This window comes from Athene noctua, chromosome 2, assembly GCF_965140245.1.
Source record: "Athene noctua chromosome 2, bAthNoc1.hap1.1, whole genome shotgun sequence".
Classification (NCBI taxonomy): Eukaryota; Metazoa; Chordata; class Aves; order Strigiformes; family Strigidae; genus Athene; species Athene noctua.
Window position 1 is genome coordinate 156,496,052 of NC_134038.1, and position 72,089 is coordinate 156,568,140.

The 72,089-nt window shown below is 38.4% G+C and overlaps 1 protein-coding gene across 1 annotated transcript; it reads left to right on the forward strand.

Annotated features, from left to right (window-relative positions):
- Nucleotides 1-2,723: 2,723 nt before the first annotated feature.
- On the forward strand, nucleotides 2,724-54,548 carry DPY19L1 (dpy-19 like C-mannosyltransferase 1). Its single transcript, XM_074900812.1, has 23 exons — nucleotides 2,724-3,228; nucleotides 4,241-4,309; nucleotides 9,544-9,568; nucleotides 10,870-10,957; nucleotides 11,733-11,870; nucleotides 16,804-16,924; nucleotides 18,598-18,691; nucleotides 22,669-22,726; nucleotides 26,303-26,394; nucleotides 28,451-28,550; nucleotides 29,821-29,898; nucleotides 31,865-31,951; nucleotides 33,457-33,516; nucleotides 36,047-36,127; nucleotides 36,894-36,995; nucleotides 37,732-37,803; nucleotides 39,231-39,280; nucleotides 40,363-40,387; nucleotides 42,037-42,156; nucleotides 48,986-49,160; nucleotides 49,955-50,054; nucleotides 51,449-51,574; nucleotides 52,625-54,548. Exons 1-23 carry the CDS (start codon nucleotides 2,934-2,936, stop codon nucleotides 52,779-52,781), a joined length of 2,313 nt encoding a protein of 770 aa, XP_074756913.1. The 5' UTR covers nucleotides 2,724-2,933; the 3' UTR covers nucleotides 52,782-54,548.
- The last annotated feature ends 17,541 nt before the right edge of the window (nucleotides 54,549-72,089 follow it).

Below are 72,089 nucleotides of genomic sequence, written 5' to 3' on the forward strand. Positions count from 1 at the left end.
TACTGCTCTACTGCAGCTCTTTTGAAGCAGCGTTGATGGTTTTCTTTCATAGTTGCTGAATATGGGCACCTTTACATTTAAGAATGTGATGTTCTGTTTTTGCATTCTTATAACGACTTTCAAAATCTTTAGAGTTGTTTAGTTTAGTAGTACGTGCCTTTATAATCAGGCTCTGTGTGCCATACCTTTTGAAATAAATTGCCTGAAGAGTTTTAATAAAATAAAACAGCCTGAAGGTAATTGATTTGCTGCAGGCTGGAGCAGGCCCAGTTAATCTCAATGGTCGAGCCATCCCACAGCAACCATTTCAACCTTAATAATCTCAAGCCTTCAAGTTCCTAAGTGTTCCATGACTCTTGATTTTGGCAAAAATTGAAAATAGGTTTCAGGAGTTAAAAATCAGCAGGACATATCATATTGCTCTTTTTCTATGCCAGTTACACACGGAACTCCTTAACTATCTGGAGCCTGTACGTTTCAAACACTCAGCCAGCAACAATAGACTCCTTCGGTTACTAAATTCATGTCAAGGCTGCGTGATAAAAAATCAAATATGAAAAAGAGCAGATTGTGGAACTTTTTCTCTTGGAAAGCAGGTGGGAAAATAGTATGTAGTCTTCAAACATTCAAACAGTGTTCCTTTTATGTTTTCATTTATATTTAGTATATAATAAGCACAGATAAATGTTTTGTGAAATATTAAACTGCTGCAGGTAATTCACGTTGGAAGAAGGACCTGCGTGCTCAGGAGACTGGCTGGTTTATGTAGCTATATAAGCCGGTCAAATGGAAAATGCTATTTCTTCCTTGCTTGTTTTTGGACATCAGTGTAACACATGCCCTTTGCAACTATCTCCCCAAAGCATCTGGGGCTAGAAGGATGATTTTCCCTCAATAAGCAAAGAAATATGGAGCCAAGAGTACCTGTGACACACAGGCTGTCCGTCCCACAGACTCGTTTTATCCGACTATACCAGCTTGTATCTTTATCCTTTATTGTGGTAACAGCCTTCCTACTACCACAAAGACAGCAAAGGCCGACCTGTTCTCATATGTTTGTTACCTTGGCAGCTGAATTTGGACCAAAATTACCTTCCTGTGCTAACAATATGCCAACTATATATTTATTGAGTGCATTCTTTAAATATGTAGTACGGTATTTGCTGCATGAGGCTCAAACCTTGCCTTTTGCAGGATATGATTCATAAAAATAATTAGGAAAAGGAGATGAAAATAAAAACCAGAGGTTGTAAACATTTTAGAAAAGAGCTCCACATCTGTTATATCAGAGGAAAAGGCTGGAAAGGCCAGGAAAGACAAGGAAAGAGTTGAGTGGAAAGATGATGCCAAGAAACATGAAGAAAACTCGGGAGCAGAAAAATATACAGAGGAATGAAAAGCGAGCAGGGTCAAAGCCTCAGGACAGCAATGAAGAACGCTTGGGAGGCAAGGAGTATGTATGTCAAGAAAGAATTTCCAGGGGAAAAAAATAACATGAGGTCAGGGAGGAAAAAGTGAAATGGATCTGTTTGGAGAGGTTGCAGTTAATGAAAAGGTTATATTCTGCTCTGTTTAATCAGCGTTATCAAAAAGTGATAATTAATGTATCCCTATCGGATGAGTCACTGTCTGGCCACTGCTGTGTGCTGAGCAGAACAGCACAGGTGGGAGGAGGAAAGGTAGTTTTGCTGTAGCTGGGTCTCGTCTGCCAGTTGTGTTGTGCATTCACCACCCCTACAAGCACAGTAATTCCAGCCCTTAGCGCAGGAGCTAGAGGGATTGCTGCTGCGAGGTGCTGAAGATGGCTGCTCTAGAAAAGTCGTGAAACAACATTTCAGGTCTCGGGTATCCGTGTCACACAGGACCTCTGTGCGACAGTGACCGTTTAACCTCTGAACACAGGGAAGCGTTTTGCATGGAGCCGCACGTTGCCCCCGCGGGGGCCGGGTGCTGCCGGTGGCCGGAGGCCGCGGTGGGCTGCCACATCGCCGAGCGGGCGAACCCCCCTTAAACTCCAAAATGAGGAGGAGGAGGAGGAGGAGGAAGGGGCCTTTTCTGCGGCCGGGAAGCCCCTGGGACATGGCAACAGCACAGCCAAGTCACCTTCTGGCAGTTAAAATCGGGGGGATTTGACCGGGGGGGGCGGGCACTGCAGAGAGATGTTTTTCTGCGGTGCGTTGGATTTAACAGAGCCGGCGCTTACAGAGCTGAACGGCTTAGGGACGGGCAAGGGAGGGGACAGGAGTGGGGACGAGAGGAGGTGGGATGCTGGGGGACGCGGCGTAGGGCAGAACTTTATAGAGTCGGGCTGGTGGTTGGACTCGCTGATCCCCAGGGTCTTTCCCAACCTCCGTGATTGTGTGACGCGGGAAGGAGGAGCAGGAGGCCGCGGCAGCGCAGAGGCTGGGGCGGCCCCGCCCGCACGGAGGCCGGCGGGAAAACCGCGGCCGCCCCTCGGGAGGGCGGAGGAGGCAGAGCGGGAAGAGCCCCGCTCCCCCCCCAGCCGCGGGCGAAGGGCCGCGGGGCGGCGGAGTCCCGCGCGCGGGGCGGGCAGCACGTGCGGGGCGGCGCGGGGGGGGCAGCGGCTCCGCGGGGCTCCGGGGCGGTGCGTGCGTGAGCGGCGGGGCGGGGCGGAGCGGGGGGGTGGTGCCGGGAGCCGTTGCCCGCCCCGCCGGGGAGCGCCGCCCCCGCCCCCACGTGGCCAACCGGGCGGAGCAGGCGGCGGCGGCGGCGGCGGCGCAGCCCGGCGGAGTAGTCACCGGCCGCCCCCTCGCCCCGTTACTACGAGCCCGCCGGCTCTGTCTCCGCCCCGCGGCCTCCGGGCCCTGCCCGGGGGTGGGGGAACCTCCTCGCAGGGGACCGCCCCCCTCCCCTCCCCTTCGTTCCGCTCCGCTCCGGCGCGGCACCCCGGCCCCGGCCGGGAGTATGCGGAGATGGTCGTCCCGACCCGAGGCAGGAACAAAGAGTCGCCGCCGCTCAAGCCCGGGCACCAGCAGCACCAGTCGCCGGGCGCCAGCCCCGGAGGCGGCCGCGGGCGCCCGCCGCCCTCGCCCGGCAGGCAGGTCCTCGGCGGGGCCCGCGCCATGCGGAAGGGAGGCGGCGGCCGGCGGGGAGGCAGGAGCGACCCCCAGAGACCCTGCAGGGAGGGGCCCGCGGCCGAGGGGGAGCGGGACGCGCTGGGCCGCGGCCCCCTGAGGCTCCTGCGCGTCTGCAGAGACCGGCTGCGAGGTGAGGTGGGAGGGGTGAGGGCAGAGAGCCGCCCCCCTCCCCGAAATCCTGCCCCCCCGCTCCCCCTGCCCCCCCTCGGCGGGGGGACCGGCCCTTCCGCCCGGGGGAAGTGGGATGGGGCTCGCTCTCGCCTCCTTCCCCTCTTTTCCGGGTGTCGGTCGACTTGCCCGGCAGGGCGCGAAAGCCCCCGTCGCACCGGGTGGCTGCTGGAAAACTACCGCCCGGGGACGGGGAGCGCCGGGACGCCCTTCCCCGGGAGGGCGGGCCGGGGCCGGCGGGGAGCGGAGCGCAGCGCCCTGGCCAGGAGGGGGGCACCCCCCGGCCCCCCGGCGTCTCCCCGCGGGAAGAGGGTGCCTGGTGCTGCCTGGGGCCGCGGCGGGCGGCCGGTTGCTCTCCCGCTCTCCCCGTGGCCGTCCTCCAGCCTGTCACAACGGGAGGAGGTTAAAGCAGAAAAAAAAAAAAAAAAAATCTGACGAGACCCACGCTGGTCTCGGCGCGAGTCGGGGGCGAGGGGAAGGGAAAGGGCTTTTTACCACTTTAGCATCCTTTAGGGGAGCAATGGGAAGACGTGCTGTTTGTGTAACGAACTCTGGTGAAAAGAGCCTCTCTGATCGTGTTGACTAGCTCAGGTTCTAGTGTTGAGATGGCCAGCTTATTCCTTGATCACGCTTTGCTGAAAGGATGGAGGCTTACGTATTCTTTAAAAGGCTGACTTTCTGTTTGAGGGGATTTGTCAATAACATATCTATGTAGAAATCCTCTTCTGACAAGTTACTTTGTAAAAGTTGTGTCGGGAATTAAGAACCTGATGATTTGTGTCGTCACCTTAATAGTCTGTCTGTGATGTCTAAAGCTTTTATGTGTCGTTACTAACTGGTACGAAATTTTTTTCAGCATTTTTGAAGTCTAGTCAAGATTTTTACAGAAAAGTAATGCTGTAGATTTCGAACAGATTTCCTTTTACAGAGGCTGTTCTCAATTGATGCTTAAGGTATTTGTTTTCTTTTGCCAGTGTTTGTTGAGGACAGAAAGGCCTTCATCATAAGAGCTGACAGCAAGATATGGCTCACTTTCCTTCTGGGTAAGTATGTCAGGGATAAATACTGTTCTTTTAATCTTTCTTGATTTGGAATTGTAAACTGTATCAAAATATATTTGGGAATATAACTTGGAAAAACAAAAAAGCATAGCTTTTGTTGAAAAGGGACAGGAAATAACTTCCTACCAGGTAACTTTTGTAAAGCTGTTACTGCAGCAGTTGATGTGGTATCAGAACTAGGAATAATTGTCCAGGTATTTATGGATCTCTCCTATCCAGTCATTAATGCAACTCTTATAAAGTAATGCAATCAGAACAGCTTGTTTTGGAAGGATTACAGGTGGAAGAACATACAGCTGTAGGGGGATGTAAATTCAGATGTTATTATCTTTGGGAATATTTTGGAGTAAATAATAAAAAGGCTAATGGCCAAAGTCTTGGAAAAAGCATCTAAAGTTTTTTCAAAATTAAGTAAGAAATGCATTCCTAAAGTTAACAGATGTTAAATAATAGCATATTTATCAGGTGCGCAATTAGGTATACTCTTAAAGGTATTATATTAAAAGACTGTCAGGGTATTCCAGTGATGCTGGAATTAATCACACCACCAGTAGTCCTTGTTGCCAAAGGGAGTTTCTTCAGTTTGATGGATTACATTGCAAGGTGGTAGCAGGGAAAACAACCCTTAGCTTACAAACTAATTGATGAATAAACTGTTCCTGAATTGCTTTGCTTACCTCTGTTTATTCAGCATTTCCTAGACTAGTAGTGACTTAAATAACATAGAAATGTTAAACTGATGGTCAAAATTGAAAACTGCTTTCCTTTGATTGAAATTTGAGAGCAGATTAGGTAGAGAGCTTTATAATTTCTGGAGTTTGAATTTGACTGTGAAACCCAGATAGCCGATTAAATACTTCAGGGAGCTATTTATATTTCTGATAGGAGTAAACCCTTAGTAGCAAAGTATGTAACAGCATACAGTGTTTGCAGTAGCAAAGAATGTGCATATACCAACTACCAAAAATAGTGAGTTTTGGTTAGTTTTAGTAGTATTTGAATTTTTGTTGTTGTTCTGCTTAAGCTTTAAGGTCCGATTTTAAAAACGGAGGCTCCCACAGTTGGAGCTAGTTCTGTTATAGGGTGTGGATTTTTTTCTTAAGGATTTTCTCCAATTTACGTGCAACAATAAAGTTGTCAGATTTTCAAGGACGTTCTTATACGACACTCTACCTTATTGTGTTGGGTTTCTTTTAATTGACTACTGAATTGAGGCCTTATTCTTGAATTGCACAGAATCTCAATGAAACATCTTGACCAAGCTGTAGAAGTAGTCAATGCTTGCACATTCCTCATTGTTCCCAGTGCTGCTCTATTCCTACCTAGTCACTCTGGGGATACTTGCAGAGTATTAATCAGTTTCTAATATGTTTCACATCCTGTTGCATTACAGTATCTCAGCATTTGTTGCTCGCTTGGTAAATGAGTTCTGTATATTATGGCTTTATTCTTCAGTATTTAATTTCCAGAATTAGAATGCTTTTTATATGCCATTCATATTGCTTTTCTTAGAACAGAGCACAGGCAAAAATAGGAAATCTGAAGAATAAACTATCAGACTTTACATAATAGCCCTAGTCTGCAAAAATCTGATCATATGCTTTGCTTTTAAGGATTCTTAGGTTGAGTGAGAAAATGGCATCTGCAAGTTGAAGTACGTAGTAGCTGTAGAAGTCTTTATAGCATTAGGACTCTAGTATTCCTCTCCTTCGTTACCTCCCCAGTAAGGCCATTAATGGGATCAAAGGATGGTAATTTAAGAGAGCTGATCTGCATGCTTTCCATCAGAAACTAGCTTAATGTAAGTCTGGATGCAGTCTGTTGAAAAATGCCAATTTGGACTCATAGTGGAAATCTATGAATTAAGCGCATTTTCTCTTGAAATGTGAGTAATTACATGAATTGCTGTGTGATTATAAAAGGTCTTCGTTTTATACTTATAATAGAGTGATACTGTGAAGTTTTATAAAAATGTATATGAAATTCTCCAAAATAACTGTGAATGTGTTTATACTTAATGCATTGACTTTAAATAAAATGTTTACAGAAGGGAAGAATCAGATTTAAATATATTGTTTTCTCTATGAAGTGCTATGTTTGAATCTGAAATGTAATTTCCATATTAATAGATAATTTATTTGCAACAATAAAATACTGCATACTTGGCTGATTTGGAACTAAATGAATTTGAGATGGTGAACAGTACTGGTAGCTAATGTGCATTTATTTTGACTTTACTGTATATTCTTACCTAACATGTAATCTGTCTTAAAACTGATATTTTCTTATAGTTGGGTTGTGTGTGTATGTAAATGTATTTCAGCATCTTACCTTATTGGGAATCTTAGAAATGTTGCTGAGAAATTCAATAATGCCTTGTGCAAATCTGAGACTCAATAAGCAATAACTAAGAGAGCTATGGGCTGCTCTGTTTCTTTCCATACAATTACTACAAAATGTGTTTGTTTATGAATATGATTTGCTGTGTTGCTGTTATAGCTAATGTGACTACCTGGAATTCCATATCATATGTTACAGCATACAGTATTTGTAGTAGTAAAGAATGTACATATACCAAAAATAGTGGGGTTTGGTTAGTTTTAGTGGTATTTGAATTTTTGTTCTCTCAGGGATTTTCTCCAATTTACATGCAACAATAAAGTTGTCAGATTTTCAAGGACATTCTTATACAACACTTTGCCTTATTGTGTTGGGTTTCTTTTAATTGACTACTGAATTGAGGCCTTATTCTTGAATAAGGCCTCATACCTGCTTTTCTGAAAAAGGAATTTGCAGCTTTCCATGAGAACTAACGTAGATGTCCTTGGTATAAAAAAATCTGTGGCTTCTGACACTTTCCCTATTAAATTCCACTTAATGTGAACTATACTTGAGCAATCCCTTAGTGATTTTTTTTTTTTTTTCCTAGAGAGTATAGGTGAAAATATAAAGTTTTAAATGGAAGCTTGTGGTATTCATTTTCTAACTGAAATCCAGGCTTGTCTTTGAGAAGAACTACTTACCGACTGTAGTGGAACTGAAAAGCTCTTAAGGAAGTTTCAGTGTGGTATTGTATTATGGTATTGTACAAACTCAAGTACTATGTGAAGTATGTAACTTGAGGCAAATGTTAAATTGTACAGGCAGGTAGTTTAGAAATGTTATCTCCCCTTGGGTAATTCTTTTTTTTCCTTTTTTTTTTTACTGTCTTGCCCAGTTTCACCTCATGTGTCTTTGTATACAAAACTTTAATATAAAAATTGAGGTTCATAAATGTAGTTTGTTGCATTATGACCTGTGGTGACAATGACGACAAGTACTGCCAGCAGCACCACTTCCAAGCTCTGTGTTGGAGGAACATGTGGTTTGCAAATACATACTAGGGCGTGAAGTGTACTTTCAGTCCACTACTCTTCCGCCTAAATTTAGTGGTTTTGCGAAGGTGTTTGTCTTGTCCCGGAGACAGGCCACCATACGCACGTAACATGCAGTCTGAACACATGCGTGTTCACTGGCTCTCCGACTATGTTCTACATCAGTGTGTAGGCATTTGATGTACGTTTTGCCTAGGTGCAAGCAATTTGACCCATTCCACGTGGCGGTCAGGGAGGTGAGGGTGGTGCCTGGGGCGTGTGCGGGGCAGGAGGTGGTGCACATCAGCACCCTGGAGAGGGACACGGTGCTCAGCACCTCTCCGGCTCCGTCTGGGTGGAAGCAGGGAGGGGGTTGCCCTCTCCTCTTTCACTCTGAGACATGTAGCCTCTGTGAATAAGAGGGCTCTTCATTAACCCTGAAGATTTTCTCGGTTTGAAGGCAACCAGTCTACCTGACCTTTTTCTATGGCAGAGAGCCACTGTGTGCCTAGAGGGCAACCAAGTCACCTTCAGTCTAGAAGGAGCACCATGGTCCTTCTAAATGCTCACCCTTTATCCCTCGCTCGTGCTGGCTTTGCTTCCGTGGTGAGCTCTGGATATGTTGTAAATGCTGCCCAAGCAAAATGGAGTGACTTCTCTCTGTGGATCTTGTCATGCTCAAGAAGTCAGAAACTTAGACTGTTTCCTTACCACTTCATCACCATTTGTCTTTTCCTTTTGACACGTGGATCACCTCCCTTGTTCTATACTTACTTGACAACAGTGCAAATAGTCTCCGAATGGACAAAGGGGATGTTACTAGATGCAGAGCCTACCTTTTTTGGCAATTACAGTCTCAATTAAATCTGTGTTGGTTCTCATGGTCTGTTTGAATCGCTCAAATTTACAGGACAGTGTACTCTGTAAATTAAACTTTATGAGCTTATTAGGAAAGAAAACAAACAAACATGACAAGGGTTCAGTCCACTTTGTACAGACTAGTCTAACATGGGAATTCACTAATTCCTCACTTAAGGCATGAGATTTCTAATTCACAAGTTCTCTAACTCGCAACTCCTAACTTCTCGCCTGTGAGCAAAATAGTTACTTAGCTGATGGTGGGAATGCTCATCCTTCCTCTTCCATCATGGTGCTGGTGTCCTCTGTATTACACTGGGAAACACAAAAGTCTCAGCAGTCCAGCTGCTGCTGGATCTGCTTCAAAAACTTTTTGGGTAAGCTGATGTATTTATACCTTCAGCTTGGATGTTCAGTCTATACCATTTTCATGAGTTGGCAAATTCTGAAGAAAGTGCCAGATGATCAATAAGTGAGGATTACTGCTGCAGGAGACAGCAAGCTGCAGGTGATAATGGCTGCATAATGACCTTTAGTCCTTTCTGGCCACGTGTCCTGCCTGTGTGTTGCCCTTGCTTTGACCTTATCTGGCATACATCGGGCCTTAGCATGAGCTGTATGTTGGCCAAAATCTGAGCAGGGGTTGAGTGAACAGTCACAGTAGGTATCTTTAAAATGTTGAAAATATTTACGCTTATTAAAAAAATGCTTCTAATTCAATTTTGTTATTGATAACTGAAATGGGTGCGTTAGATTCTGATGGATCAACTTGAGTGATACAGGATATAGTGGGGAACATTGCCTGTTGCTGAATGCCATCAGCATAATTTCAAATCTTTTAAGAGCTGGCTGTGAAAGTTAATTCAGATGTTCCTATTCTTCTGTTCCTCTGGAGGCACTTTATGTACATCTCTGTAGTAGTACTGTAATTACTATAATGAACATGATTTCTTGTTCAATTATTCAAATATTTGAGTAACTTGACACCTTTTATTTCCTTTACAGCTGCTTTTGCAGGAGTCCTACACTGGTAAGGTTAAACTTACTGCTTGAGAGTAATACGGTATTTTAAAATAATAAAAATAAAATTTTGACTTGTGTTTAGAAAAGCTATTGGGATAATTCATATTTAGATCTTTCCTCTCAAAACCAAATTGTTGTCTCTAAGATAAGTAATTTTGTTCTCGTGAAACTGACGTAAAATGTTTCTTAAGCCTTAAGTGAAGAGTGAAGCCTGCTTTCCAGGTGGAAAATTGTTGCTTAGCTATACAAATTCCAGTGCATTTTCACTAACAGACCTTTTTACTCTCAGGGGGTTTTGAAAGTTCATGTAAATCCTTTCAACTTTCTCGTATGTTTTTCTGCTTATTTAGATTCTGCTTTAATTTTTTAGTTTTACATCATGTTTTGTCTAACTGCTTCAGAGAAGTCTGGTCAATGTTTTCTTTGTGTACAGAAGAATGGCCTTTCAACTACTTTTTGTCAACGTAATCCTCGTGTTTCAGGTTCTATCCTAATCCTCACCCTTTATTGTAGCATAGACTCGAAGTAGAATGGCTTCTGTAGTGATTTTCACTAGCTGCTTTTGCAGAGATAAAAAGTAACAGCTTCTGCCACTCTATTTTTGTTTCCTAGCTCAGAAAGAACTACTGATTTTTAGTACTTTGTTTCTTGCAAATTCCTATTCAAAAGCAGAGTCATGTGCACTGCTCCGTTTCATTCTTTTTCTATCTTTTCTGGAGACGAAGCTCCTCTTGGTAATTGTAAGTTTTGCCTCCGAAGTTATTTGCATTTTTCCTGGCTTTTTTTTTATTTCTCCCTTTAGTTATATCTTTATTTAAATATACTTTTGATGGTAAGCTCATCTATATATAAAATGGTGGATAACTACATTAAAATACAAGTTGGGAAAGATTTTTGTGGAAAAAACATACGCTACTTCTATGTGCACTGTTTTTTACCCCAGTTTTTAATGTATGTTTCTTTTCATTTGTCAGATATTTGAAATTTATTTCCTAATAGCAGACTTGATAGTTTTAATAGCATTAAACTTTTGATCCTTAAGCGTCTGCACTTCAGTTAAAATACATTAGAGTATTATAGCTAATTCTATAGAGAATTATTTAATTCTACTATAGGTTCATATTTTTTCCATTTGAAGTAATCTCAATAGAGGAGAATGTTGGTATCGTATATGAGTAAATTAAAATAGCAGTGTGTAAGTAAAACTTGGATCTTCATTGAATGTTTTGCCAGCTGTTCCTTGGTATGTATGACTTTGTACAGGTTCTAAAACTTCTTATTCAGTTTTAATTATTATTATTTTAACAGGTGTCACATAACAACTCTTTTTGAAAATGACCGTCATTTTTCTCACCTATCAACGCTAGAAAGAGAAATGGCTTTTCGCACGGAAATGGTTAGATTATGTTTCAATAAAAATTCAGTGATTGGAAAACTGTCATCTTGTGATAGTGGGCTTTCCAAAATTTCTTAATACCTTCTGGATAAGTAAATATACCGATATCTTGCAACTAATGGGCATTACACTTTTATGCACAGAGCATTTGTGTGTCTTGCAGCTGATTACTATGAGCGTATCTCTTCACAGTTCAATTATAATTTAAAAATATGATTCTGGAGGAACTAAAATACAAAACTACAAGTACCTTGTAGCTTACTTTCAATTATAGTCTTTTTTTAAAATAATTTTTTAAATGAATGAATGCTCACATATGTATACACCTCTTGGCTGCTTTTATATATGTATACACCTCTTGGCTGCTTTTATATATGTATACACCTCTTGGCTGCTTTTATATATGTATACACCTCTTGGCTGCTTTTATATATGTATACACCTCTTGGCTGCTTTTATATATGTATACACCTCTTGGCTGCTTTTATATATGTATACACCTCTTGGCTGCTTTTATTTTGAGAATTGTGAAATACTATGTAGTACGTAGCAGCCCAAATGAGAGATTTCCACATGTGCTCTGAAACAAGGTGGAAGATCAGCCACATTGCTTGTTTTGGTGGCACTAAAAGAGATTTGTAAAACCGGATAGTCATCTTGAATAATTTTCTCCTGTTCTATTTCAAAATTTGATTTAAAAACAAAGCTGTATATGGCAGTTCATGAAGCAGAAGTGACCTCTTTAATCGTAGATAATGATTCTGTTCTCTTGCAGGGTCTATATTATTCCTACTTCAAGATCATAATTGAGGCACCATCATTTTGGAATGGAGTATGGGCAATTATGAATGACAGGCTAACTGAGTATCCTTTAGTGATTAACACCTTGCAGAGGTTCAATCTTTACCCAGAGGTAAGCTATGTTTTAAAAAGAATACATTCTTATAAATCTTTGGTTTCATTAGATTTGAATACAAATTTGTAAGAAACATACTCTGGAAAATGTGGTTGTAAAGATATAGTGACTAATGAAGTGTTGCTTAAATACTGTATTTTAGTTCCAGATTTAATACGTTGTAATCAATTCTCAGACTTCAGGTATGTCCAGTCAAATGTGAATACTTTGTAGTGCTTCATATTTTGTGCCCTAAAGTTTCAATCCAATTCTATACTACTTTGTTCTTTTCACTGAAAGCAAGTAAGTTGCTGACATTTTGTACTTTAGGAAACATAGCACACGAAGTATCAGTAGTGTGTGACAAGAATGCCTGCAGTGATACAGGTACTGAGAGGTTATTTTGGCATGCATTTTGTATGGGACAATGAACTAACAACTCACAGTTCACTGTGGCCCCTCAAATATGTGAATGGTAATAGTTTACTTAACATGTTGCAGAAATTCCTCCGTAGAAGACTGACTGCTGTTGTTACTTGATGCTAGTTACTTGATGTTAGACTTGTTACCTGGTTAGACTACATTCCTACTCCGCTTTTTTGTCACTAAAAAATACATCTTTAAGTACAGAAACATTTGTTTTTCTCTCTTACAGTTTTGCCAGTGTGTCTTAACATTTTGAGAAGGGAAAACTCCTTGGTTATTGTACATTTCTTTAACTCCATATGTCAGCAACAGTTTATTTTTTGGAGAACCAAAGACTGTCTGTAATAGTCGGGTACTAGCATTTATACTCATTCTCCTGCTCTTTTGGAGCAGAGATGCTTTCAGGAACTATGTAAGAGTTCTCAGCATGTATTTATACAACTTGCATGGAGTGGTTTCATTTGCTTCTTAATTCCTTGCTATGGGAAAACTAAATGCTATAGATGAGTTCTTCTTACCCTCTCACTGGTTTTAGGTTGGTTTGGGGTTTTTCTGGTGGTTTGGTTTTGTTTTGTTAACTCCAAAGAGATTGCAGTTTAGTTCTAGAAATGCAACGTTAGGAACATGTACCTTATTTGAATGCTATGAAGTTATTTTCTTCAGCTGAGATTTATTGACTTCGGCTATAGTCTGACTTGCAAAAATCGAAGGTAGCTGGTCAAATGAACTTGATCTTAGAGAATCATCAGTATCACCGTGAAAGATGACTAAGTCAATTGGATGATGAAATCAAAACAAGAGCAATGAGATACAGTGGCTGACATTCTGTAAGAACGTTAGGTAGATTACTGTGCAAAATGTGTAGGCTTGTCGGTTCATTCAGAGTTTTCTATGATCATACTGGCTCATAGAACTTGGTGATAAGGTATGAATACATTCATCTTTTTTGTGCCTGTGTGGGCACGCAAAGCAGACAAATAGTCTTCTCTGCTCCTTTGTCATTTACTGCTTGATGTCTAGCCTTCTGGTAAATAGGTTTTTTTAAAAGTGTATTTCTTGAGTACTCTTGTTTCCACATAACTACATCTATAAAACTGTCAATCTGTGCAACCTGACATCTGAAGTATGTTCTCCAAATTTATCTAATTTTATTTCTGATTATAATGGGATGGGGTGGTGAGAAGATGCTTGTGGATTTATTTCTTGGCAGTGAATTTTTTTGCCTTCTGATACTCAGTATCATCATGTTTTCTGAAAGTGTTTCATTTCCTGTTTGATATTTTGGGATCTTTCCAGCTCTTTCAGCCCAAATAGTAGCATTAAGGCTGAATTTTAATAAAGTGTTTGTTTAGCAGATGTCAAAATTAATTGCATCAGAAATAGCCTTGAAATCCAGTTACTAAATAGGATGTTAAACCCATTAAGAAAAATAGAACAATTCACTTGCATGTGCAGCCAGTACTGGCTATGAATACTACAAAAGAAGGGGGGAAAAAAAATGTAAAGCGAGTCCATATTAATCACTACATCATCTGTGTAAATTATAAATGTAAGCAGTAAAAAAAAAAAAAAAAGCCTGTCAAAAGCAGCAAGTCAGTCTTTGCAGTTGTACAGTATTGTAGTCCACTTAGTCTTGATTTTTCCATGTGTTTGCTGCATAGTCAGGCTGTTCCACTAGTTGTGGTGGTGTTTTCATCTGTGATCCCTGATGCAAAATGGTAGAGACATAATGTTTTAATTTCTGTGGTGGAGAGACAATGTGTTGTTTTACTCTCTGGCTGTTCATCGTTACAGAACAGTTGATATTTCTGTGTGTGGCAGTGATGATAAAAATTTGAGTTGGAGTGATGAGTGTTACAAAGACCGGTGTAGTTGAAGTGCTTACTCAAAGGCAACTAGTAAAAGGAATTGACTTTTCTTTTACAGCAAAGGACTTGCCTGGCCCACAGAGATCTTCTGGGTCTGAGAGACAGTGTTTTGTTTTCCAAGTTTTTGCATTTACTACCTCATCTGATATGTGACAGCAGAAATTCCAAAACCACCATTGTGCTCTAATTGACCTACCAATTTTGTGTTACTGATTTGCTTCTATTTTTCTGCCCATATTAACTGTTTCATGTAAAGTAGCTTTTGGCAAAAAAATGTTTCTGTGTTTTGCATGAGTACCTAACCTGGTGCCTTTTTGGGGAGTATTCATGTGTGGTAACATCTGTAGCAGACACGAACACTTGTGACATAAAAGGTTAAGTTGATAAATTAATAGATTTTTCCTGTGCAACATTGGTACAGCAAGAATGTTTTATGTGCTTAGGGTAATGTCACCTTCCGGGCTGGTGATACAAATATACTAGACAGATGTCTCTAAGTCACCATATGCATTCTGTTGGCTATGTACAAACCACATTCATGTGATAAGAGGAAAGATTTGGATTTGGTTACCCGGTCTTGTTGTTGCCTGTCTGGAGATGAGGCAGCTGTCTGGTCCATGTATGCACACATTCACAGTCAGAAGTGCCAGGGCACAGGTGTTCAGAAAGCCTCCAGGAATTCAGGATAGTGTATTTTGCAGGACACAATATTGAGGCAGGGAGTCTTGGTCTAGAAAGATGTAGTTGTATTTTTAAATATATAAGATTTACAGTGTGAGAGTGCAAAGGCCACAAATTAAGCCAGCCATGATAATTGGAGCCCTGGTATTAAAAATTGATGAATTCTAGAATCACAGAACAGCTGAGGTTGGAAGAGATGTCTGAAGATCGTCTAGTCTCAACACTCTGCTCAGAGCGGGGTGAAATAGAGCAGATTGCTCAGGGCCATCTCTGGTTTCATTTTGAATATCTCCACCTCTGGGCAATCTGTTCCAATGTTTGACCACCCTGAAAGTACAAAAGTTTTTTCCTATGTATAAGTGGATTTTCTTGTATTTCAATTTGTGCTCATTGTCTCTTGTCAACTGAAAAGAGTCTGTCTTGGTCATCTTTACTCTGTGTCCTTCTTGTCTTGGGCAGCCCAGAGCTGGACTCAGCACTGGAGATACGATCTTAGCAGTGCTGAGTAGAGGGGAAGAATCAACTCTCTTGCCCTGGTGACATACAGATGAGGATACATTTGGCTTTCTTTGCAACAAGGGCTTATCGCTGGCTCAAATACAACTTGTCTGCTGGGACTCACAGGTCCTTTTCTGCAAAAGTGCTTTCTAGCTGGTCAAATCCAGCCTGCACTGGTGCATGGTGGTGTTCCTCCCTGGTGCAGGATTTTGCATATCCCTTTCATGAGACTCCTGTTGGCCCATTCCTCTCGCCTGTTGAGGTCCCTCTGAATGGCAGCACAAGCATCAACCACTCCTTCCAATTTTCTATCATTGCAAACTTGCTGAGGATGTTCTTTTGTGCTGTCATCTAGTCTTAAGACGTAGAACAGAATTGGGACCAGATAAAAAAAAAACACAAAACAGCTGTCCTGTTATCTACCAAGACAGTCATCTCAGAAGGTTATGAAGTTGGGTAGGTGTGATTTCTCCTTTGTAAATCCATACTGACTGTTTCCAGGCACTCTTTTGTCCTTAGTATGTTTGGAAGTGGTTTCCAGGAGGACTTACTCCATCATGTTCTCAGAGATCAATGTGTAATTCCCTGTGTTTCCTTCTTGCCCATCTTGATAGAAGTGACATAAAGAGTTTTATTAATTGTATGGGGAAAGAAAAGAGAGAATCATCCTTCTTGTACATGTTTTCTGTGATACAGAGCTGAGACAGCTAATACTGCAGTGGTGAAACATATTTTCAGTCTGGGAACCCCTGGGTTATAACTTTCAAAGCAGCTCAACTGGAATGGCCACATTACTCATTTATGAACTCTATATAGAGTCAGTTAAATCCTGACAGAAAAGCTCGGTAATGTTAACTAGTGATTTTGCTGTGAGATGAGTTGTTATTTTTCTGTGTGTAAAATACTGATGTTTTCTGTGTCAGGTGTTGAGATTGAATTTGTTGTTATAAGGATATTATGACATTTGCATGAAAAATGGAAATGCTGTCTTACATTGCATCTGGAAGCTCTTTCTAATGCACGCTTAAATTTAACCTATCAAAATTTCACTGAGTAAAAACCCTAAAGATTTTGTCCATTAATGCTCTTGCCAGGTGGAAAAAAAAATAATTGCTTTTAATGGATTTAATTTGGCTAACTGTCCTCTGTCAATAAAATCTGGGATTTTAATATCTGATAAAAGTAGTTAAATAGGGAACCTTCCAGACAACATTGAAATATATAATTTTTTCAAATATTGCAGTTCGATACATGAAATTTCTGTTCTAAAGCAGACATAATTTTAGTATATTAACGAACACTTGGTCTATGTTGGATGCCTTTAGGAAATTATGATCAAAAATGCTAAGTAGTTGAGATAAATTCAGAGTTTAAAAAAAATTCCTGGATGAGGGCCAGTTATTGTGAGAGGTTACCTTGGGCATTGAGCTAATTTCAAAGTTCCTTTTCAGAAACTGCAAATCCTGTTTTGCACCTAGGTGGTCCTCGCCAGCTGGTACCGCATATATACTGCCATTATGGATTTCCTTGGTGTACCGACAAAGACATGTTGGACTGTAAACAGAGGAAAAGGGCTTAGTCCTGTTGAAAGCTGCGAGGGTGAGTTGTGTTTTATTTATGTGGTTTCTTCCTGGAAGCATATAATTGCAGCTTTACGTATTTCAGAAGTAATAAATATTCCTGGGTCTTTATCACTGACGTGCTTTCATTTGGCTAAGCCTGTGTTTTTGGCAGGTTCACAACAGAAGTGAGAAGCATGAAAAAAAGATGCTTTTAAGAATACCAGGGGTGAGAATGTGGGATTTACTTACTAGATAGCTCCTCCTACCTAGACTGCATTCTTCTACTGCACTTAACTTCTGAGTTGTAGTTTGAGCCTTCATAATGTCGGACTGTTACAAAGAATAAGATGTCCTAAATGTCAGGCCACTGTACATACATGTTTTAAATTTTTGTAGCTTCTGTAGAATCCGCAATACATTCCAAGTTCCTGCGTTTCAAAAACTGACCATCTGTATTTCCTCCCCTAACTACATCTTGAAGAGTGGGGAGGAAGGGGAAAAAGGTAACCACAAGGCTGCCTTTTGGAGAAATCTTGTGTAGTGATTCTCCTGGGAAGAATCCTCTTCCTCTTGTAATCTACTATTAAGCATAAGAATTTTAATTTTGTACCTTGATTTTGATACCAAAGCTTGGACACTGCCACTGTTTTGAGGGTTTTTTTCCACATTTAAAGTATTGGCTTGTCAACTATTATATGATAAAAGTATCTTGCTGAGAAGTGCTTTTGAGTTGTTCTACAGTCAGTTAAAGCTGAATGATAGGTGGTAGCTTGTGAAGTTGTTTCATTTTATTATTTAACATGGTTTTGTGTGGTGACAATTTAGTATTTTTCCTTTACTCAAAGGGTATAAGATCTTTAAGCACTTGAATGAGTCACTTTCTCTAATTTTGTAAGAAACAACAGTGAATAAATGTATACCTTCTCATTCCTGTGTTTTGTAAAAACCAAACCACACCAACAAAACCACCAATGATTGAGACTACTACGTTTGGTGAGCATTATCATCCTCTTAGAGAACTGTCTTGCTGTATTTTCAGCAATGGTGAATAATCATTTCTGTATATGAAACTATGAAGTTTTGCTACCTTCTCTACAACGAATAAGGCTTTTTATGCCATACTGCTGAAATGATTAGAGCCAGGAGGGTTTGAAGAAATAATGGGAAAGAGAATAACAACAGAAGTGTGAATGCAGAAGTGTTTGTGAATGAATAAATTGAAAGACTTGCATTATTGGAAAATTTCTTGGTTTCTAATGAAACAAAGTAAAGAGCATTGTGTGTGATATGCTTAAAGATGAGATTTACTCCTGCAAGAAGTGGGAAATGAGCGTACAGGGAGTACAAACCTGTTCTAAAAAGCTCTATGAAGTCAAAATGTAGTCTGTAGAGAATGGTCTTAGTAATGCCTTCTATACATTGCAGGTTTTTTTCTTTACAGTTAATGCTTCCCTCTTGGCTTGTTCACCTGCTGACTGCCCCAGTGCTGTGTCTGCCCCTCCTCTCCTTTTTTTTTTTTTTTCAGAAGTGTAGTCTTCCAACTGAATCTTCACGATAATCTCACTGACATTAACTTTTTTTGTTGTCGCTTTCTGTAGATATATTAAGGTAGCATGTTGTGTGCAGTATTACGCTGATTGTATGGTGGTTTATAAGCGATATGATATTTCTTCTATATTTGACAACATGTGTTAACTGTTTGTTTGTTAGGGTTGGGAGACCCTGCTTCCTTTTATGTTGCTGTGATTTTTCTTTTGAATGGATTAATGATGTCACTGTTCTTCATATACGGTACATACCTCAGGTAAGGCAGTTGGGACTGAGCTATTTAGTTGGTACTACCTGTCAGTTTTTATCAAAATTTGAAAAAGTGGATGCTGAAATTTTTATGGGACATTGCTTGTTTGTACAGTAGTAGTGCCTTTTATTACATATATGTTGTCACTAAAAAACTACTGGAACAGAGAATTTTTTTGCTTAAAATAAATGATGATGCCAGAAAAAGTCGTGGAAAATTTCAGTGAAGTGGTATCTTATTGATAGCACCGGGTTGTGGATCAAACTAAATGCTGTACGGGTTTTAAACAGCGTTTGACAGGTTTCTGCTCTTGAAATTATCACTGTAACTCATTTTTTAAACAAAGTTTGAATGACAGTATATTTTTAACCAAGACTGGAGTTTTCCCAGTGATTTGCCTCGTCACGTTGCATGTCTTTCAATTTTAACTTAACTGAGAAGGCAAAATATTTTTAAGATAATGCATTCTGTTCGAGATATATATACACTTCCCTTTTTCTATGAATTTCTGTTTTCAGTATTGGTCCTTAAATTTCAGGAACTGTAATACGCTTTCACACAAAATTAGATTCCACATTCAGCAGAAAAACAGAAGTGGAAATATTTTTCTGTTTACCTCTGTTTTCATTTGTCAGTATTACAAAAAAGCAAAAGGCTGCTACATTTTCTTCTGAGAGATACAATTGCTTTTACTTCTTGTTCCCTGGCTTCACTGTCTTTTGTGTGTTTTTCCTGCTCTCTCTGAAGCATGTTCTGGCAGTTCAGATAAAGAATAGTGCAGGGCAGGAGCTGACAGTGAAAGAGGAAGTTGCCTAGTGCAACTATTAGGTGTTTGGGGGCAAAGCTTTTGTTTGTATTCTTTAACATAGGAAATGAATGTCTCGTGTTTTGAGGAAGTACATAAACTTTGAATATTTGTATCATTAACTTGTCATTTCTCTCTTAAGGGAGGTGTATGGAAATCCACATTTTATGTATTCATGTCATTGAAAAATCATTAAGGTCTTAATTTCTCAGTGCTTTCCTTAGGCTTGGGGTGTGTTGAATTTAAATAACTATCAAGTACTGATAGTAATTAAGTTTTAGTATAAATGATACGCAATATAGGTAGTCAAGATGACTAGAATATAAATGCAGTTCTTTCAAGGTGTAAGCCACTAGCTCTCCGGAGTTGTGAAAAATAATAAGTGACTACAAAGTTCTGTGCAGGTAGGATTTTGTTCTTATTTATTTATTCTGAAGAATATTCACAGTTGGTTACAAAATCTAGGTAACTGCTTAGTCATTATGGCTGTTCCAAGGTTCCTCTTAGTCTGAGCAAGCCAGAATATTTAGTTTTCCATAAGGCGTGAAAAATAAAAGAACTGAATCTGGAGTCATGGAGTTCTACAACACTGAAGTAGGTAATCTAATGAATTGGCATAAGTCTCCTTCATAAAGCTGACTTGTTTCTGCTATGATTTTGAAAGTCTTTTTCATAGCCTGACTCATTTGATGGTGGGAAACCATCCTCAAATATTTTTTCTATCTTTTAATTCCTTTTTGTTAGCAGTAATAATCTCAAGCTTACATAATATTTTTTTAAAGGTTTTTTTTTTTGTCTCCCTATTATATGTTCATAGAATGTGTAATCATTTTATTTTGGCCCTTATTTGCTTTTAGTCTCTTTACAACTTTGACTAGTGATGGAAGGTGATAGAATAGTGGAACAGCACTTTCTTATCATTATTTCCCAAGCTTGCATGTGTTCTCATGTCTGTGCTCACTGTACTCTGTAATGAGCTTGTTCAAAGAGTTAAGCTAGCAGAAAGCTTGTTGTTTTTGTTGTTTAGCTTCCTTAACCAACTTTCCCGTAAGGTTAGAAGATTACCAGACATGGTATGCCTCTGCCCTAGCATGCTGTGTATGGTTTCTGGTTATGTGAATGCACTGTGGAATCTTCTTATATCATGCAAGTTAGACTCAAACTCTGGAGCATTCTCTGTTAAGATAACTGAAGCAATATGGTTAGAACTCATGCTATTTTTTAATTTGTATGGACAAAGGAATGGCATTTGGTTGATAAGTGCTTCATGCAATTGTAAGATTCCACTTCACCCCAACCTTCCCCACCTCTCTATTCTTGTAGTCAAGGGACAGAATACTTGAGCTGACTGTCAAATACTGCATCTTAAGGAACTACCAGCAAATTTCCCATATCTCCTTCTGACAGTACTTTTTTCAGTTTTTGTTTCTTTCATGTTAATAAGCAATGAATTACAACATTTCCCCAGATGCCTTTAAGCTTCAGTTTACTGTACCCAGGGAGTAAAGAGTAGTTCTTTCAGTATTCCAGAGCTGACTCTACTAGACAAAGTGTAACTGTTTGGGTCATCTGCAACACTTTAAAAATTACAAATTATTTATTAAATTTAGATTATCCTATATTAAACATGGGGGAAGTAGATTCTAACTGAAGGGCATGTACTTCACCAATTGTGGTATGGTATGGGAGTTTCAGTGGAGTTATCCTTTTATGTTGTCATAGAAAGTTTTAACTACTGTATGTTCTACGTGATAACATTGCATTTATTAGAAGATAACCAGTGTAACTCAACACTACACATAACCCTGTGTGAAATAGGCTCTATTTGCTTTCTTTTCTTTAAAAGATACTGACAAGGTACATTTCCCTATTCTGTGATACGGATTTACTGATCTTTTGTCATGTGGTAAAACAGTGATCCCTTATAGAAGCTGATAGCTCTAAAGCATTCATAATACAACTAACGTGTAGCATAGACCTTGAATTTTGTTTCTGGTTGTGGGTGTTTTTTGCAAATTTTTAGTCTGCTTTGTTTCTAAGACTAACATTTTTTTAATATTAAGCACATATTTTAGCTATTTTGGGTTTCAGTGTTGATGCTTTTAGAATTTGTGGAATGAAAGGTTGAGTTTTATGTGAGAGAATACACAATTCCTGGAGATTGTTTTAGCACTTAGTTGATACCTGTAATCCTCAGATTGTGTACCTAGAACTCACTCATTCTGTTTGACTTGTATATTAGTGATGGATGAAGGACCTGAGAGGATCTGAGGTTTGTTTACTTTTTTTAAAGAATCTTAACAGCTGGCTGATTCTTTTGTTTATTAGAAAAAATTGTATATTCTGTCATTCATAGTAGTAGTGCGCTTGTGTGCACAAAAAGTGTTCTTTGCTTTATATCACAGGACGAGTAATTACAACTCTAATCAAACATAGGAATCTTATATATTGCTGTTTTGAGAGGGGATAAATCTAAGTAATATCTTTGGTTTCAGTGTTGACTCCATGGTGCTAATTATTCAACAGGTGAATTTGATTGGTTTAGAAATGTGTAAAATTCCTTAAGTTAAGGGCTTGAAAAACTCTCATGTTAACATCACAGTATTGCACATAAGAATTAAATTGTGTCTTGCATCGACCATGTCACTAATTCATTTCTAAATACATTTTTTGAACTTGCTTGATTTGATTACTCTAAGATAGTCCTAGATTCAGGTGAAAATTCCCTGTTGGGCAGTTTAGCATGCAAATTATGCTCAACATCTTAGGGAAGAAATAGTCCATTTATATTGCCTGGTGTTTAGGGAAGAAAAAAAAGGTTTGGCACTTTTCAAGACCAAGCTCTGGGTATAGCAGATGAAGCAGCAGATGTAATGATCTAAACCAAGGTTTGTGAGAGTGGAATAACTGTTTTCCAAATTATTTACATTAAAATTGGTCTTCTGCAGTAAACAGCTGATATATGAAGAGTAGTCTGCTCTGGAATAAATATTAGCTGACTAACTAGTTTAATATTGTATGTACAGTGTAGATTGCTTTCCCCTCATGCTTGAAAGCATTCTTACCACACCCTCCACACTCCCCAACTTAGTTGTACATAAGTGCCGCTTCACATTTTTGAAGCAGCATTGACTGTTACGAGATTCTGTTGAACCTATTTTTCCTGGTTTTTTTACAGTGGGAGTCGTCTAGGAGGCCTTGTTACCGTGATGTGTTTCTTTTTCAACCATGGAGAGGTAGGTCTCCCTCCCCAACCACACCCCTCTCCCCCTTTTTTTTTTTTTTTTTTTTTTAAAGTTTAAGCTAATTCTTATTTCAACAAAGATAGTGATGTTGCTTATCTATTAGAGGATGGATTTAAATGGAATAAGACATTATTGAAAGCAAAATAGGCCATGACTTGAAAATGTATAGCACAGTCCAATGTGTCAACATATATGTTAAAAAAATAATAATTCAGAAAGGAAATACATTGTACAGTGGTCCTGAGATTGGAATCTTAGTAGCACAATGACTCAAGTTTCAAAACATCAAAATATTCTATTTTTGTGCCTATTCCAGACATAACTGAGCTATATGTACCATATGAACAAGCTTCAGAAATGGAGGAGGTTTTCTTCAAATTGCTATGCATTTTACTGGAAATTCATGAATACACAGGCCCCCCCCCCCCCAAAAAAAAAAAAAAAAAAAAAAAAAAAAAGGCAAAGAAACCTCTGTAGTACTGATATACTATGGCCAGGATACACAGAATTTACAAACTGTATATGTGTATAGAGAATTCCAATGATGGACTTCTTTAGTAAGCTGCATTACAGGGTGGGAAAAAAAAAAAAGAAGAAATTGTAACTTAAAACATCTCCCTGCATCCCCAACTAATGCTATTCATGTCACTGTGTTATATTTTGGAAGAAAACTCATGGCTTTCATTCTGATACTCTTGGGCAGAGTTTCTGGGGGTTTTTTAATGTTCATTTTATGTATATAAATGTTTGTTTTATTTTACTTGAAATGCAGCTGTACTGTGAAGATTTTCTAGATGGAAACTAGCTAACTTACAATTTTGTTAAGAAAACAAAACATAACTTTAACCCTTATTTTACTGAGCTGAACTTGATAGAAAACTCGGAGTAGGAAGAATATGTAGTTGCACATAACAATCAAAGAGGCTTCTATTCATAGTGAGCTTTGACAGTTACCTTACAAAAACAAAACTGGTGTGATGAAATAGCTATTTTATTTTTAAGTTGCATTTGAAATGTTTTTCTCTAAATATCCTTTGTGAAGAATTTTCACTAATGGATGTTAACTGCCTGGTCCAGACCCGGTAAACACTAGTTTCTAAACTTTTTTTGGTGCTTTAAGGGGGTGAATATGTGGGTTTCTGGTCTTAATGGCGTTCTGAAGTGAAGGGATATCCTTTGCTAGGAAATACTGATTGGAGTACACACTGTTTTGCCAAGTGTGAAGGTGATAAAGTGTAACTTCAGAAGGGAACAAGTTGAAAACTTCAAAGACAGTGGTAGCAATAATGAAAAGAAACATTTATTTCGCTATGACACAGGCAGTTCTCTTATCCATAGGAGACTCTGTAGGAGAGCTTGTGTCTCTCTGTGGATGACTTGACTTGGGGGAAAACCACAGATAATGTGTGTATTTTGGAGAATGGTATGAAATTAGGTCTACATTAGCTCTACACTGATGTAGTCTGGGCTTAGGTAGAGCTCAAGTAGGGTGACTGATTCAGGCTCAGCTGTATGGATTTCTGGAGAGCAATAGGACTTGCAGAGGTGCAGTGTTAGATCTCAGCTGGCTCTTTGCATTTGTACTGTGAGTAATGAAATAACACAGAGAGCTGTGAGATTGTTGTGTATATAGTTATGGTAATATATGTAGTTACATGTATGTAGGTGGTCTAGTTTCACTGTGTGTACTGTTGAATCACATTCCGGGAGTGAGTGTGTACACTTATGTGTATAAAAAACCTATTTAACTCTTTCATAGGCCTTTGATTGTGTGAAATCATCTTGCATGTGGTTCAACACTACTTAACAGTGGAGCTAAGCCAGTTGCTAAAAATTTGCTTTCCTTTTCTGGAGCCATAGGACTGAGCTACATGAGTAAGCCTGGTCTGAGAGTGTTGGTATCTCAGATGTAGTGCTGTGTAAAAGTGGTTAGCCTTCTGGCACTGAGCTAATGATCCTAAAGCAGTATGTTTTTATTTGCATTTGCTTGTGCTACTGTGTTTTAATGATTTCAAGGTTAGACAGATCTGATGTATTTATACCTGCAGCAAAAGTTCGTTTACAGCCTTGATAAATCATCCACAGATGATTGAGTTTGGTATTACATTCCAAACATAGAAAAATAGCATAGGCTTAAATTAGTCAATCCACTTTTAAGGTAATGCTTCCTTTTTATGGCTGTATATGCTTATAATTTCTTTCCTGTCTTTATCTTCTCTAGTATCAAAAGATTTGGTAAATCAAATGTTGATATAGTCTTGAAAAATAATCAGACTACAAAGCTTTAGAATAATCATGATTATATTTATTTCTAATAAAAATACTTTAACTAATCATATTTGTGCAGTCAGCTGAAGACAACACATTAGTATTCATATATTTATGAAGGGCTTGTTTTAATGGTAGTCAGGGTGCAGCTTTTCCAGAGAGTGCTTTTAGACAGCAAGGACTGTTTGACGAATGTGGATGGGCTTCTGTACTTTGCATTTATTTTTACACTATTAATTTAAAATATTTGTGAAATACCAAGACAATAAGCAAGGAGATTTATAATTTCGATTCTAGTGACTTCTTTGGTAAAACAGTATTTTAAAAAATGGTTTTAAGATTATAGGAAGTGGAGAAGGAACATCCTAGCATCCAAATCCTATAAGCTTTCATAGATTTATTATGGTCCATGTTAAGATGAACTGTGGTTTTGTCCTGTAGTTTTAAAGAACCTACTTCTAATTTTGAGTACAAATCTACTGATAGCCATTTTGAAACTTTTTGTTTGTATGTCAGAGTTTTCCTGTAAAGTTATAATTATTTTTTTGATGGCCAGTGCCATCTGCAAGCACTTTATAAAGAGCTGAATATAAACATTGGAGATGACAGTTATAGCTGAGCCATTTGCCATGAACCCCAAGAAATTAATGAAAAAGATACTCAGTTGACTTCATTGTATTATGCTTTGCTTTATTAGGGTTAAAGAGCAAAGTAAGTGTAAGTATAAGCTATGTAAGTGCTTGATTTTGTGTATTCAATTTTATTGGCCTGTTTTGGAGGGCAGCGTTATATTTTATATTTATGTACTGTCGCTAGTAGAAGTGTGAAATGTTTATAATCTAGAGAACTCTAGCGTAATGAAGAGTATGTTGGTTTATCCTTCAGATCCTCTCCCCACACACTTTCTCCGTCTAAGTATGGCAAGTCACTGCCTGAATGTGAGCATGGTTGTAGTTACCTGAATGAGTTGTTAATCTCAGCAGAAGCAGGAACAAGCAGCTGCTGTCCTGGCTTTTTTTCTTGGATGTTCTCTAGCTGTCACATTTCATTTTGGAAAAGCAGTGATCTATTTTAATTAAACAGTGCGTCATAGATCTCAAGTCTGGAAGCCACTTTCTTTTTCTTCCTCTTTTCTGCTTCCTGGCTTGTTTTTTTTTTTTTAGTTTGTGAGTAAAATCTCATGTAGCTTGGTTTTTGCTTTATTGAAGTATCTGTGGTCATTCATTTTGAAATACAAATGCATTGTTTAATGGAAATGTAGCAGCAAGTTTTATCATCTAACGTAGTTCTTATTTTTAGTGCACTCGCGTGATGTGGACTCCACCTCTTCGTGAAAGTTTCTCATACCCATTCCTTGTGCTTCAGATGTTGCTTTTGACCTATATTCTCAGGTACCTCTCCATTTATCCTTATGTCTTCACAGTGATTTAAAAAATGGAATGTCACAGGACATTTATTTAAATGCATTTGTTTAAATATTTATTCAAGTGCCTCTGTGTGCCATAGCGATGGTATCATTAACATAGAAACTTTCCTGTGACTGTTACATTGCAGACTCTGCACCTGTAGAACTGCAGTATATTGCTCACTTATTAAAAGGAAAAACTTTGCAACTTGAAGACATGCTTAAAATAAGAGTCCAAGTTACTGTATTGGCAAATATGTATCTAAACTAAAAATCAGAATTTTTGGTTGATGTCACTTTCTTCCCATGAGAAACAAGTTGATACTCTGTAAACTGGTTTTGTCTCTCTACGTTGGTTGCACTTGGAATAAGCCTATGCTATGCAACAGAGGATGCTATAGGCACCCTAAACTAGTATGTTCTTGCAGTCTTCTATAACTAGTTAACAAGGCTAATTAACTAGTTCAATGATTTAGAGCAATCTAATTGCACTGATGCAGGGATGATCCTGAGTTCATTAGTCCTCCTTTACCGTGGCTGTTTCTGGCTTGCAACATGATTATGTTACTGTCTTGCCTCTCTTTTGAAAAATAAGCCTGATCGTTTTTACTTGAGGGCTTTTCCACAAACTCTGTGGCATCAGATTTCCAGTATATTTATGATTTAGCTGAACTTTGTACTTATAACCACAGATTTTCCTTTATTAGGTCATACTAATTTGTAGTATTGATGATTAAACCAAAAATATTTTGTGCTTGTCACTAACTTGGGGTTTTTAAGTGAGGAAAAGATACAAGCTGTCTAGAAAAATATTTTGAGGCATAAGTTTGTAGAATGATTGCTAGATTTCAAATTAGAAAGACACCTGTTCATTTAATGCTAAATTGTGAGGTCAAACAAAAACCAAGGAAATGACACTTTTAAGTTAGGGTGATCAGAGCACATATATTCTGTACCTACAATTATGACACTTCTTGATTAGATAGATTCACCACTGTTCTTCAAACCTTGGTACATAAAATAGTACTTGGGCTTGCTTACCTATGAGAAGTAGGTATTTAAGCGTTTCAGAGAGAGGTTCCAGAAAGGGGCTAAAACATTTGAACTTTCTGTTTCTCAGTTATAATTCCTGCTTCAAGAGCAACTCTGTTTTATGTGTAACAATATTCCAATAAAATATAGGAACTGTCTTTGAAACAGAGACTAGAACTTAAATTCTCCTATTATTTGTATCATTTCTATCACATTTGTATAACGTATTACTTAATACATTAGACCTATGCTCAGCATGAATAGAAGTTAATCTTGAGGCTTTGTAAAAGAAGATGAATAAAATTTTACAGAATTTGAGTTGGCTGCAATCTGTTGGGTTTGGGTTTTTCAGCAGAACTTTTATGGTGTCTTCATCTGTTGGAGGCCACTTAATGAAATTTGGCACACGACATTTTTCTGAAGTGAACTCAAAGCTAACACAGGATTAAATAAATAACACTTACAGCAGGACATAGAGAATGGGCTGGTTTTAGTTAAAGATGAATTTCATGTATTTGTCATTCATTGTCTCCTGCCCTGAAACCTCACTCAGGATTGCTAGCAGAAAGTTGTAGAAAGTAAATACGGAAGATATGTGAGGAAGAGGAGTGAAATCACTTTCAAATGCCGACTGTTCTGTGAATAGTTGTGATCCCAGCTGAAGTGGAAATGGTTGTGACCTGACTGTAGAGTTGTTACAACAAGGTGGACCACCTCACGTGACATAGGTTGGCCTGCTATATTACATGCTGCCAGGAGAAGACTTGTTTGGTGATGAGTGACTCCTCAAGTAGTTAAGACACATTAAACATCAGAACTATTGTTTTGGGAAACTGGTGGAAAAGACATATTAAATTTACTTGAGCAGTGTTATTTGTAGTTGATCGATATTGCTAGCTAACTTCTGAGGTAATTTTGTTTTTATTGCATTCTCTATTGTACTTTTCAATAATATGCAAACACCTGTGTAATTTTACTTACTGATGCCTATTCTGTCTCTTTTTCCCAAGGATTCCGAATATTAATACAGGAAGCTTGATTGCACTGTGTGTTTCTAATATCTTTTTCATGCTTCCCTGGCAGTTTGCTCAGTTTGTTCTTCTAACACAGGTAAGACCATATTTGCCTCTTTGTCTTTTCTAGGCAAACTGACTGCTTTGTATAGACAGTTATTGAATTCACAATCATACTGATTATTTCCTTTTAGCAGATTTCACTCTCGCTCTCAGGAAAGATTCACACCATTTATCACATCAATATTTTTCTAGTCTTAAATTTAAAAGTTGATCATTTACACTACTCAGTATTCTGTTTCCAGGACTAAAAAATGTACTTTTCCCTTAAAAGCAGGCTCTACCCTAAGTTTAGTACATTAGAACAAGCTCAGAACAAGAAAAAACTTTGTATATTGAAGTAAAAAAATAAAGAAGGCATTGATCTTGCATCTTTTTAGGCTATTCCAAATTTTTAAATGGAGCAATGTTTGCATGGCATGTAATACCTGGCATGATTTTGCATGATTTCCCATTTAATTTTGATGAGCCTGTGAGTAGTGACATAATCTTACTGTCTGAGAGTTTGGACAGTTGAAATGACTTTTAGTTAGTGTTGAAATATAGTAGATGCTCATGTGAGCAGTAGGCTACGGTCATACAGCACACTTTTTTGGTGTTTAAATTGATTGAAAAGTAGCCTGTTGATTGAAATCCATCTATGTCTCCATATTTTTTCACTTGTCTGTCTTACTTGAAGCAGATATTACTTGGTTTGAGTTGATAATTTTGAACAATCAATATGTGCTGTGGTATGCAAGTTTTCTAACTGCAGAAGAAGAAACCATTAAATTCTGTGAAATATTGTGAGAAACTCATCACTATAACCTGTTTAAGATGCTGGGCCTGAAATTGGAAATAAAAGGTTCAATTCATAATTTCATTAATTTCTCATGTGACTTATAGCAAGCTGTCTAATGAAAGAATCTCATTTTCCTTAGCAGCAAACTATGGATGTTCTCATACTTTGCTGAAAAGTTAAGGTTAAATAATGTTACTGAATGGGTTTGTTTTGTTTTGTTATTTTTATTAAAATCTATGGGTGAAAGATGATATGTTAGTGCTGTATTTTGGTGACTTGCATTTTTATAAAGCATATTTTCAAATTTTTGTTAAATATTTAAATATGTTTGATAGTTGTTATTCGGAGCACCACAGTAGGTTTTTTGAAAGAAACCATTATGAAATGCCTAAGTATTTGTTTAGCAAAAAAGTAGCAATAAAAGTTAATTATTGTTTGAATAATCTCTTTGTATGAATGTGTATTCTGCTAGAAAGAGTGCACCACTGCAAATTGTTTTAATTTATCTTTTCATTTTTGATTCTAGATAGCTTCATTATTTGCTGTGTGCATTATGGGTTATATTGACTCCTGCAAATTACAGAAGATACTCTCTGCTCATATGGTAATACTTTTTTTAAAAAACTTGAATCCCCTCAAACAAGTCAAAGCATTAAAGGAGGCCATTTGTGTAAAGCGTTTTCCTTAGTTGCAAGGTGGTTGAAAAGATGCAATAATACCGGACAGAGGAGCCTGGATTCAAATATTTGATCTTATGTGTATTGATGTCACAGTGTCAGAAACTAGGATCCCTGTGGTGCACAGGAATTTTTGAACCCCAGAAAAATTATCAACCTAAAGAATTTGTAGAAGTACTTGCCTCTCCTTTCTGTCTCTATTCATTCCATGGACTTGAAGATACTGTCTCAACAGATTAGAAAACAAGTAATAGAGCATGAGTAATAAAAAGTTGAAAAGTCAGCTTTCACCTCATGCCATAGATTAGCAGAAACAAAATAGTGAGATATTAGTATGTCAAAATTAGAGAATAGACATGTCTTTGAAGGAGAACTCCTCCAACTAAAATTGGGTTTTGAAGACAACTGTAGTCTTGACCATGCAAAGATGTTGTAGTTGAACTATTTGGAGAGATATTTAGAAAGGGAGGACAAAGAAAATAAACTATTAAACTATTAGTCTGAGGAAAAACTATTTTCTCAAAAATGGGTGAGAAAGCAAAGGAAGGAGATAAGTAAAAGGCATGTAAGTTTCTCTGTAATATATCTGATTTTCATTTTTAAAGTTAAGATAATGATCAAGTTTTTCTACCAGGAGTTTTGCTATTTGAAGCGAGATTATAGTTTGAAATATACAGGAAGATGTAAACTTTTTTGAAGAAATACAGTTGTCTTTAAAAATATATTTTTGCTAAAATTGTGCTATGCAAACTCAGTGGGGAAAAAAGAGAATGTTTGCCAAAGATAAGAAGCTTTGATCTTAATTGTATTTCATATGTTTTCAAACATATTTTGAAATATGCAAATGATAAATTTAAGGGCAGTAGTAAGTTCTAGGCATCTATGATATAAACCTGGGATGCCAAATGCTTGTTCCCAGTCAGACTTACCAGTAAAACTTGCAAACAAACATTTTATCTTGCTTTAGTAATTTTTTGACAGAAGCAGGGTGAAATATTTAAGCCTTTTGGTTTATGTTAGTAGCTATATCATAATTTTGGTGCCAAAGTGTCATAAAAACCCTATTTTCAGATAGATAAACAATCATGTTATATTACAGAGAAAGCTTAATGATGCTGGGTAAACTGCCAATCTTTGTTTTGTGGTGTTTTCAATTTTTGCTCCCTGCCACTTTTCTGTGGAAAATGAAAGTCCATGTGAGGAGGTGAGTAGAAAAGTCTGCATAATTTACAAATAGCTACATTATTTTTCTTTATTGTTGGGTATAGAAGACAGTGATTGATCATTGATTTTGCTCTCCAAGTTAGAAAATTCAGCTTGCTTGCTATTAAAAAGAAAGCACAGTAGGAGATCAGGATGGTAGATAAAAGTTGTATTTCAGCCTTGACTTTCAACCTCATTTAGTTAGGTGCATATGATCAGTCACAGTTCTGCTTCCTTGACTTTGATTTGGTGATGATTATATTTTAAATAGATGGTTCTCAGTTTGGAAGAAAGAGACAACAAACATTTTATTCAACATTTTTGTTTGCCTAGGATTCTGAAAGATAACAAACAGGATGGAGAAATAATACCTTAATTTGAAAAAAAAATGAATGTGGTAGGAATAACTTAAAAATATAGCTGCTTTATCACATGAGTTAGTTCTATGATAAAATCTTTTTGTCTATAAGTGTTTTTAAAATACAAATTAACATAATAATATACACTTGTCTACCTGTTGCCATTAAGTCTTTACAATCACTGTTTGCAGAACAAGTCTGTAAGCTTGAGTATCAAGCTTGCACTTGCTGTGAAGTAGGTGTCTTTAAAGCTGTTGACACAAGGTAATTTCTATACTTGCGCAATTCTTACCTTTTCTATTTTAAATTTAATTTTTTTTTCTTCTTTCAGGTATCTCTTGTAGTGTGTTTTATTCTGATGTTTGGTAATTCAATGTTGTTGACATCGTATTATGCTGCATCTTTAGTAGTTATCTGGGTAAGTTGTTTAAGAAAAAATCATATGCTAAGAGTGTAATGCTGTACTGTTATTTATGTATTGATTTAAAATGTGAAACTGCAGCATTTTCAGCTAGTTGAGGTATCTTTCACATGACAAAGAGAATTAGATCTTAAAAGAGATCTGGAGAATGGGTACATACTAATTTAAAAAATTGTATTTTTACACCAAGACCTCTTTATAAGAGAAATTCAGTTAAGGCTCAGTTCTCTTGTTTTCATAGCTTTCTTCTTTTCATAAAAATATAAAATTTACCACATATGTATTTTTGACCAGACTAATTGTAGAACAAGAGCATGAGCAAGGAGGAGTTTGTTTTAAATGTTTCTTTATTGATTGTGAAACTGCAAATGCAGAACAAATGACTAAAACATACATGACAATGGTTTAAGACTGTTTGAAGCTGCTGAGTCATACTGCCATGTTAGTGAAATTACTCACTGAAGACTCATCATCTCATCATTCACTATTTTAATTTTTCTTTAAATAGGAAAAGCAATGGCCAACCTTTTTGAGTTTCTTATAGTTTCTCTTAAGGGATTTATGTACGGCAGAAATAGGACATCAGATTGTGTGAACAGATCTAAGTTTAGCATACTATAAATCATCTCCATTTCTGATTCTTTTTGTCTCTCCTAGAAGCTTGGGCTGAGTTCAGTGATTATTTTTTTTTTTCTTTTTTTTCCCCCCTTTTGTTTATATTTGTCCATCAGCAAAAAAGTGGTAGTTTCTCACTGATGCTAACAGTAAGCTGCCTTGGCTACTGGTATTTGATGGTAGTATAGTCTGCTTATTACAAACCCACTCTAGTTTTTGTAGCAGCTTTTGTACTTATATAGTAAGTAGAGGTGCATTGAGTTTCTTGCCTATTTTCTGCTTTGGAATGAATATTTATTGTTTCTCATCTATTTGTGGCCTCAGTCTCGCATATGGTCTGGATTTCTGAAAACTTTTAATTCTCGGTTTTTCTTAATTATAGTTTTCATCAAATTAGCTTAAAATGAGTCTTCCTTCTGTCATAAAATGAAGAACATAACGTGAAATAGTAAAACATGAGTATATCTTCCCACCACCCATATCCTGTTGCCTTGTTTGAAAATTGTTTGTATTGTGCTGCCAGTAATTGATTTATTTATTTATTCTCTTGTCATTCGTGGAAGCAGACATAGTTCAGTTTCCCATGGGCTGTGACATAAAGAAGCTTAGAACTGTATAATACAGAATCTTACTTGTTAAAGAGAAGAGTAGTCTTCTATTTAATGTATATAAACTGCAGTAAGAGTTTTTATGTTGGCATGTTTTGCTGGTGCAGGGTAAAATCACAATGTCATATATTCATATTTCAGGTTGTATTGATTATGGAGGGGCTTTTAATAAATATCTATGTGGTACAATAGGTGCTTACCAAAACAAACAAAAAAAGCCTTACTCAGGGTACTTGTTACTATATGTTACCTGAAAATGTCCATTAATTTTGTTATTAGGGAATTCTTGAATTGAGTCCAAAAGTCTTGAAAAGTGGCAGAAGAGAAATCTATATATGGGTAAGGAATTTCATATATTTTGAATTTCAGAAAAGAACTCTGACTTTGCTTTTTGTTTTAGTAAAATACAGAAATAACTTATGATTTTCAGCTATTGGAAACGAAAAATGTAGCTGAACTACTCTCTTTAATATATTGTCCATATTCCTAGAAATTAATTTTAAATTACTGAAGGAAGAAAAAGGGCATATACACACATTTATATCAGAAAACTGAAATAACCTTCAAATGGCATTTCATTTTAAATTACCAACTTAAACATATGTAGAAAACCTAAGATCTATATGAACATCCCTTTAAAATAAAGGATGATTTAGAAAAGGCAAGTAAAAGGCTAATAGTTTTTGCAGAAATTAATATTAAGATACTGCATTAGATATTCCCTAAAATGTGTCCTATATAATTTTTTTTAGGATATTTTTTACAACAGTAAGCAACTTGTAATTACATAAGGAAGCAAGTCAGTAAAACAGTGTAGGGTGTGTGGGTGGGGTTTGAGGGTAGTAGAGGTCATGTCCAAATATGGAGGATGCTCCCAAAACTATGACAAATAATATATAACGCACTAGAAAACGTGAGAAGCAACTTGCTGCTTAGGACATAACATTAACTTCTAAAAACGCCTGAAATGGGGGCCTATTGAGACTATGCCTGGTTTAAGACAGGCATTTTTTTTATATGAAGGGTAACCTGTTAGCAAAACTGGATAGAATTCATACAGTTATTATAAAGGAATTAGAATATAAGGGCATTAAAAAATATATAACAAAATGTATTGCATGCGTAACCTGCTAATGTAGTTAGCTGTGGTACCAGGGAATATGGGAGTGTAGGCAAATCTCATGTCAGTTTTTAAAAAGGAGATCCAAGGCATTTGTGAATCTGCAGACCAGTAAGTCTAACTTTTGTAAAAGAATAAAAACTTGAACAGTGATAAAGTTACTAAGGCTATGTGTACATGCAAGATAATGAGATAGGTCCAAGACAGCCTCTGTGAAAGGAAGTCATCCCTTGCAAATGTCTTCGACTTCTTTGAAGGATGTAGATAAGGGTGTGTGGGTGAATGTAATGCACTTGAATTTCAGAAACCTTTTTGGGAAGTTATCTAACTGGAAATATAAAAGAAAATAAGCTCCATGGGATAAGGTGTGAATGTTTTAAAGGTAAGAAACAAAGGGTGGTATTAAATGGTAAGTTTTCGAAAGAAGACCACCACCACCCCCCTAAGTATGGATATAAAATAATTGATCCTAAATAAGTACTTGCCACTCAGCAGAGAAATCTCGGTATTTTTCTGAAAAGTTCTCTGAACACATCAATTGAATACTGAACAGGCATCAAAAAAGGAAAATACATGATGGAAATAATGGAGAAGGAACTACAGAGAAAGCAGAAAATATTTTTTTATTTTGTAAACTCCTATTTAGCATCCTAAATATTGCATGTAATATCAGTCAGTGTCTTAAAAAAATTAAAAAAAAAAAATACCTTCACCCTAAATGTACTACCATCAGATTTAAGTAGAGAGTATAAAGAATTTTTAATGTAGATTCACTAAATAGCTGATACTTTAAAATAGGTTAGAATTCTACATGTTGTAAACCAAGGTAAATACAACAAAGCCAGTGAATAGAAGTAGGATATAATTATAGTTTATTTAGTGCCCCTTATTCTAGTGGCAATAAACTTAGAGGAGAGAAGAAAGATACTGTGGAAGTAAAAAAAAATAGAGTAATTCAGAAAGGGGTTAGGTCCCTTCTAGGTATTTAGTTCATTTGCAGCCATGAAATGGAATGATTGAATGCAACCCATTGTCATATAAAAACTCTGGTTACATTAGGGTAAAGATCAGTTTGTATTTTGTTGTTGCATTCTCTCTAAAAGCATCTGCTGCTGGTCCCAGATACAAGATACTGAGCCAGGTTGTCCTAGTCAGTTTGATCCAGTTTTATAAAGAATTGTATAGATGAAGCTGGATTGCCAATAATTTAATCTTTCTTGTACAGGGATAAACATGATATGTAACTAAGTAGTAATTGTGCGTACTTCCTTTATATTTCCTTCAAGTTCTAACTTGAAGATTATCTTAAGAAGGTACAATAAATCAGCAAATTCCTCCAAAGATTTGAATTACCAGAGTAGTACAACCTGGTATTAGGAAGAGGCTATTGTTGGGAAATAATCACTACACAGTGGTGTATGCAAAACAGATGGAACTGACAGGCTGCCCTTGTTGAAAGTTACCTTTGGTACCTCTCCTGCTACTATGTTGTGTGCAGCTGTACAGCTGTAATCTAAATCAGTTGCACAAAATTATTTCAGCTGTAATAGAAAATACAAAAAAATCGAAAATACCCCAGGGTACTAAAATTTGGGTAGTGTAATTGGGTAGAAATTACTGTACTTATTGGTGACAACATAGGAGAGTTTGTAACTAGTAGCTAAATTTAATAAGCCTTTTAAAAAAGAAAAGGTTTCTTTAAAAGTTTGTTGAGACGTGTTTATTTCATTCTGAATATATTTTTTTAAGGTCATTGAAGGATGTGCCTGGTTATTTGGAACAGTCACCTTGAAATACCTAACTTCTTTGGTACTTGGAATAGCTGATGATGTAAGTTCTCTTATCTGAGTATCTGGTTTGTGTCTTTCAAAAACTTTTTAATCCTTAGTATTTGATTTTTGCATCTTACTGATGTACTTTCTGGAAATTCTAAGATTTGTGTTGCAGAAATGGGAGAGAGATTGCATATTTGCTTCCTCACTCCTTATGTATTACTGTATATTTGAGGTGTTACTATCAAAGTCTGTGAAAAAAACGTATGTTTTTGTTACGAGTTAGTAAATGCTCTGTGTGTTCCTTTTTAAATGTGGATGTATAGAGCTTTGTTTATTTTGGCTATCTTCTACCTACATCTTTATTTACTCAGTTTCTTAGTTTACCTTCCTCAGAAGCTCATTTTTAAGACAGTTTTGAAATGCTTCTTGTAAATAGGATTCCTCACTTCACTTCAGCCCCTTTAGTGTCAGATTCTACTCTTAAAAAGCAATCTGCAGATGTTCATCGGGGCAAAAGACAGGAAGTTCATCTATTAAAATATGAGTATGCAAAACTATACTCTCGTTGAACCCAGTTGCAATGGTAACATCCCTTTCTCCGCCACTTTCTGCTTTTTATTTAACACAGTCCAATCTGAGCTGAACTCGAAGATGTCATTTAATATACTGGAAAGAGATTTGTTGTGCTCTTATAAAAATACTGTAAATGATAAAATATGTTCTAATTAAAAATATTTTTCATATACATTTAAACTACTTTGTGGAAAACGGGACAGTTTTTGCTTACTACAGCTTTTTTTTTTCCCTGTATATCCTTCCAGGCTCATATTGGAAATATTTTAAAATCTAAATTTATTGGCTACAAGGATTTTGATACATTAATGTATACCTGTGCTGCAGAGTTTGACTTCATGGAAAAAGAGGTAATTTGATCAAAATAGATGATTATGGAAGAGGGAACTTCTTGTTTTATCTTAATTGATAACTTAAAACATCCGTGAGCCATAACCTTCTACTGTGATATTAAGTTCAAGTGCTTACTTGTGAAGTTAGAGACACTAATGAACTTAAGCTGAATTTAACTGGTTTTACTGCTTTTAAATGAACTAAGACCAAAACAGTGTTTTGGTTTTGGATCTAAGGAATGTGCTTGCTTGAATGAAAGAAGTGCTTGCTCAGGGGTAAAAGAAAGGTTACAGTTCTGCAAAGTTAAGATTTTATGTCTGTCAGTAACTGGTTTTGAGTATGTGGAAAATGTACTGAGAGCTGCAAAGGTTCAGTGTGGTAGATTTAGACTGCAGAAGAGCATTGAAGCTTCTTAATGTGGCATTAGTAGATTCTTTTTAGTTCATCAGTAGATATGTATTTAGAATTTTTTTAGGTTGCTCAACCTACAGTGCTCAAATTCAGATGAGATACAATCTACTTTTAGTCTTTGGGTGTCTTGCCAAAGAACTGGGAATAATCTACCAATGACCTCTAGTGTGATTGCTGGGTGGAGTTTAAATTTGAGTTTCTTTAAGCTTGCTTGGTTCTTGTTGAATATTTAAATTTACATTTAATTCGAGGAAGAAGTCTTTATATGGTTGTCTTTGAAATGACTATTGAAGTAATTGTAGGTGAATGGAAAGCAATTAATGTAGTTTATTTCCTTTGTAGACTCCAGTAAGATACACAAAGACTCTGCTATTACCAGTTGTTCTGGTGGTTTTTGGGGTAATCATCAAAAGGGTAAGTGATTGATTTAATGAGTCACCTTTACCATGAATTTACTTTTTAGGTTTTTTTGAAGGGATCGTTATTTATTTTGAGATGGGAAGAATTTAGTGTGGATTAATCTTGGCTGACTGCTAGGTGCCCACCACATGCTCTCATTCCCCATCCTCAGCAGGACAGGGGGGAAAAAAAGAGTTGAAAAATGTCATGGGTCAAGATAAGGACAGGGAGATCACCCACTGATTTTCTGTCATGAACAAAACAGACTTGAATTGGGGAAGATTAATTTATTGTCAATTAAAAATAGAGTAGGATTATGAGAAACAAAACTAAAACCACCTTTCTCTTATCCCCACCTCCTTTCTCCCAGGCTCAATGGGTCCTTCCCATGGGCTGCAGTTCTTTAAGAACTGTTCCGGCATGAGTAATTTCCCCAGGGTGCAGTCCTTCAGGAACAGACTGCTCCAGCATGGGTGCCCCACGGGTCACAGCTTCTGCCAGCAAACCTGCTCCAGCATGACCTCCTCTCCATGAGCTACAGGTCCTGCCAGGACCCTGCTCCTCTGTGGGCTCTTCATGGCTTACATCTTCTTTCAGGGCACATCCACCTGCTCTGGCATGGTGTCCTCTACAGGCTGCAGCGTGGACAGCTGCTCCACCATAGTCCTCCATGGGCCGTAGGGGGAAAACCTACATCACCATGGTCTTCTCCACAAACTGTAGGGGATTTCTGCTCTGGTGCCTGGAACACATCCTCCCCTGCCTTCACTGACCTTGGAGTCTTCAGCATTGCTTCTCTTCCATTTTTCTCACTGCTCTCAAAGCCGCTGCACAGTGGTTTTTACTTAAACATGCTACCAACAGAGGCACCACCAGCATCACAGATGGGCTCAGCTTTGGGCAGTGCTAGATCTGTTTTGAAGCTGACTGGAACTGGCTCTGTCTCTTCTCACAGAAGCCACCCCTGCAGCGCCCCCTGCTACCAAAACCTTGCCATGTAAACCAAATACAGTTAGATAAAATAAAGGTTTTTCAAAAATATTTGCTTAAAATTCTGTATTCTCTTTACATAGATTTTTGCAAAGGTCCAGTCCTGAGTTACTGGTAAAACCTGCTTTTCCGCTAAGTGCCAAAAAAAATTCTGTCACTTAGCTGATGAGTACTATAACTGAAGTTTATGACTGTTTTTGTAAATTTGATTATGTATAATTTGTGTAAAAACAACTTACAGTTTACACAGGAACAGATGGGTAACTGCTAACTGCCTGGCTAATTAAACATCCTCAAAAAGAATTTTTAGCTGAAACAGTGCATGTCTTTTATCTTAGCATTATCTCAAAATGAGATTACCCAGGTGTAATTTAATTTAGCAAATGTTGAAAGTGCTTTAGAATGCTTTTGAAAGTTTATTCATACTTTTTGTTGGCTCTTGTTTCCTTCAGGCAATTAAATATCTTATGTGGGTCTTATCTCAGACAGGCCAATATGAAAGGTAAACATCGTCTTTTTAATGTAAAACTGAATTTTCTGCTGGAATTTAATTTTATTTGTTATATGCTAAATCAGAATTCTACATTATGTAGGTCCTGTTTGAAGGGTAAATTTTCTGCAGTTCAGTAACTGAATGGCTTGGACATACTCTGTGGTATTTTTATAAGATGTCTAAAAGTAAGTTTAGCTGCTGAACTTAGTTTTAGACATTGTAACCCTCTTGCTCCCAAATTTTCAACTAAATAAATATTGGTTTAGGAACAGAGCAGAAAAGCAAATAATTAATGTGCCTATTCGCTTTTCTCCTATAAATAGTGAATGCAAATTCCTTCCTCCTTTTTTTTGTTTAGGTTATAAAGATACCTGAGTTTCACCTTTAAGAGGAGATCCCAATTGTATTAATTTTATTTCCTAAATATCTATAATGCATGGTCTACCTGTCACAGGCATTTAGCATCGCTTGGTGATGCTATGCTCAAGAGCAGTCAATTTGTCCAATGGAATATTGTAATTTCCCTGACATATCTTTTTGCTGCTTTTTTTTTTTTTTATTTTATCACTAACCATTTCAGTGATCTCTGCTTTTCACAGTCTAATGGCCATTATCAAAGTTTCAACAGATGCAAGCAGGATTCAACATCCTGTCCTCACAGATGTTTTGGAGAACAAGTGTACATGATTTTGACTTTTTTCACATTTGTATTTCCTCCTGAGAATCCAGAACAAATCTGTGTAGTATCTGAGTAAATGACTGACTTCTTTTGGTACCAGTGCTCTGCCTCTTTTACATTACTGAGGTTTCATTTTCTAAATAAGCTGTTCTATATATGAACTAATTCAGGGAAGTAATTTAAAAAGTTCTAAAATTAATTTTCATATTTCCAAATAAATACAGGGATTGAGGAGGATAGTTATTCATCTGCAGTATATTTCAAAGCTTGTTATAGAGGGAGAAAAATCTGTGCAGGCTCTAACTCATGCTTACTGGATTAGTTCAGTTGTCTAGAGCCACTATAGATGACTAAAGTAAAACCAATGCTTCTGTAGTACATAAATAATGTGATTTTTCTGGTTTTTATTCAGAGAGGAACGTTTTAACCATGGTGAGGTAAGATTCTTTTTTTGCACAATTTTATTCCTATGTTAATGCAAATACTCAGTATTAAAATACAGATTGCAGTGGTCTGATACTGATATGTGGTTTATTTGAAGCTAAGTAGTTACATCTTTTATTCCCTTGTCTTAAATTGGGTCTGGTATGTTACCAGAATAACTCTGGGGTGTTGAACAAAAAAATATGCTAGCTAATGGTGGGGTGGCAGTGCAAGAGAGGAGTCTTGAGCTTTTGCTGTAGCAGTGCAGAAAGACTCTGAAATTAGGCTGGACCTAAACCATTTTCCCCATATAGACTATGAAGGAGATTGGTTCCTTTACTGGGGTTTCATGTGACTGGTAATGTTAAAATTCTGTTTTGAAATATGCCATAATGAAAATAATTCTACACATTATTCTTTCAATAAAAATATGCAAAAAAAATATACTGCATATAGCTCTGGAGCCCTCAGCACAGGAAAGACATGGACCTGTTGGAGCAGATCCAGAGGAGACCATGAAGATGATCAGGGGCTGGAGCACCTCTCCTGTGCAGGAAGGCTGAGAGAGATGGGGTTGTTCAGCCTGGAGAAGGCTTCAGAGAGATCTGGTATCAGCCTTCCAGTACTTAAAGAGGGCCTATAAGAAAGATGGGGACAAACTTTTTTTACTAGGGCCTGTTGTGTTAGGACAAGGGGTAATGGTTTTAAACTAAAATAGGGTAGATTTGGACTAGCTATATGGAAGAAAACTTTTACAATGAGGGTGGTGAAACACTGCAACAGGTGCCCAGAGAGGTGGTGGATGCCCCATCCCTGAAAACATCCAAGGCCAGGTTGGATGGGGCTCTGAGCAACCTGATCTAGGTTGGAGATGTCCCTGCTCATTGCAGGAGGGCGTTGGACTAGGGGACCTTTAAAGATCCCTTCCAACACAAACTGTTCTATGATTCTATGAAATATAATTGAAAGACAGATTTCTTACGTGGTTTCTTTATTTGCAGTTAAGTAAACGGAGATGGTGCAAAACTTTCTTAACAGAAGTTTTTGTGCTTTGTGCTATGAGAGAAATTTCATGCCGTTAGAAATATGGTAATCAACGAGTTAGATAAAAGCACCGATTGCAAAAATGCCTCTGTGATTTACTGCAGCACTTCTGCAAGTAACACAGGTTCAGTCTTAGGAGTGGTGTGTGATATCTGATGCTTTTGAACTTTTTCTGAGAATACTAAAGCAAGCTGTCTGTGGTTGTATGAGTACCAAGGATGATTTTATCTTTTTCTTTCATTCCATACTTAGGTATTTTAGGTATTAAAGAGCAAGAACACTTTACATCTATAAAGAGGTTATACAAGAAATTTTACATATGTTATTGCCTGTTTATGTTTCAGGATCTTTTGTGTAACTAGCCATTTCTGCAGCTCCTTTTGGTTTTGTTGTTTATCCTTCCTGTTTTTTCATACCTTAGCATACTACGTAAACTTTAGAAAAAAGATAACAATGTCCTTATCACTATGTGAAATATGAGGATCTTTAGTTTGACCTAGTCTTTCAGACAAGCTCATTATTTAAGCTATACTGAAAATGAAGTTGTATTTTTAAGACAGATGAAAAGTATGAAAATGTTATGCTTCTGTGTGGTTTGTTTTTTGGTTTTTCTTTGCAGCTCGTATACCATGCATTGCAGCTGTTGGCATACAGTGTCCTAGCAATTTTAATCATGAGACTAAAACTCTTTTTGACACCACATCTATGTGTTATGGCTTCCTTGGTGTGTTCAAAACAGGTAAGATCTTTTTTAGTCCTGTAGCTATCTCAGTACTTAACAGTATTACCCAGATATTTGTTCCTCAAGCAAATTTCTGTGTGTGCAGTTGTTGAATCTGAGTGTACTGGTTAAAAATAAACCAGATTATATTGCCTTCTGAAAAATACGGTTACACAATTTCCATTCTCCCCTCTCCCCAAATAAAGTAAATGTCTTGCTTTATGCAACTTGTCTAATTGCATTATTATACGAGTTAATAGGCTGTGTATTGATCTTGAGCATAGGGAGACATACTCTGGATTTTACTGTAAGTACACACCTCTATGACACTGCAAGTTTTTTATTGACTATTAGTTCTATCCAAATAATGTTTGAATTTGTTTTCACTGTTTTTTCACAACTCTTCAGAGCTTATTGCCTTGCAATTTTTGTGTATTAATTCTTTCCAGAAGTATAGGTTTGAAGTCTTGTATGTTGAAAATGCTACAGCCTTAGAAGTCATATGCCCAATTCAGATTTTAATTTTCCTAGCTTGAAATCAGCCATAACACAGAAGTTAGTAGACTTTCTCCAGATATAAAAGATCTTAGAATTGGTTTTCTGTGTTTCAGTATCTGTGTTTTTGAGAAGTGAACTTGGTTGAATCTGTATCTAAATAGCTGTTTTAGAAGTTTTGCTGTTGCAGCAAAAGTAGAGTTGAGTCCTTTGTCTAGGAAGCAGACAGGGATGTAGTTTGAAAACTGACTGAACGTCAGTTCAATCTCAGGCCCAGAGAGGGGTGATCAGTGGGACAAAATCTGGTTGAGGGGTAATAGCGAAGTACCCCAAGGATCAATACTGGGTCCAGTCCCGTTCAACGTCTTTGTTAATCGTCTGGATGGTGGGGCAGAGTGTACCCTCAACAAGTTTGCTGATGGTTGATGATGGTGCGAAACTGGGAGGAGTGGCTGGTACACCAGATGGGTGTGCTGTCATCCAGAGGGACCTCAGCAGGCTGGAGAAATGTGCTGACAGGAACCTCATGCAGTTCAACAAAGGGAAGCACTGAAGTTCTGCACCTGGGGAGGAGCAACTGCAGGCACCAGTATGTGCTGGGGGCTGCCCAGCTGGAAATCTGCTTTGCAGAAAAGGACCTGGAATTAATAGTGGATAGCAAGTTAAACATGAGCCAGCAACGTACCCTTGCTGCAAAAGCCAACGGTGTCCCAGGCTGTGTTAGGAGGGATGTTGCCAGCAAGTTGCAGGAGGTGATCCTTCTCTATTCAGCACTGGTGAGGCCATAGCTGGAGTGCTGGGACCAGTTCTGAGCTCCCCAGTACTAGAGAGGCATGGACATACTGGAGAGAGTCCAAAAAAGGGCTATCAGGGTGATTAAGAGATTGAAGCATCTCTGCTATGAGGAAATCCTCAGAGAGCTGGGACTGCAGTCTGGAGAAGAGAAGGGTCAGGGGGATCTCATCAATGTATATAAATACCTGAAGGGAGGATGTAACGGAGCCAGGCTATTTTCAGTGTGTCTAGTGATAGAACAAGAGGCAGTGTGCACACACTGAAGCACAGAAGATTCCCTCTGAACATCAGGAAACATTTTTTCGCTGTGAGAGTGACCGAGCACTGGCACAGGTTGCCCAGGGAAGTGGTGGAGTCTATCTCCTTGATGATACTCAAAATCCATCTGGACACAGTCCTGGGCAACTGGCCAGGTGGCCCTGGTTGAAAAAGGGGGCTGGACCAGATGGCCTTCAGAGGTCCCTTATGACCTCAACCATGCTGTGATTTTGTCAAAAGTGTTATTTACATCACACAAAGTAAATATCCTCCATTGAAAGAGTGAAAGATTATGATAAATAGTGGGCTGGGCTTACTAACAAGAAAACAAGTTGGGAAGGTAAGATGGGGAACTAGTGAAAATGTCTATATGGAGAATACCACCATGAGGATAAGTGGGAGAAAGAATCCAGTGCTAAGAACTGTTGTGGACATAATACAGAAAAAGGAAAAGAGAAAAATATTTGTCAGAGTGGGGAAACGAGCAATGGCTGGGGAAGAAAATTAGGATTTTTAATAAGAAACCTGAGTTGTTAAGCTTGCCATTCTTGAAAATTGAAAGAATACAAGAGTAACATTAGAAAGTTCAGTACTCAAAATCTAGAGTGCCAGAAATTACAGGGTGACCCTCTTATTGGATGAGGGAGAGGCTCTGGATATTGTTTACCTTGCCTTTAGTAAAGCCTTTGACACCATTTCCCATAGCATTCTCCTGGTGAAACTGGCTGCTTCAGGCTTAGATGGGCACACGCTTCGCTGGGTAAAAAACTGTCTGGGTGGCCGGGCCCAAAGAATTGTGGTGAACGGAGTTAAATCCAGTTGGTGGTAACGAGTGGTGTCCCCCAGGGCTCGGTGTTGGGGCCACTCCTGTTTAACATCTTTATTGATGATCTAGACGAGGGGATCGAGTGCACCCTCAGTCAGTTTGCAGATGACACCCAGTTGGGTGGGAGTGTTGATCTGCTTGAGGGTAGGGAGGCTCTGCAGAGAGACCTGGACAGGCTGGAGCCATGGGCTGAGGCCAACTGGAGGAGTTTCAATAAGGGCAAATGCCGGGGGCTGCCCCTGGGCCACAACAACCCCCAGCAGCGCTACAGGCTTGGGGAGGAGTGGCTGGAGAGCTGCCAGTCAGAGAGGGACCTGGGGGTGTTGATTGACAGCCCGCTGAACAGGAGCCAGCAGTGTGCCCAAGTGGCCAAGAAGGCCAATGGCATCCTGGCTTGTGTCAGCAATAGCGTGGCCAGCAGGGACAGGGAAGGGATCTCAACCCTGTACTCGGCACTGGTGAGGCCGCACCTCGATGACTGGGTTCAGTTTTGGGCCCCTCACTACAAAAAGGACATTGAATGACTCGAGCGTGTCCAGAGAAGGGCAACGGAGCTGGTGCAGGCTCTGGAGCACAGGTCGTACGGGGAGCGGCTGAGGGAACTGGGGGTGTTTAGTCTGGAGAAGAGGAGGCTGAGGGGAGACCTCATCGCCCTCTACAGCTGCCTGAAAGGAGGGTGCAGAGAGCTGGGGATGAGTCTCTTGAATCAAGTAACAAGTGACAGGACAAGAGGGAATGGCCTCAAGCTGCGCCAGGGCAGGGTTAGACTGGCTCTTAGGAAGCATTTCTTTGCAGAAGGGGTTGTTGGGCGTTGGAATGGGCTGCCCAGGGCAGGGGTGGAGTCCCCATTCCTGGAGGAGTTTAAGAGTCGGGTCAACATAGCGCTTAGGGATCTGTTGTAGTTGGGAACTGTTAATGTTGGGTTGATGGTTGGACTGGATGATCTTCAAGGTCTTTTCCAACCTAGACGATTCTGTGATTTCTCTGGCTGCCTTGTGTGTATACAGTATTATACAGACTATAATGTCCAATAGACACTGTTTTACCTACAGTATCTGTGGTTGAAGCCTGTCCTAAAGGTGAATTTGGGTTGTATGGTGAAGGCTGTTACTGTCTGGAACATATGATGCCTGTGTCATACAACTGGAAGATGAGTGAATGAGACAGAATTCTGCAAAGAGGAGAAGGCTGTCCCTTGCTAAGGCAGCTGAACAAATATTGTTTACCAGAAAACTGGATTGCTTCCTTGGATGTTCTTTCAGGGAACCTAATACTGGACAGGCTACACAGTTATCAATCTGCTTAAATGTTGTGCTCATCACTTTCTTGATGCCTGTTTTCTTTGTTGGCATAGGTAGAATTTGTTGAGTGTTTGCCAACATCAAATGAATCTGTACAATGAACATTTAAAATGCTAAAAAAGTGTCCAAAACTATTTAAAAAGTAACTGTCCACCTTGTAACTGAGTATTGAGACTTAAGAAACATGTAATTTCCTCTACACTTTCGCTATTCTGTAAGGTTCACAGGTGTTACGTTACTTCCCAGCTTTTAGTTAGTTGTTGTTGAAATATTGGTGTCCTCTTAGGTGGTCTGGCTGTTTAAGTAATAGCAGTTACACTGTGGTTAAATTTTTTTAAATGAACTTTCATGAGGTGTTTCTGAGTAATTTATAACGAAGTTGCTTTTCACAAATGAGAAAAGCAGAAAGAAAAAAAGTATTTTCTTCTTATATACAATTTCTAGAGAATAATTACAATATAAATGAATTCTGCCCAAAATGAATTTGTTCTTAATTATTATTCTTGTAATTATATTTTCATAGAATAAAATTTATAGGCATTCCTACCCTGTTATTATTGAAAAATGTTTGTAGAATTTTCCAGAGGGTGAACTTTAGAACTAAAAAGTCTTTCTGTATTTTGTGCCATAGGAAAAGGCCTCTCAGCCTGCTGAGAACTGAAAACCAAAAAGATCTGAACTGCCTTTTTTTTTTTTTTTTTTTTTTCCTGTACGGAGAGAAATAATTTTGGAAAGATAGGAAAAAAGTACCTTGCAACTGGTAATGACTGAAAGATGAGCTGCTAGGAATGGCTTCTATGAATATGTAGACTCATTTGCTTTTTTCATGTAGTAAGTTAGCTGCTACGTGTCAAATTAGTGAAATTTTTCCGCTGGTGATCTTTATTTCTTTTTTTAAAACACCTGAGCAATGGTACTATAGTAATTCATCCTGGCTTGTGTTTTTTATTTTAGTACTGCAAGTAATACCATCAGGCCAGTTAATGGAAACTGGTGCTTTAGGTGATCTTAGAGGATGCCACATGTTTTCATTGTGTAAATACTGGAAGAAGGACAGGTTCAGAATATTTTATCAATATTCTCTTTGCTTCCAACTGCACTTTGGCTCTTTGGTTGTTCTGCTGTTTCCTATGGCTGTAGAGTGAGAGTAAGTTTCTCAGGAAGCTGCAATTGCAGATGATAACCTGTTGTGGGAGCGGCCCCTTTTGGACCAGATGGCTCAGGTCCAATTTTTTTCCCTCCATATAATAAGGCCTGTGATTATCCTATCCCTGGCTTGGGCTTTAAGAGAAGTACAGACCTGTGTTCAAGAGTACCCAACTTTTAGGTGAACAATGTAAGTAAAAAAAAAAATCAATTCTTCTGCCCTGTTATCAGTGAAGGTTCTGTTACCTGATCAGTATGTTCCTAAGGTTTGTGTTGCTTGATACCTGTAAAAGTCAAGCCAGATTTTTTTGTGGTCTGACTGATATACGCCTTCTTTAATAGGGAGCAGCTAGTAATCTTCCAGGTAAAACATGACTATCTTCAGCATGAGAGAGAAACACTGGCCCATGTGGCTGTTGAGCCACTATCAGTCAGACCACTTCTAAGACTGCTCTGACTTAAGCAAGCAAAGGGATAAGAAAAGTCCTTTTTTTTGTTCTTTCAGCTCACTGCATGAATCTGTGTACTTTCCATTGCCTAAGTGTTGCAGCTTGTGGCACCTGATGGACAATAAAACTGATAACTGTTCACATCTGCGCATTTCCTCTGTCAGGATGAATTATGCTATCCTGAGTGAAAATTGTGAAAGCAAAGAATAGCTGGAGAAAGACTTAACATATTAATTTGACAAAAACAACTGAGATGCCTTGAATCAATATAAAAACCACATGAGGAACAGTATCCCGTAAAAGAAATGCTTCTTTTGCATTGCATATATATGTTTGACTATTCTAGGCTCTTTATGTAAACAAAATACTAGTAAATATAGATACTTTGGACATTAATGATGGTTTATAAAAACATTATAGGAAAGTGATTTCCTTTGATTTTAAAAGCCGTGGAACTCCGTAAAGAATTCCAATGTTCTAACATGTTCTTGAAGTGAGATTTTTGCAACCATTGGCAAAAAAAGAAAAAAGAGGTTTGCTCATCTAGAGCAGTGTAGAATTCATTTCCTTTCATCCTTCTGGACCTACACAGTGGTCAGGCATATTCGGTATATTAAGTTTCCCTGGATAGTATTGCTGTTCTTGGTAGAGCATTTAGCAAGTCTTAGAGGATGAGTTGAGTACACTGTATTTTTGGAGAGGTAGCTTGAAAGTTTTAATAATCGAAAGTAATTTAAGGCTAATTTATAGCAAAGATAAAATACGCTGCCTAACTGGTGTAGTCAGCCTAGCAGGAGGTTTTACTGTGAAATTTTATTTTATTGTTTTATGCTTTAATTTAAAAAAATGAGTAAAGACACTCTGAATTAAAAGTATTTATTTAGTGCAGGTTGATATTTTTGAAATGTGAAGCCTTATTTTTAATTAGCAATAGATTAAAAAAAATAAAGTAATTCATACTTTGTCTTATTTAAGGTATAGGTCAGATACAGATGAGATAAAGTGTTCTTGTTCAAACTAAACATCAACATAGCGAATTTGGTACTTCTTTCTTAACTACCCATTTCACATATTTATGAGTATTTGCTTAGAGCCTCCAGCAAGCTATCTTTAGGAAAAAATGCAAGGGCCATCTCTTTCATTTCAAGAAAGGGAAGAGTAGGATATAAAGTGACATCAAGCTTATATCCTCAAAGTCAGCTTTTCAGAAGTTTGCAGTATAATCTCTAAGCCATATACTATAGCTAGGAACTCTTGATGTAAATAGGAGATAAAATACTGTAAAAGTGAAGTTAGCATTATTGAATCATCTTTACTTGCAGAATTTGACATTTGCACTACAACTTTAAAAGCTGCATTGTCTTTTGTTGTTGTTGTTGAATTACAAATATAATGCCCTACATTTGGTAAGCATGAATACTTCTTATGAGATCTCACTGAAGTTTAGTGTAGCAATAGCAGAGATGTTTCATATTGTAGTATATGTTACGATTCCTTTTAGAGAAATAAAAATGAATTGTGCTGCATACAACATTACAGAATTGTTGTCTAGAAATTAATCAATTCTTGCATTTCAGTTGTTTGGATGGCTCTTCTGTAAAATCCAGCCCAAAACATTGGTCTTTGCTATTTTAGCATTGATGGCAATAGAGGGATCAGCAAACCTTCAAACTCAATGGAATATCATGGGAGAATTTAGCAATTTGCCACAGGAGGAACTTTTAGAGTGGATAAAAGTCAATACCAGACAAGGTAAACTATTTAATAATGTATGAAGTTCCCCATTTACTGTGAGATGTAACTATAGAACTTGGTATGAATGAGTGCAGAGGTGTTGCTGCCATCTGTGGCTTTGCCTTGGGACTATCCTAAAGCCATGATTTAATTACATATACTTGTCCATATAGAAGCTATCCCAAATGGAAAATACACTGAAAGCTTGCTTTGTTAGACTCCAGAGTACCAGTCTGGAGGTTCTAGCCACTGGTGTAGTATTTCTACAACAAAAGTGGGTTTGCAAGGTCCAATTAAAATGAGTTTTACTTAAATGACAGTGGTCCTTTTGCTAGAAGAGAATTCAAAGTGTGTGTGTGTTGTGGTTGCCCCCGTCCTTTTACTAAAATGAGTAAAAGTGTTAGAAAACTATCTGAAAATCAGTTACCTTTTTGGCAGAAAAATACTTTCAAGCCAAAGTGGACTGAGATTTTATTGCTCTGTTAGCAATGGTGTAAGAAGTAACAATAAAAACATGTTGTCATAATGTATTTGCAGTTCTACTCATTCAAGAAAAATAAGATGTATTAAATATCCATTCTTAGATGTCTAGTTATCTAATGGTTTATATTGAGTTCAAGGTTTGGGGTTTTTTTTAAAAAAAAGTGATTTTGTGTATCTCCTGTTGGTGCCGTGTTAAGGCCTTTTCGAAAAGAGTACCTTACCCACTTTTAGTTTTTCTGCAGGATTACTGTTTAGATATTTGAAGATTGCTTCTCTGCTTTTACTGCTTGATTCTTCATTTCAAACATGCCTTTCATTCTTTATTTCAGATGCAGTTTTTGCAGGAGCAATGCCTACAATGGCAAGTGTTAAATTGTCTACACTTCGTCCTATTGTAAATCATCCACACTATGAAGATGCAGGATTAAGGTAAATTTCAAAGTTGAGGATTTGTTTTTATTTTCTATTAATTCTCTTAATGTTGGTAATATACAGTAGGGATGGGATGACATTATATTGTAAAATTTGCTAAAAGCCCACAGAACTTGATTTGTTGTTTTAGTCTGATTGAAAACACATGTATTATTTCTTCAGGATTTGTATTCATCAGAAAGGATATACTGTAGAATAGATACGGCTACAAAAAATCAGAATATGATTATGGAACTGTAATTAACATATGCTATTATATCTTTTCTTCATTCTAGTTATTCCTGACATTGTAGACAGATTTTTTTCTCAAGATAGCCAGTTTAGTTATTTCTATTAGCTTTCTGGGATTGGTTGTCTTTTGGTTTTTTTCCATGATAATATATCTAATTATTGAAATATTAAGACAAGCTGAAACTGAAATTTTGTAATAGAATTACTGAGGTTTGTACTTTTATTTTTTCAAAATAATATTTTTCTGATTTGAAATTGCTTTATCTGAAAAGGTCATGAATTTATTTTTTTAATTTTAATAGTGTAGCATCATTTTTTTGGTAATTTGGTAAAATAGGTTAAAAACAAACACAACAGGAAAACAACAAGATAGGGATGAAGGAGAAAAGGAGGTGAATCGTTTTGCATGCCTTATATTCATAGTTCTGTGTCTGGCATTATCTGGCTTTAACTTTTGGTCAGCCCTGAACTGGTCAAGCAGTTGGACTAGATGATCACTGTAGACCCCTTCCAACTAAAATATCCTATTCTATTCTAACTACAGAAATATAGGACAGGGCATGTTTTGGGAAAATAAGCTAGAGATGATACAGTATTAGAAAATGAACAGGAGTTAACAACATCATGCTTTGCACAATCAAAGGAGGATATTTCTGGATAATATAAACAGAAACCAATATAAATGGTTTACAAGTAATGATTTTGCTTAATTCAGCATGGGCAGACATCAGGTCTTGCATGCTGCATTTTAAAAAAGTCCAAACAAGGGCAATGAGTGTGACCTTTTGCAGAGAGATTGGGCAAATTATTTTTTCTGATCACCTCCAATCCAAGCAAGGTCGTTTCTAGCCTTGAACATTACACGGTGAATGCACTGCTTTTACATCTTTACATTTTCTGTTCACAGTAACCATGGATCTTGTTACAAAGTTGTCTGCTGCTACAGAAAAATCAAAGGGCATTGTTCTTTGAACATTGTATTTGTGAAGAAATAATCACATTAAAGCAAATGGCACTATTAATTTAAACTTTGTTTTAGCCTAGTTGTCTTGTGAAATAAAAAGCAATCTAAAGTTAAATCTAAATCTGTCCAATCTAAAGTTAAAGCTTACATTTTCACGCTATGTTGCTAGCTAACTTTTATATTTCTCTTTTTGAAGGGCCAGAACTAAAGTAGTGTATTCCATGTACAGTCGAAAACCTGCAAAAGAAGTAAAACGAGAATTGGTAAAACTAGGAGTGAATTACTACATTCTGGAAGAGTCATTGTGTGTAAGCAGAAAAAAGTGAGTAATCTCTCTTTCTCACAAGAATGATATGCCACTCAAATATGTAGTCTAAGATTCATATCAAGTAGTAGTTTTGAAGCGTTGATCTGTGTTTTATTAAGCGTCCAAAATACATTTTTGGCCAGCGTCTCCAGATATTAGTGAGTTTAATTAACTTAACCCACATTAGCAACCTTGTGATCTTTGAGTGCCCCTGAAAAGCTGTGTTGTATGTATTTTTAAACTTCACTGTAAAATACAGAAGAGATTCACAAAGGAAACAAGCCATTATTCTGTGATAGCAAGAACAGATGTGTGTGTATAATAAAAGCCTAGGACGAATAAAAGATGTGGAGTAAAAGATAGTTTGAACACCAAAATATCACCATTGCTGGTCACTGAAAATTCTGTCACATTTAAACTGTCCTTAAGAAAAGGCTGTGCTTCCCCATCTTCCTTCCACACCTCTCCCCACCAGTTTATCTTTTTGGCCTTTAGACACAATCAGTTTGGATTTTTTATTTTATTTACTTTGCATTTAGAATAAAATTAAATCTGTTCTGTTGCTTTGCAATTATCTTTGACAAAATTAGGGAGTTCTCAGCAATTCTCACTTTTAAAAGTTAACTATACAGGGAATTGGCTTAATAAAAAAGCAAGGAGTTACTGCTTTTTTTTAAAAGGTGTTTTATTTCCTGAGTTTTCTTTAAAAATGTTAGGAGTGTGAACATCACCCACCATTTTATAGGCACTTTTAAGCATCTGTGGTACTGTATATTGTATAATTTGAGTTGGTTTATATGCTTCCTTCTCCAAATTAATTCTTATTAATTATGTAACCACGAAAGCAGACAAATTTTACATATTCTCCACACTTTCTCAAATTACTACTTTTTTATTTATTGATTTTTGTAATCTGATAAGAATTTCTAGAATAAAGACAAACGTAAAAAAATACAGGTGGCACAATCAACTGTTCATAAAGAGGGATTATAAAACTGAGTTCAACAACTGTATGGGTTTTTGATGGAATTTCTTCATTTCTCTTTTTGTATTCATGTTTTCTAGGCCTGGTTGCAGTATGCCTGAAATTTGGGATGTCGAAGATCCTGCTAATAGTGGCAAAATTCCTTTGTGTACCCTTATGAGCAAGGATTCCAGGCCATATTTCATCACAGTATTTGAAAACAGCAATTACAGAGTCTTGAAGATTCCAAAGGAGTAACATTTCAATGCAAAGAACCATGAATATTTCAACTTTTTAAACTAGTAACTATAAGAATTCTAAATCAGAAATACCTTTTCTACTAGACTTAAAATGGAAAAATGTGTATTTTATTTTTTACCATTTTAAGTGAATTCTGATTATAGAAATATCTTAAACCTAACAGTTTGGATTTCTATTTCAGGGTCAGTCCCTTGAGATTTGCTATGCAAATGATTATATGTTTGCACATTTTATTTAACACTGATCCAAAAAGAGTTAAAAGTAGCTATGGAAGGTAACTCCATTCTCAAAACCAACGATATTGTGAAATGGGACTGTCAGAATGTCTTAGCAAAGGAAGTTTGTTTAAAGCTTTGGTGCTAGCAGCTAGGAACAAAGGAATGGTGCTATAGCATCTGGCATCACATTTCTCATGTCACTGTCATTACCCATCTCCCTTCTGGACAAGGTGGTAATAGAAATTCTCTTAAAAGTCATGTAGTTTCACTAGTCATGTCTGAGAGAAATAAATTTTTTCTTTGAGAGGACTAAGAACATTCTTCATTTTGGATGTAACACATGCTTTTAAGCTTGCTTTTGAAATGGAAAAGTTTATAGGCAGACTTGAAACTTCATTATTTAGGTGCATGTTCTTGGGATCTTACTGATATTAAAAAAGATGACTAATAAGGGTAATATTTGCAGTGAGCAATAGTTTAGCTTCTCAGTGTCCAAGGATTTTTAGCATTCTTACGCATTCAGAACAAGCTGGCATAATATACATTAAATTTTTAAGGGAATATGCTTTATTCAGGAAAAATCTGTCATAGCCTTAGAAAGATACTAAAATAAATCCTTCACTGCCTTAACTAGACCTTCAGCGCCTAACTTGATAAGAAATTTCTTTCAAAATTTATCCCCTATTTTCTTTCCCCGTGTACTAGATCCTGCCTGGATTTTAATCATCAGCATTAAAGAAACATGAAATTTAACCAAATTGTGATATGGGTATAGTCAGTTGTGTGGGTATAATTGCTCCAACAATATTAGACTGGTTCTGCAGTTTTTCTGTCATCTTGGTGTCACAGCAATATTATAGGTAATAAAGAATTTAGAGAATTCACTTTCCAAGATACCCAGTGCAAGGACACCCGTTAGTCATTTAACTGACTTAATAAAATTTTTGTATGTTTATTGCCATAGGGAAACATCACAGTAATTGTGATTCTACAGTATAAGACTTCTAAAGTCTAATGTTTCTCTGTGTATCATTCATGTTTCTGTTTTGTTTTGGCTTGTTTTTTATTGTTTTTTTGTTGTTGTTGTTCAGACATCAGTCTATTGATATGACTGGTCTTTTTAGCCCTGATGGCATCTAGCAATATTAGATGCTCTAGGGATAGCATCCATCACACCTATAACAGTATCAGTTACATGGGAGCCTATGATAAAGTAGTAGTGTAACAACTGATCAGTATTGTAAGACTTCTTATTTTTTTAAAATCTGTATTATTGAGAGGGTGAGGGAGAATGGCTGAAAATGCATTAGCTTTTTAACTTTTACAGAATAGATTTTGGAAAAATTTCTATAAGGAAACTATCACAAAAAGGGCTTTTGGGAAGTCACTTTTTAAAATGTCAATTGAATTCAAGGAAGCAGGAAAAAATCTTTATATAAACATTGTGACTAGTGTTACAGCACAAAAAGGTACTGTATTTTTATGAAGTTTATGCCAACTGTTGACATGTACTTATGTGGTTAAATAAAAAAGAAAAAAATGGAAATTGTTCTCATGTTTCTGATGGAGGTTACATTTCTGCTCTTATGTCTGTTAAACTGAAGTTTAATATAGCATCTACAGCAGATACAGCTGAAGCTGAACCCTCAACTAAACAATGCACGGCAGTGCTTCAGATAATTAAACCAAACTCACACACTTCTTTCTGGCCTTCTTTTTATTTAGAATATTAGTGCAGAAATATGTAAAAAGACAGTAAGAAAATGTCAAATACCTATTTACCAAGCAAAGTGAACTTGGAAGGCAGTTCAAAATTCTCTTTATGTTCTAAGTTTCTAAACTCAGGTAATCAAGAGTGAAGCCCAAGTACTGCTGGAATGAAGAAACATTTGAAAGTTAACATTCAAAGAAGTACTTTAGTAAAAATGTCCCTCACTTGATGAGGAGGCTGTTGTTACTGAGTACATGGCCAGACACTGTAAATTTTCAGCTTATGTTGAGGGATATTATACTGTCCCACTCTTTGAACTTGTCTTAAAATCAAGTAATTATTGTCATCCAATGTAAAGATGTTAAAATCTAGTAATGGAAAAATACGAAGTAAAAAATGCATTATGTGTTTGTGGGGAAGAAACATGGGAATTCTTGAATTGAGTGTATCATGTTATGAATTTCTTGTCATCTCAGTAATTTACTCTCAATTCTAAAGGAAAGAATATGAGTTTAAATAATACTTTACCCATAGAAGCACCATGTTATCATTATGATTATCACTGCAACTTGAACCAGAAAGCAGATGTTTGAGATTTTTTTAGCTCTCACTGAAGTTGTTTTTCCCTCTGCAAGATCCTAATAAATAAATCTGTAACTCAAGTAAGTTCATTTTAAAATATGTGCTGGCCTTGACGTAGTTTAGGCACAGGACTGGAATCGTTCAGTACTTGAAAACAGTTTCTCTTCCATTCTAGTAATATCAGATCATACAGATTTATTCGCTGCAATCTGAAGTATTTCTAGCTTTGAGTGCAGTAAATTTCTTCAGTACAATGGCCACAATTACAGTTTGGTATCAAACTTTTGATAATTGTGCAAACTGTAATATTTAGTATGGAGACTAAATGAGGCACCTTTGTGAAACAAAGATGCAAAATCCTGTTCAGTACTGCCTTGCACTTCATCATTGTCATCTACCATTTAAAAAAATGTCTTTGCTTTTGCCTCTTTTTGCAGTTCATCTTAAACATTGAAGCTGAACCGGTCAGTATCTCTTGAATTTTCATGATCAAGACAGAGTTCCACAACACAGGATTTGCTCCAAGTGAAGTAAAAAAAACTGCTTCAGCAAAAGCAAATATGTAAGAAAGAGTATAAACAGGGCTGTCAGAAATCAGCATTGTTGAAAGCAACTACAAAACGCTAATTATGGCTTGGGACCTGTGTTTTCAAATTGCATTGTTGTGTAGTTTCTCGAAATGCTGTTGTTTCACCCAAGTTAACGTAATACGGAGGACTGCAGTAAAACAACATAATATTTTTAAACCCAAAAGAATAAGTTGCTCCTGAGTCATTTCAGCAGCCGGACAAAGGAATCCGAATCCTAACTGGTAGTAGTGCTTTTCTATGTAAGCTTCATTGTACTGTGAGGAAAGTAGGATGGCAGATGTGCTGTGAAAAGAAGGCTTCACTGTTTGAATATTAATAGAGTTTAGATGTTAAGGAATAATTATACTTTGAGTGATATTAAGACTGGGGACAAAATGGCATGCAGAGCTTCTAAATCTGAGAGCTAGTCAGCTGTGCAGGAATTGCTTGGGCAGTGAAACCTTTCAGTGCTACAAATTCTCAGCTGTAGCTATATGACATGAGCACTTCTATTTCCGTACAAAGTCAAAGTTAGCATTATGATAAGCTGCCTGTAGTAGAGCTTTAAGCTGACCTGTTGGGTTGGAGCAGAGGAGTATACGGATTTACAGGGTTAGGCAGAATCACTTTTCTTCTCAGCAAATTGGCTTGTTTCTGATCTTGTGCTCTAATTCTCCATTACTGATGAAATTCATATAATGTCTGAAATAGTTGAGTGGGTTCATCATGTAGTAGTTCAACTTTATTACTTCCTATTACAGCATATATAGAACATTTATTGGCAATAAATCATGAGATACATACATGCAGAGTGAGTGAATATGACTGGTTTCATATCTGGCTGAGGACTCAGGCAGGATCCCTGTGGCCAGTCTTCCACTCTGTCAAGATTATCAATGTATGAAGTGATTCTTGAGTGCAAGCGGCACTTGTTTTGCCTGTTTGGCAGGAAGGATGAGGTCTAACTTGTAGCCTGAAGAATATGAAAACTTACTGAATCTCATTTAAAAGTAATACTGAGCCTGAAACAGGACAGCTTCTAAAGGGAAAACCTGTCCTTTTGATGTTCATCTGAAAGGAAACAAGTCACTAAAGGTCACTCTTCAGGCTTGACCAAGCTTATTTGAAAAGCCAGTGACCAAATTCTTACTTTTATTACTAATTATTGCTGTGATTAGACACCTGAGCTGTATCATCTTCATGTTACTGAGCAACTGGTTGCTCAGCTTGTCTGACTACAAGTCCCTGGAGTGTCTTAGGATGCAGTTAGCAAACATTATTTGCAAGCAGTTAGTGGTTTGCTGTAGATATCTCTGCCTGAGTTCTGAAAAATACCCTAGCCTCTTCTGAAGTATATACCTTAACTATTTCTAAAAATCCAGCCTTTTTTTTTTTTTCTTAGCTAACAGTATAAAGGCTGAAAATACTTCAGAGTAGGACGCCTCCTATTTTTTTCCTGAATTAGTTTTATGAGGGTGCTTGAATTACGGCCTTGCTTTTCTTTGATTTTGATTATGAGAATATAATGCCTCTGTATTTGGAGAAGTTTGTCTTCCACTGCTCATAAAAAATAAGCTAAAGTTAGAATCAAGCTTAGAAGCTGGGTAGAGTAGAACTTTTCAAATTCCTGAAGTATTTCAGAGGCCATTCAACTCAAAATGCAAGTTCTGTAAAGGAGTAGATGTTTTCTTTAACCTTAGTTTTCTTTGTTCTAGTTCCTTCCTGGATTTAGCTGTAGTTACTATGCTACAGGCCACTGCATACGGCATCTTTGATTTGATACTTTTTGGCCATTTTTGCATTATTACAAAATTTTAAAGGAATAAATATTTTGAGAAGGGTGAAATGGTAACAAGATCAAAAATAATTGTGTTCCATGACTTCTTTAACCTTGGAGTTTATTACCCCCAATGCTTAAAATCAAATGTTACTCAGCAAGTGGTGCTGTCAGAATCTGTAACTAATTTTTAAACAAATGAGGTCTTGTCTGTTTACGTGAATAGTGGCAGGTTTGTTTCATCTGTTAGGTTTTTTGCCTGAAATAAAAAGGGATTGTAAAGATGCCTTTGAATTAGAAGCCTGTGACATGCATTACCTTCCTTTGAATCCTCGATGTGCAAGCGAATTGATAATTGAATTTAGAAAGAAACCTGTCAGCACTGATGGCTTGTTTTGTAAGATTGTCCTTACACATAAGGAAGTAGCAAAGCAATAAAGTTCCAATTGAAACAAATCGAAAAACATAAGTATTTGCAATGTCAAGGTGCAGCAGGACTGCCGAAAGGAAACATGGTTTCAATAAAGTCAGACTGTATTTGGAATGTGTTTTTCTGTTTTTTTTTTTTTTCCTGTACTCTATTTCATCTTATTCTGTTTCACTTTGATGCTGGGAAATGAGATAAAACTGAACAGAAGAGAGATGAACAAAATTGCATAGCTGAAACCGAGAAGGTGTTTGTGACTTCTAAACATGACCTGTTTAGTTCTAAACCTTGTCAAAATGCTTGACTTATGCCAATGTACTCGGTGATGGAAGCTGTCCATGTTAGCTGGTGTTTCTGTACCAGGGTAGTCAGTCATCATTCTCCATTGCTCTGCAATTCATTTATTAATGAGTTAAAAAGAGCCTGGGCTTATTACAAGGTTAAACCTGGAGTATGTGTCATCATCAGGACCTCACAGAAAGGGTAAGAATCACAGCTGGAGGAAAAAAAACCCACACGTCATTTGTGTTTGTTTGTATGGCCTGAAAATAGCTTCCTTGGCTGCAAATTCCATATGTAGTAGATCTCAGTTCATTTCAGTGACACAGGTGCTCACCACAGAGCATGCTATGCTGGGCTGTGATGATAGGAACCGAAGTGGATGTAGCGCAGCTATGATCAAACCATGTTGTCTTCTGTGTGGTCTTGAACTAGTCATCTAGTTGTAGCTGAGTTTATTTTTAGTGAGGACTAAGTGTGTTGCTATTAACCTAATCAGCAAATCCCGAAGTGTGTTTTACCAAAGAAATAATTTAAGCTACTATGAATCAGAATGACATCCATGTTAGGTCATAGTGACCCAGTTCCTTTCAAGACTCTGATCAGGTTTCCCACACTTGAACTGCAATTTAAGCATGCTTTGGACAGATGTCATATACTGTATCATGGTGTAATCCTTCAAAAGGATTCTAATCTGATCTGTCTAATGTGTGTAACCAGGTAGAAGAGCACAGAAGAGGCACACAGGGCATCAAAGAATTTTCTGTCATAGTTGCCACATTCAAAATACTCATATTTATTACCAATTTTATAGAAGACTAGAATTAGGATGCTTCTCAAGGTTGCAGCAGAAAAAATGAGGGGTTGTTGGGATTGGTAATCACTGGGAACATAATGAACAAACTTTAGCACAAAAGAGGTGAAGGAATGGCTTTTGAAAAGTTGTGAATGAATTTGTGCACCTTCATTCTAGGGTGTGCAGTCCTAGCTCAACTTCCAGAAAGAAATATTGGTCAAGTCAGTCACTCAGAAGGGGTGACTTAAAGCAAAACTTTAACCCCCAGATCTTGCTTAAAAGAAAAGGAGAGAAGCTGATATCCTACTAGTGTCTTACTCCAGGCTATCTGTGTAACAGTAGATACAATAAATCTTGGAAGTTTTTCAAGAAAGAACTTTTTAATTTTAAAAAGATCATCTGATCCTCAATGAGCACTTTTTCAAGCTGCTATTCTGCTTTGAATGTAGCTTGCTAGTTGTTTTTTGCTGCCGCATGATAAATTACACAATCCTTCTGCTCTGAGGCTCTTTTTTTTTCCCTCTTTCTAAGACTAATGTTAAAGCACATAGAAACAAGTCAATGAAAAAGAAGCTGGAGGATGTTCTGCTGTGCCAGGTAGTCCAGTTGGAAAGGTTTCATGAAGAGCTGTGCTTATGAACGTGTAACCTATGCCATCCCCACCCCTGCTCTCAGAGTGAAACAGAATATGACATGTCTGGGGTGTTTAAAACCACAAAATTTGAGCTATTTGTGGTTGACGATGTTATTTCATGGCATTGTTATCTGCCAACTTAACTGGTTCATTTATCTTTGTACTGGTGTGCTTTCTGAATTGTTTTGAATCATTTAGACCCTCCTAGGCAGCACATTGGTGCTGTAGAGGACCTCAGTGTTCCCTGTTACCTCACATTGTTTCCCCCTTTTTTTCATTCCCTTATTACCATCGTGCTTCTCTCAATGCCTTTGTGTTATAGGTAACACTCCACTCTGTGTGACTAAAGGGATTTAAATGCCATCTGTGCAGAGCAAGCAACAACAATGGAAAGTTACCTGCTCTGTGCTCCCCTGTTTACATTTCACAAATACATAACAGCCATGTACTTTTTGATGCTGCTGCCACTCTGTAAATGTCTACATTTCCTTTGGGAACTTTTTCCTGCACATTTGTAGCAAGAAAATACAGAAAATATAAGTGCAAGTTTTACCGAAAGCTTCACACATCAAGGCAATTTCCTCTGATAAAGTGACCAAAAAGCCAGAAGCTGTTTTCTGACAATGTTACAGAATCACACTGATCTGTTTTTGATGGGTCAGATTACACACAGTAAGAACCAAGGATGAAGGAAGAACACAATTTGGAAATGCAACTGAGGGTGAACAGTACAGACAGACTTCATCAGTTTCTGGCCTCCTGATACACTTTTGTATTTTCTTCCTTATGGCACAGCGTGACTGCAGACTGCCCTTCACTGCTGCCATCTGAGGTGATAGCAGAGAATAAGTGAGCAGAGAAACCATTCTAAGGTAAAAGGCAAAGGAGCCAAACTCTCTTACTGGCTCACTTCATTCTCTGTATTCATTATTTTTTTACAGTCAGTGGCAGATGTCCATTGCAGCAAATCTTTCTGAATGTTACTTGTATTCTTGGAAGTAGACCCTGTAAATGAACTTCATTGATCCTGTGTTACTACCTGATTCACAACTGAGAAAAAGATGGGCTGCAGTGAGCAACCGGTAAGATCTGTCCAAAAGACAGACTCGGATCTGGGAAGGTCACATACTAGGCTGTGGGCCGTCACCAGGGAGCATGCTGCCCTGCATAGCTGACGTGCCAGTGTTCAAACAGATTTCATCTATAGCAGGTATCACTGCTGGGTAAGATGCCATTCAAGTGCCACTCCAGTGACTTCGGGGAGGTTGCTCTTGGTTTTATCCCTCTTTCCTGCACCCAGGAGCCCATTTTCCTCAGGTTTTGTTTCATGAGCGGTTGGATTCAGTCTCGTCACTGGATGAAACATCTTTGTCCATTTACTAGCACATGTGTTTGATTTTGGAAGAATTTAGAGGAGCATAAACTAAACTTTCCCTGAGGCGAAGATTTTCTACTTCCTCAGGATTACTGAAGCCTAAACCCTGTAATTTGTACAAGATGTAATACCACCTCCTAGAATTATTCTCTGACTGAGAAAGATTGAAAGACTGAGGGAAAACACAGCAATCACATTCACTTAGAGAAAAACAGTAATAAATTATTCCTTTTCGTTGAGTGTATAAGAAAGAAATTAAATTAAAAATAAAATGGATAGCAAACATTCAAAGAAAAAAAAATTAATTTAACTCAGAGAGAATAACTAATGCAAAATACAGGTACGAGAATGTTAAATACAATCTTCTAAAGGCTTTCCCAGCTCATTGATTTTAAAACGGTGGAAGGATTTAATCTGGCTAAAGCTGTAATTCCACAGCTTTAGCTGGCAGACCAGCATAATCTAGAGTGCCACTGAAGAAGTCATTCTCCCCCAGGCAGCTTGCATACTAGCATGAACTTTCACACAGTCAGGGCAGTAAAACAGATCAGGAATTGGTCTAGGTGAACTCACCTGGCAAAATAATTTTTTTTTTACATCAGCTGAGTACTTAATCTCATTCATCATACAACTACAGGAAACCTTGGAACAATCAAGGAGAAAAGGCATCATGGAGAAAGACACAGACAGTCAACACTAGTTTTTTCAGTGGCTGGTCCACTCTAGGCTAGTTGAAAGTGTCTGTGATGATGGACCTTCAGGAGGGCTCGTCTCTGTCAATCCCTACCAAAAGACTTTTGAGCTCCTGACTAAGCTCAATGAAATTTTATTGGGAGTTAGAGCTCTTAGAGATAATTTTTTACATGCTTTGGTGAAACTGATAGGCCAGAGGAGGAGGGCAAGAGGAAGCAGCATTTCCTCCCCCACTGCAAAACCAGCAGAACCTAGCTGCCTGAGTACCTCTGCCCCAGCTGCAATGCCATTGTCTCTCACCTGTGCAGATGTAGTGAGAGTATGGGGAAAAGGGGGTTATTATGGTAAAGGAAAGGAGAGGGGAAGCTAAAGAGAACAGGCTTCGCTGTTCATAGGGCTACCAGATTTTTCCTTTGGCGAGTGCTTGTGTTTCAGAGATTTTTCCTGCAGCCCTACACATGGAAGAGAGAGATCTTTCATCAGAAGATATCAAGATGCCTACAAGGCATCCATAAGGCATAATGGTTGCACCAGCCTAAATTTGAGACATTATCCCCATTCACCCCTTCCAGAAAAAAGCCCTTCTCCTGCCTTATATCCACAGGTTGTGGTCAAGGAGTGGATGCATCTCCCTGCCCCTTTCATGGCACCCACCGTGCCCCAAGGGCTTCGATGTGATTGTTGCAGCTCTTGCAGAGCACACCTACCCTTTGCTGAACAGCACTGAGTCAGGACAGGCGGGATGAGCACCTGCTGCAGAAAGGTCCAAGACAGCAATATTGTTTGAATGTTACCTGAAGAGCTGTGGAAAATCTAGCAAGTCATCATCTGGTTTGTAGAAACTAGTGCTCCATCCAAGGGCACCGCAGAGAGCCAGAGGGGGCTGCAGTTCAGCACCAGCTCCTGCAGTTGGTGACCCTTCCCTGGGCTGGCTGAGGATGAGGGACAAGGCTGGGCAAGGGGCAGGAGGCACTGGGAAGGAGCTGCCAGGGGGCTGTGGGGTTTGCAGACATCTCGTAAGCCATAGACATCAGTGCAGGATTGAAAGGCAAGCCGTGGAGCCAAGGGATTTCTGTGGGTCTTGTGCAGTGCACAGGTTCAGGGGAACAGGGTTGGGGACAGCAAGGATGTGAAGTGTGGGGCTGTGTCTGGATTTGTGTCTCCATTTGACCTGGAGAGTCTCACAGTTCTGGGGGGCGATAGTGATGTGTGCTTCTGTACTGTGGCAGGTTATTTCCTAAGACATGGTTGAGCGGTGTCATAACCCATTTATTATCTGCTGATAATTTAACTAAGTCAACCAAACTAAGGGGTTAACAAGGCTTCTCCAGCCTTGAGCCCCTTCACTGACGCGAGTAGAATCTGCTTTAAAGAGTGCTGAGCACTCACAGCTGCTAATGAAGCCATTAGAAGATTTGATTTGAAAATGTAAATTTAGACCACATGATGCAAAGCTCCTCTTCTGTGACTGTATGGCTGGAATGATATGGTTCCTCACAAGGGTGTCAGGAAGTTATTTCCATGGACTTGTCTAATGCAAGCTCATGGTTCAATGATGTGAAATAAAAACCTAAGGCAGCATACCTGAAAATCATGAAGTAAATGTGTGTGGCTAGGCACTGAACGCTTGGGAGAAGTTAAACTAATGAGAAAGAATTGAGTAGTCTATTCCATGTACTTTATAAAAGAAATATACTTTGTGGTAGTAATTCTATATTGTGTTATGTCCACATGCAGGAAGAAAGAGTAAATTAACTGTCACATACAACCTTAATTTGGGTTTGTGCTAGTTTTGAAGGGATTAACTTTGACAAATTTGTGGGTTTTCCAGTGTCTGGACATGCATACAACTGCACTGGTGTGCTGTGTGGTCAGAGGACACATGTGTATCTGAATAGCAGGTCACTGCTAGACATAATGCTGGCTCAGCATTTTAATCCACGGTACCCTCACATGCTTTGTCTTCAGAGTATGTTTTACCAGACTATTATTTTGGAAAGCTTTGACAATTTGAAAGGCAGCCAGTTCTCTGGGTACAAAGCCAGCATCAGAGGTCTACAAGCAGCCCCACAAACTGCTGTTGCTGACAGAAAGTGTGGTCTGCGGGTTCTTCTCCACCACCCCCCTCTCCTTTGGTTAGCTGAAGTGTTCATACAGCCACACAGGGAACTGGATGTAGGAACTGATTGAGGTATATACCTACTGTTTTGTTGAAATTAAAGGTAACAAAGTGCTTGTGTGACATTTGTATAGTAGTCAACACATGCAGCCAACAACTGAGAGCTGAAGGTGAGGGAAGGCTGGAAACCCTTAGCAAGCCCTCTAATAAACTTGCTGTGTGTTACAAAGTCAGTCCCTAAAACCTGAAGTGTTAGACTTGTTTCTTGTGGAAAGTGAGATGTGGTTTTGATGTCGAAGTTGAGCATCTGTGAGACTAAGCAGTGCGAGGTTCTAAACGTGTCCTGGGTAGAGAAATGACCATGGCTGAACACATCCCTGCCCACCCCTCCCAGCACTTGAGAGGTCTTCTTTGCAGAGAGAGAAATTCCACATTAAAGCTGCAGAGATTTTTTCCATCATTTAAAAAAATTATTAACATTTCCTGACAACTCTTCAAGCTTATATGCAGATATTTTTGATTAAGAGGGGAAGAGGAAGTGCATGATAAACATGATAAATAAGGTATATGATAAATATAGGTCGTCACCTGAGCAGTCACCAGCTTTATGTGTGCACACACAGGGGAGGGAAGTGTATGATGTGAGCTTGTATTGTAGAGTGAAGCTATATCCATGTCTGAGATACCCTGTGTAAGGTAAAGGGTATGTTATTTTTATTTAGCCTCCCCCCACACTCTTCCTCAGAGAGGAAGAGAGGAAAACAATTGTGTGATACGTGAAGAAAAACCTCAGACTGCAGAAATGGCTCACAAAAGAAAAAAGAAAGTTATCCCATCTCGTGTTTTGCCAGCAGCTAACAGTGATCCAGCTCTGAAAATCCAGGAAGAAAAGCTAAGTGATTGAACCATGCCAAATACAAGAGTAGTAAAGTTCTCTTCTTGAGCTTCAAGCTCAAACAGCCAGAGATTTGGAGAGACTTCAGGATAAAATTGCTAGAAAGTATGAGAATAACTCTTCTGATTCTGGTATTTGATTGTATTGCAAGCAGACTTTGCACTGCTGTACATAGATGCCACCTATATCACCCAGAAGGACAGGTAGTGGATACAGGCTGTCCTCCCTGGCACTGATCAGCTGTATCTATCCTGGGACAAAAGTGCTTTAGAATCATAAAATCATTTTGGTTGGAAAAGACCTTTAAGACCATCAAGTCCAACCATAAACCCACATTGCCAAGCCCACTGCTAAGCTATGTCCCTAAGTGCCACACCTACCTGTCTTTTAAATACCTCCAGAGACGGTGATCCAAATGCTTCCCTGGGCAGACTGTTGAAGAGATTGATAAACCTTTCAATGAAGAAATTTTTCGGAATATCCAATCTAAACCTCCCCTGGTGCAGAGCTGTAGGCTTTTAGCAGTTGTTGTCCCAGGCATTGAAGTGCTGAAAAAATAGTGACTGGTCATGACTAAGTACGCAGTAAGATATTGAGTGTGACAGATTCTGTACCCTCCTGATTCACTGGAGGGACACACAGAGCCCTGAAGGAGTTGCTGGAGTCATGCACATCCAGGACACTTGGCATCTAGAAATTCTGAATTAGAGTGGTCTGGCTGAAAGAGCGTGTAGATGCTAACTCATCAGTTTGCTGTCTGGCAGCACGGTGTAATATCTGCTAATTGATCAGGAATGAAGCTCAGCACAACGAGGAATTTGGAAATACTGAATGCACATCGTCACCTTCAACCAAAAGGTGGTCAGTCACTGTCCAAAATGGCTGGGGTTTGCCTTCAGTTCAATGTTTGATATGCTGTCATCTCTATAAATTGTACATGCTGGAGCTCTAGAAAATTATGCTCAACTTTTCTTGCATTTTCATATTCTCTGTATGTTTTTTCTACAAGCTCATTTCAATGTAAATGTTCCTATGTCAAAATACTGTCCTTTGTATGCTGTATAGCTAGATGAGATATTAATATATAACCCAGAAAAGAATTCTCACTTAAAATGGAAATGCAAAATTAATGGAATTTCACCATTCTGGAAGTAGTCTACTTTGTTTTTCTTTGGATTTAGGCTGGTTTTAAACCCTCTCTGTTCTCAAGCACTGGCTTACAGCTAGGGACAAGGGAGTGTTTCAGGGGTGAGCCTGAAACCTGCAGCACTGTGATGGTCCTTCGTGTGATGTCGCTGCCTGTGTACTAATGAGATTGGGGCGGTGAAAGGGTTGAGAGCGTATTGACTCTGCAGTCAGGCATTTAAAGATTGTAGCTGGCATAAAAGCAGAGGAGCAAAGCTTTTATCTCAGTAGCTCAGATGACAAAAGTGAAGAAGTAGCTGCAGCAGTGCTGGTCCTGAATGTTTAGGCAGATATGCCTGCGAGTTGAGGTGATATTGAGATCCTGCCCAGTATGAAAAGCCACCTTATGTGCATCTGCACAGCTGTATTTGCATCCATAATATTGCACCGTCAGTGTGCTGGAGAGCAGACAGATGTCTTGGCATGGCTAAGCTGTGCCATGACCTCCTGCAGTCTGGAGAACAACTGGGGACATTGCGGGACCATGGGGCTCCTCTTCAAATGGTGAGGAGTCGGAGAAATACAGCCCTGACTCCTACCTCTGAACATGTTTCAAAGAAGGTAAGGAAAGAATCTTGGAGCCCCACATAAGCTCAGTGTGGTGTGAAGTCTTGAATCCATGCAATTAAAGAGGAATTCAAAGAGTAGTCAAAGGTTATGCACTTCATTTTCAGTACTACGCTAAGACAGAATTTTAAAAAGGCATTTAAATAAAAAAATATGTGTGCCTGGATGAATATAACAGCATTTTGAAAAGGACAGAGCATTCCTCTGAATAATATTTAAAATTTAGTATTACAAATTGCTTGAATGAATAAAAATGACATTTTTAGAAGGTCAGAAATAGCTTCAGAAAGGTATCTAAACTGTGAAGTTGAGTAAAGGAATCCACTTCTTACAGCCACATTTCTGCTCATATTGCCTGGGACTTGCTTCCAGCTGAGGTGGGGGTGGTAGGACCAACCTTCTTGCTCTGCGAGTTAAGGTGCACCAACCTGAATGATGGCCCTTTCTGTGTGCTTTCCACTAATGCAATTGGCTGTGGGAGCTACTCAGTGAGCTCAACAAACATCTGGGAAAATCCATCACTGCTCCAAGGAAAGGTGAAGGACAACACCTGGGCATCCTGTGTAAATCACAGTCTATATGGCACAGCAAAAAATCCTGCTGTGGCTGGCAGAGGTGGTCAGTAGGATTTTCTGTAGGCGTCTGGTTGGCGTAATTTTCCTTCAGCCCTGTATGGAGCCTCTTAGTGAGGTGCCTGGAGTCTCCCTGCTCTTGCTTTTATACTCGTAGTCTCAGATTAGGGTTTCTCTCACTTTTCAGGGGCTGTTTTGCTGTAAGTGCAGGTTGTGCTGTGGCTGGGGGCTATCAGGGTGCAAGAGAAGCAGATGCTCCTCCAGGGAAGGCAGCTTGGTGTCCTGTACCTGGAACTGATGGACTGAACTGGCATCTTGGCGCTCAGTCTGTTTCCATTAGAATACTCACACACTTAAACATGGTTTTGCTACCGATGGTGTTATAGACAGCTCAGTTAATTGCATGCCATCACGTTAAGGTGCCTGCATGCCTGCTCTTACCCTCCTGAAGCAAATGTCCCAGGGAATGCAGGAGGATGGGATCTGACAGTTGGTAGCATGACCTTTTGTAGAGAGGGTAATTTGTGGGATAAAGTTGTATTTTGAAGTGTGTCCCCCCCTGCATTAGAGCTTTGCTGGTGGTGGAGATTGACCTGATACACAGAGGGGCAGTGCCTGGCTCATTTTGAAAAATGCAGCCAGTGGGAAGCAATGTTTTTCTCTTGGAAATGTGCTCGTGCTCCTTCCTCCTCTCCCTCCTTGCCTGGCAGCTGAGCAGAGCAGGGAAGTGGAGGATAAACCATGCTGCCATCATTTGTACAGGGTTAAACAAGGGCCATGGGAGTTTTGAGTTGCCAAAGTCAAACTCAGTTTCCCACTCAGGACAGGAACAGCTGAGTGGTTGTCACCGACCCATGTTCTTTGGGGACGAACCACCCCATAGCAAGTTCTATGTCTTTCTTGTCCCATCTTACTAGCTTTTTGCATGGTAGAGGACTATGCCGTGTGGAAACCGTGTATGTTGCAATGACCCTTGGTGTTTTCCTTTCATCAATTTTGTGAAATTCTAAGGCACAGTTACAGTGAGGACTGAGTAATTATGTTGCTACTTTAAATGCTTATTAAGTAATTATAGTTAGAGAGACAATGTCAGCATCTTTTCCTCTAAAGCTGTTAGCCTGGTATGGCTGTTTTATTGCTATCATATTTTTGTTAATATATTCGGTTTTCTTAGATTAGCACTGACTTTGAAAAAAGGATTTTTCTATGCTATCGCAAAAGCAGGGCAGGTGTCATCTGAACACTTGTGCTTGGGTGGAGAGTCCCTGGAGAACACAGGTGGATGTCACAATCTGCAGTGATATACCTGGCTAGCACTAGACCAAGGAACTGAGCAAGCAGGATGGCTTTGCCTGAGCTCATCAGCAAATTAGATAAAACACACTTTGCAGGCTGATTGAAACACTAGTTGTCACAGTGTCAATGAACCCTCGTGCGTGAGCTGATTGGAAAATTGCAGTTCTGGTAACTTTGAATGCTTTCCCTCCCTTCCTCCAGCCTCCTGCTATTGTTTCACTCTGGTATTTCAGAGCTTGCTCATTGTGGCTGGTATTTCCAAATAAAATAAGGTCACGTTCAGCAACAGAAGAAATAATGTTTGGAAATTTCCTGTGGGAAGAGTTGTCAGAAACAAGTTTTTCTAGCAAATGTGTAAATAACTGAAACTTGGAGTTTGACCAGCTGCTCTCATCTGTTTCAGACGAGCTCATCTGGATATGCATTTGGATGGATGCTGACAACAGGTTGGGAAGGTGACTCCATTTCAGTCTTCTTCCCACTCCGTAGTGACTGAGGAAGAAGTCAGGTCAAGGTTACTGTATAACCTGGTAAGGCTGACTTTCTTGTAATGGTGATGACCTGCAGTTGTTTGATTACTGAAAGGTGTATAAAGGCAAGCATGGTAATAGCTGAATTGTGGGGCACAGAGGATTTCATCAGCAGTGAATTCATTCTTCAGGATTCGTAGTGGGAAGTTCTGTTTAGGACAATGCAGTCCACCCATCAGCTAATCTGATGTTTTGTGTAATGGTCTGGTAACAGATGTACACTGCAAAGTCAGATGGCTCACTTTGGGGAAGTGTGAAGTGGCCCTGGGGCCTGACTGTTTATCTCTTGCAGGTTAGCCAGAGACAGGTCTTACCTGGAGCACCCATGTCTTGGTTCATTTTGTGTGTCTACAGGGTTGAGACCTTGGCAGGATACCCACGATGTGTGAGGGAGGCAGAAATTTGGGTAGTGTGAAGAGTTTTCTCCTGGTGCCTCATTTTGTGTCAGGTAGAAGTGTTTCATCAGGCTTGTCAGGGTGCAGGCAGTTTTGCACATGGCTATGTGCACCTTTGCAGTGATCCTGGTGCAGATTTGATCCATCAGGGCTGCTGCAGTTTGGTCTCCCACTGTCCTTTGCAGCATGTCCCCACCACCTCTCTGCATGCTAACGCTAGTGCTTCTCAGAAACGATCTGGCTAGAAACAACCCTAACAAAAATAAAGTTATCTTTCTTCCAGCCTGGTGGATGTGGCACGTCAGCTTCAGATGTAATTCAGTAGCTGTGAGAAAATCCATTGACTTCAAAACCCCATGGAGAGTTGCTACCCAAAGGACCTAACAAGCTTTTGGTCTGAAAGCTACGTTACAAGATCCTCCCATTCACTCTCAGCATCCTTGATTAGTAAGTGCATGGAGGTGTAAGTGGAATTGGCTGCCCTGTTGCTATCTTCTGTGGAAATAATGAAGCTGAAGAAACCAAAGAAACATGAGGAAGTGGGTTTTATTCTAGCATGACCAACAGCTCAACTCATACTTTTCAGATGCCTTGAGTTTGTAGATATCATGGCCCAAAGAACTGTTAAGTGAGTACATTCCTAACAGTTTGTTGTGATGGAGGATGAAAAAGAAGTTACATAAACTTTGTCATTCAGAGTTTGGATGACATTTGAGAAATGCTAAATTAACCTTCAAAATGTCTCCAAATGTCTTGTTTAGGAAAGAAAAAAGAAGGAAAGTCAAAGACATTCAGTCTGGTTAACACTGACAATGAAAGAGTGCATGTAAACAAATTCCCTCAAGCATTCATAGATTCATTTCTTTAGCTGCCAGTATTTCATCAGGTAGTGAATAATTTTCACATCTGTCTGACTGAACAAAACCCACCATCGTCTGAGCTTGAAGGTGAAGAGGCAGCAACAGATTTAAACTAAACCTGGATGCAGTTGAACACAGAGAGGTTATTAAAAAAACCCCTGAACACTCACAATATTACCTTTCTGTTCCAATTAGAAGAAATGAAAAAAGGCTTAATTCTGTATTTTTGTTGATAGCACAACTTTGCCATTAGTGGGATTCCAATTTCAGGCCTTAAAAAACTGAAATGAGAATTGAATGAAAAATGAGTATAGCTTAAATGTTATGAAGACCCTTACCAGCTTGCCTTGTGCTTCTAAGTCCTGCGCTTGCACTCCCACACATGAGATGCTGATGCACGTATTTGTCCTTTCAAAGAGAGGCTGTCTCTTGAGGATGGCTCAGGCACTTTGAAGCCTCAGCATCACTGGTGGAGCCATGGAGGGAACATATATACCCTTGCTGCCCTGGGTGCTGGGGTCCTGCATACTGAGATTCTCTAAGGGGCAGCCTGGCCCATCGCTGCTTGGCTACAGGCATCCTGGCACTTAGACAAGGGCAGTTGTCAAGTTTTTCTGAAGCAGAACATCTCAATAGTCACAGAGGACCACGTTCGCCATGGGAATCTGCTGCATATACTGTCTTCAGGAAGGATTAATGCCCACTAATCCTCCATTCAGGAGAAAAAGACTCAGGTGTTTGCCAAGCACCAACAAGACAGTTTAATCCTTCTCCCCTCTTTTTTTTTTTTTTTTTTTAATAAATCCTTCTCAAAATTAGAAAAGTAGATCCAAGCAATCACAATGACTCAGCTATAGAGCTATAAGCAATCCACATTGCAGATTAAATTTGCAATTGGTAATATCGTTGTTCTGCACTGTGAAAATGAAAAATGACTCTTCCTACTTGCTACACGTGAAGTACCACATGCAAAGATTTACATCAAGCCAAAGCAATTGCTAGAAAAGGAAAGGGGGGGAACTGACATCCTCCGACAAGTTAGAGACCATCTCCCCCAGTGTCCTGTTTTACCAGTAGAGTGATCTTGGCTGGGTTTATCAGCAGAGGAAAAAGGAGACAGACCAAAAAGTGATACATGACAGGGCAGTCATTCACAGTTGTATGTTTCAGGGAGTGGAATTTCTTTCTGGTTCCACCTATGGTATTTTTTTACCTACAAATATAGCAATCATGATATTTCTAATCTGAAACCCAGAGCTACAGTAAGTGCAGATGCGGCTCATTTTGATCAAGCATTGAAGAGTTTACAAAGATTTAAACTGATTAAGCATTGTATGGAGTGATGAATTCCAAATACTGATGGGCTAATTATATATTGCATTTACAGTGATGGCTTACAAGTGTGATTGCCTTTCTAATTGGATCCAATACTCTCTTTTCTTTGGTTATGGGAGAAAACAGATAGGAGTGTCCAACCTATTCTATATCTCTGGTTTTTATATATTATTCCTGTCCTCTTAAGGCAACTGTACCAACAGTGTATAAATGACATAATGTTGTCCAGATTCTGACTTTTTTCCAGATAAACTAAGCAATATTTTTGTGTTCATTTTGAACTGAAAGGCAGATTTCCATTGATGGCAGTAGGACCAGGATATCTCCTTCACAGTCCTGCAAGTTTCTTCCTGCTACCCAGCTGTGGTCTTGTTCACCCCTTCTTTTAACATGCTCTGTTTTCTCTGTGTCCTGCTGGGATGAGGTTAGGAGTCTGCTTTACCCGGACTGAATGTCCCATCTGCTGATTTCCCTGTGCTGCTTCAACATG

Bases quoted from the DNA above. Each gene is read 5' to 3' on its own strand.
- DPY19L1 (XM_074900812.1), top strand. From the start codon at position 2,934: ATGGTCGTCCCGACCCGAGGCAGGAACAAAGAGTCGCCGCCGCTCAAG. The intron at 28,551-29,820 runs GTAAGACCATAT...TTTTGATTCTAG, and splicing joins AGTTTGTTCTTCTAACACAG to ATAGCTTCATTATTTGCTGT. The intron at 36,128-36,893 runs GTAAGTTCTCTT...ATATCCTTCCAG, and splicing joins TACTTGGAATAGCTGATGAT to GCTCATATTGGAAATATTTT.